A 72089-nucleotide genomic window follows, 5' to 3' on the forward strand; every position below is an offset into this window, starting at 1 on the left:
CGCATTTTATTCATTTTTTGATCGAATGTATTGTTGGTTAGTAACTGTAATTTAAGAAATTATGATACATTACTAAAAAAAATAATTAGGGTAGTGGTCATAGCAATAGCCGTCCCAGAATAATCAACATGTGCAAAATTACCTACTGCGGTCAAATACTTCATGTATACACAATTTGTGCCTAAAGTAGGTTGTGCGGTTATATTAAAACTTTACATATCCAGCATAAGTTCAAACGAAACGATTTGCTCATATGATTTCATATTTTATAATGCGAAGAGAGAGTATTAGGACATTAACTTTTATACTTATCTACATCTTTATACTCCAGGTTCCCCATAAAACGCAATGTAACTCTCTTTACCCATAAAATGCCACGGAACATTAAAGCACTGGTAATTAACCTCTATGTCGGTTTTGTGTTAATTGACTAAGTGAGGTGTTAATTTATGCGCGTTAATTACAGCTTTCTGCACAGTTTATCGATCAATAAAGCAGCCAGGGGCTTGTTTATAGCGTCTCCGCTGTTGTAGATATTTGTAAACCATTTAGGAAAGTGGTTAAACTGGTAACAAACTTAGCGAAAATGTGCCAAATATTTGTCAAGAACCAAGGAATTTGGAAAAAGTTGGAGAATTTTGAATGCAATTGAATTTACCGTTTGCAAGTTGCTTATTCTTTTACTTCTGGTAAACAAATGGTGTACATTTAGTGTGGATTTTAGTAGAGGAGGTTCTCCAATTCAAAGTTCCCCTCCCCTAAGAAAATTGATTAATGACTGCTGTAGATATCTGATCTATATGGACCTCATGTACGCAATTGTAGACAAAAACAAGTGGGATGAGCGCACTTAGAGTGACTACAGCTTAAAATGATTTAGTCTTCCTTAATTTACCCTAGTTGAGGTTTTAGTTTATGTGACAAGTTTATGTTACAGTTTACATGAAGTTATGATCTCAGTTTGACTAAAATATTAATGTTTTGTTAGAAAAATAGTTAATCAGCGCACTTTGTATTTGGATCATTATAGCGCATGATTTCATTTTAAAACTGGGTTATACTTTAAGATGAGAAGGGAATATCCACAGCCAAACGTATGTGCCAATGAAGAAGTAAGTTACCATACAAACAAAAATATTCCAAATCAGGTCGAAGTATAACAAGGAAATGTGGAGAATGAAACTTTTAACGTAAACCTCTGCAAGGGTTTCATTCAGGTTTGTAACACCTTTTAAATAGATTCAGTGGTCGAGATTTTTTGCCAAAGACCGGCACAAAAACTATTAAAACTGTCTTGCTGATCCGAGTGGATGATAAAATCACTATAGTTAATAGGCTATGTTAATAGGCTATGTTAATAGGCTATGTTAATAGGTTATGTAGTAGGCTATGTTTAATATATTGTAAAATGCAATAGTATAATATTTTCAACACATAACCCCTTATAATGATCCGAAACGATATGAATTCAAATCACACCAATTTCGAATGAAACTTTCAACGTAAAGTCCGCAAGAGTTTCATTCAGGTTTGTAACACCTTATGTAAATGAAGGGAGTGGGCGGGACTTTTGGCCAAATGACCGTCTCCTGATCGACAAATGGGTCCAACAATTGCACATTTGCGAGACCGACTCCCACACTTGCCCGTGTAGGTGTGAAGGTGATGAGGAAAACCGACCTTCGCACGCGCAAACACCTAATAATACTCAATTTATAATAGGAAGCCTATCAAGGTTGTATTGGGGTTTTCTGTACCGTAAAAATTTTGTTGGGTTTAATTTTTTAAGTTAGAACGAGAGTTTAAAGTACGAATTGTACTAATAAAAAACCCCACTAGCAGAGTTACGGATTTAAAGGTTTTTTTAGAGGAAAATATTATGTTTTTTTTTTCGTTAAAAATGTGTGTTCGTGTTCGTATTTGTTATTTGTTCGTCTCGTTATGTGTTTTTGAAGACTTTATAACGACCTCCTAGGAGCGAAAAACCACGTCTAGGCTTGACAATGACACCATAAGTGTGTCGAAACCGGTAGCCATTAAGTCTACCAAGGATTACGTTGGCAATAAGGTATTTAACCTCTAGATTAGAAAATATTATGATTCATCTCCAGATTGAAATAAATAAAATATATATAATTATGATTAGTATCATTACTATAAGCTCACGAAACTGAAGTGTATTTCACTTTAAATAGAAAGAGCAACTTTCCAACAACAACGAAACTTCAGACCTTTTCAGCGCGTCATTTTGTTGCGTTTACCAACAGCTTGAAATTCTTTCGAGGGAGTAATATCAACGAATTAGAGCATAACATAAACGGTATGGATCATAAACATAATCGATGGCACTGGCCCGAAAGTAAACATGTTGGTATAATTATTTAAACTAGAGGTCATCCAGTGGTCGAAAACTCGACCAAAAATATGCAATGTGCAGATTTCTCTATTTTCACCCCACGCTGTAAATAAAACACGTGATTGGAGTTTTTTTTTTATTTTTATTTCATTTTTAGTTTCTACCATTTGTTTTGACTTTTTGTTTATATTTCGTTGATATTTCGTCATTGTATTTTTTTTAACTTCAAATTCATATTTGTGCTTATATTTGAGCCTATTTTAATTTTTAAAGGGATTCTGCACACCTACAGGAAAATATATTTCCAACAGTATGCATAGATTTTCCCTACGGTACACATGAGCTGAGAAAAAAGTTTTGAGACGTGCTTGCATTAATGTTTAGAAGATGGATCTGTCCATACCATATGTTAATGTTATCAGTATAGGATTCGGGTCAGTGACGTCATTTGTTTATGTTTAAGATCCATACTGCTTCTGCTCTAATATTCGTGGTAATATCTGGTCATCTAGTGTACGATTCGGACGACTAAAACAGGCCGGAAAATACAATATATCTGCATCCGCTGATAGTTTAAGTAGATTAACACTTGACACAATTTTGGCAGCAGAGAGATAACCCACATATATGATCCTATATTTAGTTGGCCAAAAAAGAATGGTGAAATATGACTAAAGTAGTCCATCACACAGACCCAAAGTCTTTTTAATCCTAATTTGTCAACATCGGTTACACATCTGTTAAACTGTGGCTTGAGTCAAAAACCGTTTAGATCCTACTGATGAATTTGTATTACTCCCTACCTCAATCTATGGTTCAATCGAACAGCTGCTAAGCCAGAAATTCAAATCCAAACCTACGATATCGTACAATCTCGTACAATCCTACCCTAGAGCGTGTAAAATCATTACAAAGCCCGTACTTGGCTCAGTTCCTCAACTGCGGAAAACAAAGCACCTTCGGATTTGAAATTAAAATCAGCCTTGTGAGTGGCATCAGCACCTTCTTTGGCCGAAAACATCTCAACAGAAAATTACACGGCGGTTGGCAAATTATAGCGGGAAAACAGGCGATCTGTGAAGGGTTACCCGCCAATTATCACGACTGGTGGACAGCTGACAAACAGCTGATCAGCTGACTAGTGACAGCTCATCATGTGGTTCCTCTGGAGTGTAGGAATTATGGGTAGAGTGACGATTAAGATTTCGAAAAGGTGTTTTGTGAAGTGGCAAGGACTAATTAGTGCTACCTACTTAATATTTGGTATGTTATTCTCACCTATATGATTAGGGATTTGGTGTGGGATATTTAAATTAATGCGCTCGGATTCGTCGTTTCATAATTTTGTGCTTGAACCGCAAAAAACTGAAAACTTAATGTGATTTCAGACTTTTTACTTCGGTTAGCATCACTTAAGATCATTAGCTTATTCAACATCAGTTTTAAATCTATAAATGGATTTCTGAAATGGAACTATTGAAGACGAATAAATTATTAGTTTATAAATTACATAGTCTAATCATTTTTATTAGCAATTCCCGATATTTCTGGTGAAAAATTCTCGTTTTGGATCAAATGTGTATCAAACATTTTTGTATAAGTTCAAGAACCGCATCGATATGAGGAAATTTTCAAGTTGACAATTGTACCAAAAAATCAAGGCCTTTTTCGTCCTTTCTACGACACAAATATTGATTAGATTTGTGGAATTGAAATTTGTTAATTTTTACTAGTTTAGTTTGTAAACGTCCCTGCCTTACTGTGAACAGGTAATAGACATAAACGAGATCGAATATTCTGTAAACTTGATAACATAAGGTGTCCTATGACCATGCTTTTTTACAAAACATGTAGCCTATGATTCTGCAATAGTTGGTGATACAAAAGGTTTTGTAGCAGCTTAAGGTGATATTTACACTTTTTGGCTTGTACCCATTTCAAATGGATTTTTCATTATCTTGAAATCAAGAGGGATCGCCATCAAAGGAACAATTACAAACGCAAAAATAAATCTTGAATCTTCCTCAAGCTGTATTGAACACAAGCAGTTTTACCTTTACCGTTGATTGGTGATAACAGGTGTAACGTTATCAGCTGTTTGATGTTAGCCGCGATGACGTCACAGACCACGTGACCACCGCCATGTTGTCTGTTGCCTCATGCATTAACATGCTAAGTGCTTTTATGCGTAAACATATCCACGTGTAATTAACGATTGTTTATGTAAATCGACTGAGATTGTCAACGACAATGTTATTGATAAGCTACGGTATTTTACAAAGGTTAGTTTGTTGTAACTATTGGTTGTAATGTTCGTCTCGCTATGACACCTAGCCAACGTAGGGTTAGTGGTTGTTGATTTAATCAATTTCTTAGTTTATTATGAGAAGCATTGTGTATATATGTATTAATTAATATTTGAAATGATAAAAACGGTTTGATTTATTTTTGAGACTTCTTGAAGGATACAGATTTTTTAGGTTAAAAGAGAAATCTTGTAGGATTATTATTGCATAGCAAGAACTATTACAGAGCAGCTCTTGCAAACTATAGTCTGTCCTCTGTGCCAATCAGAGAGCACATATTTTGTGCTCTTGTACCCATATACCTACCATATAGCTGTTCCGCTTACTATAGTAAGTACCCAAGAAAACCCAATATGTGTTAGTATTCCGAAAGGCAAAGCTGTACTGCTTACTTAGTATGTGCTCCTGATCCAAAATTGTATCGCAAGCCACAGTACCTGAACACAGCTCACTATAGTATGTGCCTAAATTCCTTAGCATCTAGATTTACAAACACACACTACAGTGGTATAACATGACATCTGGAGCTAGACACTTCGTCGCGCACCATAGGAAACAGGTGGGCGCTGCAATAATCGCCTTCAGCTTATATAAGTGAATAAATTTAAATGGCAACAATGAAAGAGGAAATGTAGAATGAACGGACCATCTGGGTAATGACCTTGGAAATGTCGTAGGTGTAACGCGTTTCTGAGGCCCGCGCTGCGTTTTGGAACCCCCCCCCCCTCCTCTGGGGAACATATGGTCGGCACAGGGGGAATATGTGGAGCTAATGTGGTCAATTGTAATTTGTAAATATGATGTTGTCTAGAGATGAGAGGAGGGGTGTATAATATCGGTTATATATTTTTAAATTAAACATTTTTTTTATTTGGGATAATTTTTTAGATAATAAATATATTTTTTTGGAAACTCAATGATCGACAGCTGGGCCAAGTTTTGAATTAAACACGGTTAAATCTTCTCAGGATCGAACAGGAGTCCTGATCATTTTTAGCGAGAAGATGTAATCGCCCAAGCTATCCAGTATGTTTCATTTAGTTATTTGAAGTAAGCTACCTAGTTTACATGAAAAGTCGGGGGAAATTTAAAGAGTTCAATGGTAGAATCTAAATTTGTGTATTAATTGCCTGACTTGACGAAGGATTAATTGTAGGTTTAGCTTGATCACATTGAAGTTTAACAATCATATCCAGTGTATTTTGGATGATTAATAGCTAATTGTGATGATTTCTTATGACGTTATAATGAAATCATCGTTATAATGAAATCCACCCTATAAACAAGAATCAAGTGAAATATTTGGGGATTTAGTTTATTACACTATATTTTTACATGAGGAATTTTTATATTTCTGTCATCTTGCAGACACCTGGAGTCGTTAGAATGAGAATACATACACCATATTGGAATATTAACACGTGACGTGCATAGCCTACTTGATCTTTAACAGTTTTTGTTTGCACATTCATTCCACTTGAACTTGTAATTTTTTAGTCAGCTTGTTGAATTTTCATGTAATTCTTGAATTGTTTTGTAATTGTTAAAGTTTCCTTGTTGGTTGTTACAGTTTACCATTGTTTCTTATGTATTACACCGTAGTATCTTTGTATCTCTTTGGACTCTTTGGTTCTTGTTACAGTGGATATTATTGAGATGTTTCTTGGCAAGACCTAGAACACAAAGATTGTAATTGTTGTAAATTGTTGAATGGGTTGTCAGTAAGTGCTAAACCCTACATTAAATATAGTTAGGATCAAATTAACTACCAAGGGTTAAACAATGTTATATAAATAACTCTCTTACGAATTAACATCAAATTAGAGCCACCATTCCAACCAGCTCTTTAAATTAATTTAAAATGATTTCATGCACGTTTTACACTCTTAAGCTGAAAAAAATCCATTTGATAAGTTTTTTGATCTCTTCGAGAATGATATTGTGATACAAAATAATAAAAAATTAACTTAAAAAGAGAGAAAACTCATTATTACAGTAATTTGATTTATTTTTTAAATGCTAGATAATGAGGAAGGAAAACACACATACACCAAATCCAAATATTGGTAACTTTTATTTATACAAAGTAAAAATTATGTAACAAAATTTGTTGTACATAGCTATGTATAAGGCGTTGTTGGTACAACCTTCTAAGATACATGAACAACTGAACAACTCTATTGACAGACTCGGTTGAACATGAACAACTAATGAGAGAATATGTTTCTTCTATTATTCATCCTCTCATAAACAATAGTATTTATCACACAGAACAGTTTAATAGTATTCTAGTCATGGGATGTTAGTAATTTACAAATTATCATCGAATACGATGTAATTGTTATTTGTTTTTCAAATAGAAATTATACATTTGGCTCGAATTCGAGTACAATTGAAGTTCAGAAGAGATTGTAAGTACTAATAACTCTGGATATTTATTAGATTATGATTTGTGGTTTACTATTATTATAATCATCTGATTTGCTAAATAAAACTATTAATACTTTTTTTCCTTAGTCCTGCATAAATATTAAAGCGTTTTTAACCCTTTAGAATTGTTCTTGTATCCAAGGATCTTCTACCTGCGAATTTTCTCGATAAATTTCAATTACGATTTACTAATTGTCTCAAAATGTAAGTAAATTAAATCCGAGAGGCTTAAACAAAAAACTAGGTACTCTAAAACTTAAAAACGCCTTCTGTTCTCTGACGCACAAAGCAAGACGCACGCGTTATGGCCGCTGTAGAATTGCAGGCGTTTGCAGATGTTTGGTTTAGGTTTAGGCACATACAATATAAAATGCTCTATTCTCTGTGATTTAGGGTTAAAACTCATCTAACCTCTTACTCTACGTAAGAGCTTAGAGACTTTTAACAGTGAACCCCTAACTCAATTTTGTTAGTTTTGATTCGGTAAAAATGCCATAAAGCACTAACTTAATTTAATAGAATATTATTTTCATTCACTTTCCCATCAAATGCACTACTATGAGGAACTATGGAAAATATTTATTGTTCTAAAAACCTCAAGTATTTTATGATGCGTGGAAATTAATTTTCTATACAACGTTTTCTGTCTATGAAGAAGGTTTGACGAAATATTTCAAAGTAGTAATTATATTATCTGGATTTGGACTAGTTAATACCATTTGCTATCAATGTAATGAACACCATTTGGGGAAAATCCCCAAACGTTATGATAGAAATTAACAGATTCGGACAAGTTTACAGCAGTTAAGGCTACAATTCGTTATCAATATAAACGGGTTTTAGGGGAAATCATCTTAAAACTCACAAGTAATATATTCACATAGTATCATTAACATAACGCTTTTTGTAGATATTACTCTAACATTACGAATTGCTATATTAAAATACATTAAACCCCTTTCTATTTTAACCTAACAAACAGAAGCACGAATCCTTACGCGGCCTCTCCATTCATCCGACCCCACGCGGTCAGAAACAATGAGACACGTATACGTCCTTCGCAGCTCCTTGGAAACTCGGGATTATTGCAACAATGAGAGTAGGAGTTGCGATCAGCTGTTCAAATGATTTCTAGGAATCCGTGCCAATTTCACTCGACTAAAATAAACCTAGAAAATAATTTGTATAATTTTATGAAATCGTTAAGATTTTATTTCATTATTGTCATAAGTTTTGAGGTGTTAACCTTCTGAAATGTTTTGTTCCTATTTTTGGTCGGCTTGTAGAAGTTTATGTGTGGTGTATTTGTTTGAGCTCTAACTCTAAAAGTGTGTGTTTGGACTAAAATCACGTTCCCTGTCAGCCTAGGTTGTTTATGATGTAAAATCACAAGAGGTGTTTGTATAGAATACATCGCCTGGACGATGTGGCCTGTGTGGATGGCCGTAGATGTGGATGGTTTGGATTGTGGATGTTTGTGGATGGCTGTAGATGTGGATGGTTTGGATTGTGGATGTTTGTGGATGTATGTTGATGTGGATGGTTTGGATTGTGGACGTTTGTGGATGTATGTTGATGTGGATGGTTTGGATTGTGGATGTTTGTGGATGGCTGTAGATGTGGATGGTTTGGATTGTGGATGTTTGTGGATGTATGTTGATGTGGATGGTTTGGATTGTGGACGTTTGTGGATGTATGTTGATGTGGATGGTTTGGATTGTGGATGTTTGTGGATGGCTGTAGATGTGGATGGTTTGGATTGTGGACGGTTGTGAATGGATGTGGATGATTTGGATTGTGGCTAGTTGTGGATGATATTGTGGAAGGTGTACATGGTTATGTATAGACAGGTGGTTTTAGAGGGATGTCGGTAGTTGTGGATGTTATGCACGGTGTAGTCTGTGTGGATGCCTATGAAGCTAAAAATAAACCTACAAGGCCCAAAAAGTTTATAAAAATATCCATAAAACATTTAGTATAAAACAAATTTACCTTTGATGGCTTTATTGTTGCCTATCTGTCCTATGATTTCAAATTAAACGTGCCCAGAGGACTTATACAATGAAATACACTCCACCGACGCCGGATGATAAAACTGACCAAGAGTACGAAATTAGAAAGCTAGATTCCGATCCTTGTCAGTTTCATGTTTAAAAAATAAGATTACATGAATATTTCCAACTCATGGAAAAAAATATATCGTTGAATAACACTTGGAACTGGAAATGTTTCGTTTCGACAGGACAACTGCCCCCCTCCTAAACCCCCCTTCACCCCCCCCCCCAGGCTGTGAAGCTGTAACAGAACGACGAGTCTGAGCTATCTTATCACAGCTATTTACTTTATGGTAAACTCTCTTATCACTTAGATAAGACTTATTGCCGGTTCACTCTCGGATATAGACACATCCACAACACGACCCCCCCCCCCCATGAAACCCCTCTACGGTCCCCCTACAAAACAAACACGCCCCCCTCGTATTTCTGAAGCAAGCATCTCTCAATGTTTTGGGGGGTTTGAATATCAGGGCCATTTGTTAATATAAAAATTGATTATTTTTGTACGCAGGTCAGAGCGTTCAAAAGAGTTAAAAGTATTGTAATTGGGTAATTATGTTTTTGTGTCGTACATTATTAAAATTTGTGTGGATTTTAGACTTGAAAAAGGTATAATATTTTTTTATTCAAATTTTCTTTGACGTGTTGTCTTCTCTAAAGGATATACAATTAGTCTACACCGAACTAAACATTAATATTATAACTTGTAGTCTTATGGAAGAATGTTGAACCAAAATTTGATTGTGTTGATGTTGTAGTGTATTAAGTCAATGAATTGAATTTGTGCTTTTATATTAATCTATAACAGTTTTAGTCTAATTGGATACAAATATACACAGATTTACAAAAGTGAATTAAGTATGCAAAAGAAATTTCATCTGGAAAACTGCTACAATTTTTTTAGTTTTTGCTTGCGTGAGTTGTTTTTTCCTCTTAATATTATTGTTTTTTATTACAATGATATACACCAACATATTATTTTGGGTTTGTTTTAATACATCTCAGAGTTTTCAGACACTTATAATATTTTTTTATTCAAATTTTCTTTGACGTGTTGTCTTCTCTAAAGGATATACAATTAGTCTACACCGAACTAAACATTAATATTATAACTTGTAGTCTTATGGAAGAATGTTGAACCAAAATTTGATTGTGTTGATGTTGTAGTGTATTAAGTCAATGAATTGAATTTGTGCTTTTATATAACAGTTTTAGTCTAATTGGATACAAATATACACAGATTTACAAAAGTGAATTAAGTATGCAAAAGAAATTTCATCTGGAAAACTGCTACAATTTTTTTAGTTTTTGCTTGCGTGAGTTGTTTTTTCCTCTTAATATTATTGTTTTTTATTACAATGATATACACCAACATATTATTTTGGGTTTGTTTTAATACATCTCAGAGTTTTCAGACACTTAAAAGTTAATTTTAGTACATGAATAACTCCTTGTTGTACCAAAAACCTTCTTAAAACCTCTTCTGACATCACCATCCCATAACTAGAATCTGCTCAAAATAGTCATAGAAATATCTAAAATATTACAAATTCACAACGGCGCACAAAGCAGCTTGATGTACAATCGAAAAATAATTTACTTAAACACTAATCAAGTGATCAACACAATATAATAATGTATATACAAACGAATTGGCACAAACCTAAACTATACAAAACAATCTTACATGGGAGTCTACAATAAGTTATGCTAACATTTCATTGTTACTAAGACTCAGGTATTTGCATATAGCATCAAGATGTTGACTCAACTCGTAACAGAGAAAATCAATAAAACTTATACAAATCTACTTCAAAGATTCAAAACAGTAAAAAATGCAATAGGCACGATAAGCAACGTGAATGCAAAAATATAAAATATTGAAAATTTTAAGTACATATTTGTTTTTACCTGTAATAAAAGTTTTTTTTCTTTACTCAAAAGTCATGTAAGGCCACAGAAGATCAATGAAACTCTGCATTAAAATAACAAATAAAAAATGCAAAAGGCACACAATAAGTAACGCATTTGAGTACGATAAATAAAAATAATTAGGGATTCTTAAGTACAATTTTGTTCTTACATGTAATAAAAGCTTTGTTCGTTAATCAAAAACGAACACATCTGCATAATCACTTGGTATTGGAATGAATGGTTGTGATCATATGATTAAGCGAGTTAATTATTGACTCTATTAATCAGCTGATTCAAACAATGACATTGAAACATCTTTATAATCAGCTGGTAGGTTTATTAGAGATGTATTCACAAATGTGTTTTGAAATTGACTACAACCGGTGTTACTAAATAGCCTGTAAATGTTTCTGAGAAATAATAGTCGGCATAAATTATGGCACCGGACAAATATTACGGGAAATAACAGTGTTTACGTGGCATAAACTAGCGTGGTTGAGTTAGGTAAGTACATGTCTTGCTAGGAGAATTATACCCGTTACGTTTAATTGTTTACTTAACAAGTCTTCAGCAAAAGCTTATGTAAAATACTCAGCTTAATAATACAGAAATATTAATAAGGGAGTGTACATTTTATAGTAAATAGTTTTAGTTTTCACAACCTATATTTTATCAACAGGGCCTTAAGTGATGTTGCTAACATGAGCTTGAGAAAGAAAAAATAGTGGGAAAAACTCATTTGGCCCGTGATCATATTTCGTCATACTGCACCATTAAACCAATGCATAGTTAACACATAGATTTTTTTAAAATTAACTCCCAAAATGGATTAATTTTTTTAAATGCATATTATTGGTACAGTTTGAAGAAAGTAAAGTATGCATGGGGCACTCAATCCATTTGAAATCAAAATTACTTAAATTTGGTTCAACAACATTAAACATCGATAAAGGGGCATTTTTATGTGTGAAAAATATAAAATGTTCAAACAGTGATTAACTAATAAATTGAAATGACTATACGATATTTTCAGTCCGAACTATTTTCTTTAGAAAAACACTTAGCTGATCTAGCTGATACCTTTATAACCTAGATTTCCCTTTAGTTTTGCAATTTATTGAACACTATTTTCGCTGCAGTATGACGAAAAAAACTTTAAATGCAATAAAAAACAGCTACCATCAAAGAATTAATACTGAAAACTTAGAATCTAAAACAAAAATTGTCTTTCAAAGAAACATAATACTGTCATCACTGGGATTTCTGGTTTGAACAGGGGTTTTCAGGCACTTGTCAGTTTAACACACAAAGTCTTTGGAATGGACAAGGCACTAAACTTTGTACACGTTCTACTGTACAGATATACAACTATCGCACCGGACAGGAGGCACTTCCATTGAGGTGGATCTCGTAACAAATAAATAAAAAGAGATCATTTTCCAAATGAGGAACCTAAATTTTGTAGATTATTCATAAAGCTAACAGTGGAATTATAAATTATTTTGGAAGTAGGTTAAGACTTCTGGCCATATGTGTTGGAGGTGAGTGGAATTATTCGTTATGAAATTGTCAATTCAACAATGTTCGTTGGCTACAACTTTAATTAGGAAAAGAATCTTAATTGTTCTCAATAAGTCAAGGATAGGTCACCAAATCTTACAAAATAGATGCTTAAACTTTAGCTCCTTAGAAGTAAGTATGATCAAACGAATTATTTAGTAAACTATTGCTCAGTGTAAATCAATATTTACAGTATACATTAAACCTATAAATTTCAACGGGCAAGGAAAGTGATACATTTCACCATCATAGAGACGTTGTGTCTTCACGAGTCTCCTCGGATGTCCAACTCTTCCGGAGGGGCGAAGTCCGAGGACCTCTTGGAAGTGACGCACCCAACTCGGGCGGCTCCTCACTTGGGCGTCTTGGGAAGGTGTCTCTTCATGTGCAGCGCGAGGTGGTCACTCCGCGCGAAGGACCTCTCGCAGATCGCGCACTTGAAGGGCTTCGCCCCCGTGTGTTTCCTGTAGTGGCGCGTCAACTCGTCGGAGCGGGCGAATCTCCACTCGCACTCGGGCCATTGGCATCGGTACGGCTTCTCCCCTGGAACATGGAACAGTCAGTGAGAAGATGTGACGGAAGATGAGCCTGGGGGGAGATGTTGGAACTGTGAGGGATCTGGGGTGAAAGATGTAGGAACTATGAGGGATCTGGGTGAAATATGTAGGAACTCTGAGGGATCTGGGTGGAAGAAGTTGGAACTGTGAAGGATCTGGGTGAAAGATGTAGGAACTCTGAGGGATCTGGGTGAAAGATGTAGGAACTGTAAAAGATCTGGGTGAAAGATGTAGGAACTCCGAGGGATCTGGGTGAAAGATGTTGGAACTGTGAAATATCTGGGTGAAAGAAGTTGGAACTCTGAGGGATCTGGGTGAAAGATGTTGGAACTGTGAAATATCTGGGTGAAAGAAGTTGGAACTCTGAGGGATCTGGGTGAAAGATGTTGGAACTGTGAAATATCTGGGTGAAAGAAGTTGGAACTCTGAGGGATCTGGGTGAAAGATGTAGGAACTCCGAGGGATCTGGGTGAAAGATGTTGGAACTGTGAAATATCTGGGTGAAAGAAGTTGGAACTCTGAGGGATCTGGGTGAAAGATGTTGGAACTGTGAAATATCTGGGTGAAAGAAGTTGGAACTCTGAGGGATCTGGGTGAAAGAAGTTGGAACTGTGAAAGATCTGGGTGAAAGAAGTTGGAACTCTGAGGGATCTGGGTGAAAGATGTTGGAACTGTGAAATATCTGGGTGAAAGAAGTTGGAACTGTGAAGGATCAGGGGAAATGTGTTGGGACTCTGAGGGATATGGAAGTAAGACGCTGGGGCAACGAGGAAACGGTGAGCTTGGTGTTGGATATATGAGGAATCTGGTTTCTCATGCTGAACCTTTAAGCAACTGAAACCTTGATATGAGTACTATTAGGAACTTGGGTTAAAAGATTATAGAGCCAATGGACCTATAAGGAATGTGAGTGAAACATAATTTATCACGAGGTAGCTTTTTGACAGGAGAAATGTGTAGAAGCTATGAAGAAACTGTCTCTAAGAAGACGGAACTATGAGGAAGGTTGAATGAATTAGGAATTAAAAAGATAAAGGGTGGTCGATGATGTAATTATGAGGGATGTTAAAGGACCCAGATGTTTTGTGTTTTTGTTGAGAAAACATGAGGGAAAAGAGACATGAATAGAAACTAGAGGAAAAAAGTGAACATATTCAGCAACGACGCTGGCTAGAAGAACTTATGAATGTTCTGTTACAGCTATTTTTACAACTATTCATAGAAAGATGTTTGGAACTGGTGGGAATTAGAGTGATCAATGATGAAACTAAGATAACTAAGGAGAAAGAAGTTAGAGCTTTCAGTGGTTTGAATAAAATATTCGGTGGAGTTTCATGAATCAGTTGACCGACTGAGAGAGACTGGATGATTCATCCTCCCACATGGTGATTCATACAACAATAGCCTCGCGCAACATATCCCTTGATAACCTCTGAACTTGTACTTAGGTAGAGTCGCTCGTTTAGCTAAATCACCGAGTATCAAGGTACCGTGGAGAATTGTAGAGGTAGACCCAAGGCATCGTCTATCAACTAGTTCTGTAGATTGTTCAACCATTTAGCAATGAGCTCGAAGGTGATTACAATTTATTGCTGTTAATTCACTGGCATATACTTGTGCACCCGATTCGTCCATACAGGTAGAATCGACAGTTAGATACTTAGTAGATGTCTCACCCAAAACAAACAGTTACAGCACATTTTTCAAATCAAATCGAACATGGTTGAAAGTGTCTCTCACACAGTTTGCAACTGCCAAACTTCTATTTCTTCTTTAGTTTTCAACGCTTGGAAATTGTGTGGCACTAGAGATCATATTCTTTGCAGTAAGCTAGATCTTTCGTCTGGGATTGATCAACAAGTCTATAGATACGTTAGAAATTAGCAAGACAATACTGCACTTTCTATAGGTCTCAATTCAACTTCGTTAGATCTCATTCTAGATGTGGGTACAGCTCCATAATAAAAAGCCAACCTATGTAATTGTTGATACCTGTCCTACACTTTCATCACAAGCTTTAGGTTCAAATGTGTCTTTCAACACGACCTTGCTTAACAATTTCCTCCCACAAGTAGGTTGACGAAACATAAAAACACCCTCATCCACACCTACAATTTCTGAAATTCCACACCACTGTCCAAAGTATGACACCTCGTTTCGCACTGGTTTACTACATGTCAACGCGGAACTTATGCTACCAGGGGAGAAATATTGAGCGGCAAGGTACACAACACTTGCATATCATAACTGTAAATAACACAAATACCCGCGTGGGATATGCCCGGATGTGCGAATGTTGGACATAAAGATAGCGAGGAACATGATCCGACCGAGGTGGAGATAGCGGACTGGCTCGGACACGCGGACCAATTATAACTGACGGATAACAGCACCAGCTCAGAAATGCTGAACAAGTGTCGGTGTGGGTTATAAAATATAATACTACCAAGACTGTGTGATATATTCGTCTAAAATAGCTTGGTAGCTCAGTAGAAGTAGTTCTACCAGTTTCTATTTCGTACGAAGGGGTAGACACCAGTACCACAAAATCTAACTTAAGTAATCCGTCAATGTTAAGATCTAGTGAGGTTTAGTGGATTTGGGTTAGGATCTATAGCTTCTATTGCTGGTTCTATAGATACACAGGTTCATTGATACGTCTATATTTATCTTCTATGGATACAAATGAGCAGCCGATTTGTTGTATTGCTCGCCTAAAAACCCCAAAGTCCTGAGGAAATTCAGTAGCTTTTTGATAGTTCATAACCGAACCCAGCTGTACTTTAGTTAACAGACTTTGCTTAAGAAACAGATGATCTGAGTAATAAAGAAGGCTACACAGGGCAGTGAAGAATCGACACGGTACAGTATAAGTAACATGGATAAGCCAGTATGGTGATACGATCGGTTTCGAACAGTGATGTCTAGCTTGTGCCTTGATCCGGGGCTTGCCATTCAAGAACCGTGGGGCTTCGTCTGGGATATCCATTCAAGGAAAATATGTTCTTGAGTTATCCAAAACTAGGTAGCTCTTGAGAGATGCGAAACCGAATAATGTTGTTACAATCATTACATTTTCCAATCATATACCTGGGTGCATTTAAAGTATTTCGACGAAAATATGTAATTCAAAGATATGAGAAGAATTCTCTAATGGAGTGAGATGCCCTGTGAAGCTATGTTTACTGACTAAGATCAGTGGTTTCTCAACACAGAGTCATTTAAAGTCCGATGACCAAGGACGCTGGGTCCAATTTGGAACAATAAAACCTAACACTTTAGAATCAAACTGGCTACCTTTGATTGCTAGCCAATCAAAATAGAACTTCCACCACATAACGTTTACTACGATAAGAAATCCTTTTAAAGAAACACCATTAAACGCATCAATAACACGTCAATACTCTCAAATCCAGTGTTGCAATTACAGCATAAATCACACTTAGCTCGAGGCAGCTCCGTATCAACCAGATGTTAAACAGTTAATAACAAGTATTGTCGCAATGAGCCAGAGACTGGTTGGCTAAGAGTGATCGATCTGTTGAAGTCCAGCCAACAATTTGTTTCATCACGTGTTCACTTGGTAACCCAACACCAACGGTCAAGATGGCGATGCATGCTCGACGATCGACTTGCAAATATGAATCGCGGGATTGCTAGGAATTCCCTTATGCCGTGGTTCATTATGATGTAGGAGTTATGCGTGCTGTGTGGCATTGGTGATTTTCTGGTGACATGATCAGAAAACCAGTGTAAACTTTTTTCCTTAGTTGATTGGTTAGTGCTCGCCTTCAAATCTAAAAGTCGCTGGTTGGATTCCATGCGAGATTGTTACTATGTGTTATTAAGGTATCAATTATGCGTTCTAGCAACAGGTTGGCGTTAGTAACAAGACCAGGGTTTGAACCATTCCCTACAAAAGAACTTAAATAAATGCCACTAGAGTAGAATGACATTCCGAAATTCAAAACCGGATAGATGCAGCCAATAGATGTATGTTTGCCTTGAATAAACTACTGTATAATCATCAAAGCTGTTTTCTGTCAACACAAAACTAAAAATTTACAAAACTGTAATTCGTCCAATTCTGCTTTATGGTTCTGAAACATGGACTCTGGACAAAAGTACTGAAAAAAACTTGTCACCTTTGAAAATAAAGTACTAAGAAAGGTTTTTGGACCAACAAGAGAAAATGGTGAATGGAGGATCAAAAATAACAGAGAAATTAGAGGCCTGTATGAAGCACCAGATGCTGTGGCGGAAGTAAACATTCGACGAATAAGATGGCTCGGGCATGTGTTAAGGAGAGAAGATTGACATTGATAAATAAAGTTTGGAAAGAGAACCCTGTTGGAAGAAGACCTCCTGGGCGTCCCAAAATGAGGTGGAAAGATGAAGTGACCAAAGATATGAGGAAGATAATAATCATGGAGGAAGATGCTGAAGATCGGAAGAAATGGAGGCATTCAGTTGGCGAGGCCAAATACCACCTTGGGTATCGATGGCCATGGTAGTAAAGAGTAAGAGTAAGAGTAGAATGACACAATAAAAAAAAAAAACACACGAAACTAAGGATAAAAAGTAAGAGTATTTGTAACCAAGTAAGCCAGTTCCATTGTCCTGTCTGATACAACAGCTGATTAAGAAACAAACAGTGAATCATTACGGCCGTAGTTGGAGCAGAACGATTTGTTATGAATATTATCGGCCCCAACACGCACCCTTGGGGAACACCGCGGTGTTTGATTGGCAGATTTCATTACAGCTCCTGATTCCGTCTCCTACTGCGATCCGTGATTAGAATTGATTTCCGTCTGCAACTCTAGACTTATCATTTCGTCCAGGTCATCAATACATGTCCGGATTTGATGAGAATGCGCCATGTTGACTTTGCCGATCTGTTTCTATCGATTACAAGTCGGAGACTGAATTAATCAGTATTTCACGATGGACTTGGACGTGTTTGGGTGATTGTAACGACATTTCCAAGATGTTATGTATTTTAAAACAAATGATTTCATTTCTTAAAGTGCTTGGATGTGTCACATTTAGAGGTTGAACTTTGGTTTTTCAAGCTCTTCCTAAATATTTAGGGATGCAAAAACAATCTTGTGATATGGAGAGTATCTGCTCAAACAGTACTTGATACAAGTCGTCCTTGTATGACATAAACAAATTAACACTTCGAATATACAAAAGACTTATGAGGGACGCAGTGGAAAATAATGACTTACCACAAAACATCAGACCAAAAACACTCCAAATATAAAAGCATATACTGTACAAGTGTGTAGTTACTTTTAACACTACTATGAAATAGGGATAGGACTGAAGCGTATTTCAACCCAAATATGAGCAAAGCGAGTATAATGGAATGAGATGCATTGTTTGTGTCTTCTATATATTGTGGTTTCTAGCTATTTCTTTTAACCATTTGCCGAAATCTCAACGATCAAGGAAGTGAATGGCGTAGTTTTCAACTAACATAAAGCTACCGACTTTTCTCAGGATCAAGCCAGCGGCCTACAGCTTGAAAGGCGAGCACTAAATCCACTCAGCTATCCACCTAGATTTATTCTAATATTTTCTATCCCAACCTCTATTTTTGTGGAAATCATTCTTGAAAACACGTACATCATCAGCCAACAAACACTTTAGACGAGGATAGATCAACTGGAAGCTGTATTTCTCCATCTCCCATCAACTCAGGTAGCTTACGAGTTGACAACCTTGATCTACGAGTGATCGATGAATCTGTGACAAACTACTGCGTGTTCCTCACATCGCCTCTACTGTCCGTCTCACGTCAAGATGGCGAGGTCCACGACCGCGTATGTCCCCACACGTTATGGCGTTTTGTTTTATTGTTATTTTATACGCTACATATGTCCCATTGTGTCGTCGGAATAACAGCACTCTGCAGGTGTGTGAGTGCGCGTGCGCGCGTCGCATTAGCATACCGGATAATCGCTATTGCTATTGACAACAATAGAATTAGGTGCAATTTGGCACGCGGGCCGCGAGCCGGGCCATCTGGCGGTGGAAAATCGCGGGAAATGTCGGGGTTGGCGCGTGATGAATCGCGACACTACTGAATGAGTGAAGAGGAATTTGTGGAGGGAGGTGAAAGATGGAGCATGTTTGTGTTGAAATTTATGTACTCGGTAGGCCAATTAAAATAAAAGACTGCAACATGAAGGAAAGTGATATTGAAGGTTCACATCCTAATGTCGTCCCTTTAAAATTGATTATTTTTGATTCATTTCGTTTTGAGCATCGGCTCGCCCCTTGCTTTGCTTGATAAGTTTAACAAAAGGAACTTGGACCCACCAAAAAGGACAAATTCAAGGTTAAAGAAATAAAATTGTCGGAGTTCTTGAACTGTCTTCGATTGGCATTTAATTTATTTCCACCACTCGCCATTAAAATTAAAACTATTGGAGATCAGAGCGGATAAGAACTTGGAAGTAAACTAGGAGATCTATATATGCACTTTCATGGAGCGTAAACAATTAGTTAAACCTTTCTTTATCATCGACTGGTTCATACATAATATCAGTTATTTTGCATTATCGTGTGAAATTGACCGATTTAAGACCATGAAAAAATTATTGGGTGTAATCAAAAAAGGTATTTGTGAGAGTGAAGAAGAAAACAGCAAACCTGACCCACAAACGGAGTGAACGATGAGGCATCCACGCTGTTTCCATGGTTGTCGTCCTGGACATAGAATGTTGTTAATATTAATCACGAACTGTCCGAACGTGGGATTCCTGCGATAAATCACGTCTCCACATAACAGGTAATTTGCAAAGCGTCAAAACACGCGATGTTGAAGATAAATCACATTGGAAACTGCACATCCCGTGTCTGAACAGAACTAGAGAATTTATCTGTGATAAATAAGCTATTATGGGGTATAAATAGTAAAAGTTTGGGATTGACACGGGCCTCATAAGCGTCAAGGTCGGGTCGTAAAGACGAGATTTGTCAAGAGAAGGATTGACGGAGAAAGCGCTAATAAGCGTCCCACGACGTCAAACTGGGACCTCGCCATAAAACTGGATAATCTCGGGAATGTCGGACCACACGAGGACAACACGAGACGCTAGAGTTGAACGTTGGTGGCTGCTAGCAAATGAAATTTAGAGGTTTTTGTTGACGATTGACAGTAAGATAATATCAAGTTCACTTCCTATCAGCATGATAAACGTATTACCAAGTCAACTCACGACAAGATGAACACACTCAAAACATCATTCAAACCAACAAGACTTAAACAACAAAAACCCACATGTTATGTTGGCCATTGCATAAGCCACTGGGCAAGATCAAAATTGTATTTTTCTTAGAGGTTTGTATCTACACTCGATATGTAAAGTCTAAATGTTTTTGTTCCAATTCCACCAAAGTACTAAAGAAAGTTACCTCCAAATCTGTTCAAAACATGACTATAGTCAAAACATGGTCTCTAAAACCAACAAGATATCAAATACAAACCCCATAATATATTGTAAGAGCCACTTAGATAGACTTTTACGAATTGAGTAGCCTATTATGTGTACTGAAACTCGTTACAAAACCGACAAGGCTCCAATAAAAAAACAAGATGGCAACTAATACATTTCTTCATGCAAACCAAACTGATTTGTATAGGATCTCTAAATCAGCTAAAACATTGAGATCGGACGAAAACATTCCTGCGTTTCAACAAGGCGCCAAAACAACTCTACAAGCCAGTGAGATGCAAGATCCAATTCCTCATGCAAACCGAGTGTACCAGCTGTCAGGAGATCCGAATCACACCCCATTGTTCCCTGACATTTCCATTAGTCCCCGGGGTGGTGGAACTTCTGGGGATCAAGGTCGAAAAACAATGGGTGCGGAGAGCATGAAATGACCGCTAGGGGCAGCACCGGTGATATGTGTGATACGGACTTTCGGTGGTCCGGTCCATTGTTTGACGAGGCTGCAGGCGACAGCGGCTCAATGGCCAATAAACATTTACTGGTCCAGTTTGCACTCTTATCGTGCCAAGTCGCGGTCGAAACGCTTCCAGGTGCTGTATTGGTTTAGGAATTTAGAGTTTATCAAATGGAGCAGTTTCAGACATGTTCAGCTGGAGGTATTTGTGTATTTATGTAATTTGGTAAAGATTGGACAGAGGTAGGCAGCTAAAGCACTTGATATGGGAATCTCTTGCTCCTTGCTTCGTGGGTTATTGAATTTGATAAAGGTTGAATGGATTTGTGGAATTAAGCACATTTTAAATATTTTTCAATCTTTTTACTGGGTTAAGTGATGTGTTGGTGCAATCATGAGCTTCTACAAACTGAAGGTTCCGTTAAGTTATGTCTGTACTTAGAAATAACCCTTTTAATGTCACCAAAGTCATAAAAAACTAGCTTGGGTTTACCAGTTGAAAAATTTGAACTCCCAGAAATAGAGGGGGGAAGAAAAGCATTAAATAACTTTAGATTAAGGATGACATGTTCCATCCCAAGCAAAACTAAGCAAACGTTATAGTGATGTAGTTAGCTTTCCCTTGAACGCTTTCAATGTTACATGACACAGAAATACTATTAGCCTGAACAGAGACAGGGAAAGAACAAGGTCCACATTCAAAATTACCCCAAAAATAATTAAATGTCTTCACTTTAATCTACATGTTTATTAAATAGTAAAAACACCTCCATCCGTGCGAAACTGTCAAATTCCCCCAGGTTTTGGCGAAGTATGTGACACGTACATTGACTCTGACGATATTTCAATATAGACAATAGCTCATTTGGACACAAAGCGAGCGGGGGCCGTGAAACGTGGCACAATAAGTACTTCCTCTCACAGTACTTCGACATGACAATCCGCGACAGCAACACACTGGGAACTGGAGCTTGGAACTGAGGTTGGAGGTTTCCCCCATCTTTCAATCCTTGGACGATAGGACTTTTACGCTCCATCCCGTGGCATTTTAAAATATTATTTTAGATCATCTCGAGAGTGGTGGCATTGTCAATTAGACAAAAATCTATAGGGGAGGGGGTTCAAACCCCCGGGACCTCAGGGGCCAAAGACCCGCTCTACACAGACTTACCCGTTAATGTGTAATCCTCCTAGGTTCGCTCCCTATGAGAAACTTGGAGGTTGAATGGAGAATGATCTGGAATTGGTTGGTTGAAGATACAGTGAATTAATTGAGAGCAGTTTTGAATGGGTTACCCAAAGATGGAGATAGTTAGGAAGGATTTGTTGAGTTGTCGCTATCATTATTGCGGTTAATTAAAGAAGACATGTATGAAACCCCGATTGGAAGCGCTGTATTGAGAATGTAAGGCTGGATTGACAACAAACTAAATGACAGCATAAGGTAATGAAGGAGGAGGCAATTCAATATTGGTTTTTGGAAGAGGTAATATGGATGAAGAGTGGATAACTTATACACATTTTTATTACAAAGAGAGCTAGGTTTGTTTGTTTACCAAAAATAAAGATTTAAGATATGCATTCTAAGGGTAGGAAAGAAATAAGCGTTGGTAGGAAAAGAATTGGCATAGGATTTGGCCGAAGAGAACATAGTCAATTCTGAGTTGGTTGAGGAAGGGATGATTAACATACATACAATTCTCACTCGATAATAAAAAAGGGAATTACTTTTGACGTCTACAAAGTACAAAAGAATATAATAAGAGCACTCAAATATATATAAGAATGTATTAAATCATCAGATTTAGTAAAGCAAAAATTACATTTAGCTTTTGAAAGCTGTTTACATCGACCAAATTATGAACAAGCAACAAACTAAACGGCTATGAAACCTCAGTTGGCTGGTTTGCTCATATTACGACTGTAAGTCATTTCCATTTCCGACACTTTCATTCCATACAAGATCATAAATCAAGACAAATGTCATGTTTGAATTAGCAGACTGCAACGCGCAGTGAATTGCATAAAAGGGGGAAAGCGCTCAGGGACGACTGCAGACTGCACAGCTGAACAATGTAGCTTCAACAGCTGTGGGGAAACCGACTGCTTAAGACTGTGTACAGTAATGCATTTGAAACATATTAAGCCCTACAAAAGATACAAACTGCCAAATATAATATCAAGTTGCACCAAAAAAATGCATTGGGAACTATATGAAACTTAAAAGTTGAAATGTTTCTGTTTTAAAAACATACAAGTAACACAGAGCTGCATTTAATATTGTATCACAATCAGTTCTTACTATTTATCCGTTATTTGCCAAATTCCATCACATAGCATATTTTTTACAATGCATACTTAAGTATTCATTAGGTTAATAGTAACCATCATGTCATGTTCACGTGCTATTGACAATGAGATCATATTCATGCCAACATGTACTGAGCTACTATAGTAGAAATAAAACTGAAAGTAGTATCGACATGACAACTGCTAGAATATTGAGACGCTGTAATTTTGTTAGGTTGGTACCAACGTTTATATCGTTGGTACCAACTAGGGGAATAAACTTATTGGGTCATGGATTTATGTGTACAATCCCACAATGTCCTACTTCAAATGTACAAAGTACAATGTGCTTTAACCTCTAGTAAAAATTTCAGCTAAATTCTTTCAATTCCCCCTCAGTTGTATCTCTACCCCAGTAGTGCTGACATGTTATTCAATGCCCAATTTAAGCCTGTCAAAGCCCACGTTTATATTCTTGAATGTCCATACAATTTACTCTTACTCATTAAGTATTTTGTTCAGAAATTATCTTTCACCCTAAAGAAATGTCCACCAAAAGAACATGCTTTACATTAAAAGCCTCTGTTGTCATATTTGAGTGTAAACCTGTATAAATTATTCCAGTTGTTTACGTAATTTATCGTAGTCACATATCGGACCGCGGGCACCCCAATGAGAGCGAGAGAGATGGAGTTAGTCCCACAAGAGGAGGGAGGGGGGGTGACTTTATTGCGGGTGGACCCCATTTGCTGTCCAGTGCTGTTTAATCTTGCGGCGAATCTGGGACTAATTCCGCTTGTTATGTGTTGCCAGGAAATGCGTGTTTGTATAAATTAATCTGCGGAAACTGGTTATCCGGTTAATTTATTCGTATTTATCTGCCTAACGTATACATATTGATAGTTAAGAATTAAATTTGAATTTGCATTGTATGAATTAATTTTGTGTGAGGAGTGAGTTTCGGTTTGGGTTGGATTTTAGTTCTGGTTTTGTCATTGTCTTTGTACTAATGAACTTTTCACGATACATCTTACCTTCTACAAATGAATTAATAATGATCGAGTGCTTATTTGATTGTGTTACCTAAGTAGATGTTGAATAGTATAGGTAAACAGTCAAAACCAGTAAAAATTTATATTTCAGTATTGAGGTAAGACAGTTAACTTTCAAGAATCTATCATGCGTAAACGTATACAGTACATTCTTACAATTCAGAAGGTTTTTATTTCAAGACGTATCAAGTTTAACTCCTCACTTTTAAATAGGCCTACCATAGAAAAAATATACTTTTTCATAGACATCATAGTAAAGCTTGGCCTTTTTTGTTAGATAGCTATACAATATTCTAGGAAATTGTGAAATAAACTGCTTTTCAAGTACAGTAGAATAAAAATGGGACTTTCTAGAATATTTAGATAACATTTTGATTCAAGGGGAAAAACTACACAAGGGCATATTTTTATGGGGGGGGGGGGAATATGAAAAAAATAAAATATAATTAACGCAGATTCTAGAGATAAATTTACGTTTTTTTTCGTCAAACTCCAAAGAAGGTCATTTATATATTGTGTGGATAAATGTCATGACCTCTAGAGTACCCACATTAGGTCAAACCGTAACACCGGCATGTAATTCACTACTAATCAGTATGTAAAATAAAATCTTCCCAGGATTGTGAGATACAGTGAAACTATTTCACTAAACACCCAACTAACACGTTGCGTGCCGGTAAGCGTCGACAATCACACATAAGCGCCCAGTTAGACTGACACAGTGACAGATCGCCGGTGATAGCGGAAGTGTCAATTTTCCGCACTCGTGACTATTGTGGCCAACTGCGTGAAATGACATCAGTTGAGTAAAACTAAAGGAACAACAGTTCACTGCACACGAGTGTGTGATGGTGGGACTATGGTGGTGTCCATAGGATGACATATGGTGAAATGAGAAGGATATAACTGAATTTTAATTTCCCTGATTATCTTTTTTACGGAATCATTTGAAAAGTCCAAGACTGTATGAAGTACAAAGTACTGGGAGAGAGCCACTATGAAGGTATGGAGTTCCTTCTTGCAAAAGGAAGAATAGTGAAGTAGTTATCCGTTACAATTTTGAAAATGACTGTACGTAAAAATGTAAGCTCGAGTAAATCAGCTACAGACGGTTTTGACTCGAAGACAACAATTTTGAAATTGCTGTAAACTATCACCGTGGAAACCTTACTTCTGTTAGGACGATGCAGTTTTAGAGAGTATGGGGTACAATGAAAAACCAATAGGATCTGAAAACCGGGAAATCTGTGTTATCGTTTTGTACCATTAAATCAATAGTATTGTAGTACCAGGGGGAGTTTTATTAAGTACGAGTGAACCTGAAGCATTGTGAGTATTAGGGAATCAAAAGTATCATTTTGTACAAGGAAAATGTACAATGATTTAGTATGACGTGGGGTCAGTAGCATGATTTTGAATTGGGAAAAATCTTACAGTTATATTGAGAATATGTATAAAATAACTATTAGATGAATCTGAAACTCGACGAAAAGTAATATCGTAAACATTTAGTAATAACTAATAACACAAAACCCCAACAATGAGGATACATGTAAAATTATTGCCCAAATTAGACTCAACACATTTAACACTACGGCTGTGTTTGAAATAACTTTCTTCGACCTGTTACTTTGCAATCAGCCAATTCCACATACATCGAAATATATAAGTGATTCGTTAATCAACCCGTGTTAGAAAGCCTGTTCCAGACACGATAACTGATAAGGGAACAACTTTCGAGAAAGTGGAACTCAATTCTTCCCGAATTGAGGTTCTTGTTATGCGACGCATGCAAAACATCCTCTTGTATAACTTTGCGGTTTTCCTTAATCAAATTTTGCATTAAATTTTGGAATATTTGAATAATTCATCTGTAAATAATTTAAGCCTGACGCGTGGATTTTATAAAGATGGAATACTGATCGATAATTAGGACAGGTTAGGTAGCAAAATATCTTAGATTACTGTTCAAATTTTGATTCAGATACCAAGATCCAATAGTTACGAAGACATCTTATTTCAATCGATAATTTTTTCACCAAGCATATAATATTAGGCACCACCTAGATCTAGGTAAATGCTTTATAAATCACAATCCATCAACAAACGGAAGACGTTAGTTTATATGACAATCACTTATAACCTCTGTCAGTGTACAACAAGGCCACCATTAGTTATGTCAGTTCCACACGTCTATTGGTGGTTCACCACAACGGCCCAGCTGATTATTGGGTTCAAATCAGCTGTGTGATGATCACCTACTATCAGCTGATTTGATTATTGTTGTCTGTTATTGTGATTTAGGTTATGTTTGTGACGCACGCCGCTGCATTAGTTATGGCTTTTGTCACATCAGGGACGAAAAAATTGTGATCTTTTTTTCTTGTTAGTTTTTATGGGGAAAGTGTGATGTTTTGAAAAGAAATGTTGGATATAGAATTAACAAATACAATTACTGAACAAATACAATTACCGATCTCGATAATGTGAAAATGGGTTTAGAAATACTGAGGTTATGCATTTGATACTTGCCAAGATCAACTGGCTAAAGAGCGAAAGAATCCACTGGTTATTTTTTGATTATCTATAAAACAACATGTATAGTTTTGAAAACTGTTATAGTATATAAAAGAATAAATAGTACATTTCCAATATCAATGCACCAAACACTATGATAATTTGTTGTTTTGCTCATCCAGGACCTCTTCCGCAAATGCTTTAAGACGACCAAAGACCTTTTAGAAATTTCAATTTGCCAAAATTCCATGGGGATATTCAAACTAGACTTTTTTATTTGATTTGTTTCCAACTATTACCGTTGGTATTATTTTCGTACATAGAGCAAATCCCTTTCTTATTGGTCGACTAAAAACACAAATTTCTTCGCCAGTGACCCTATTCCCAAAGCCTCCTCCACCAGGGATCCTGACAGAACTTGTCCTTGATCTCAACACGATAGCGCTTCCGCGAGCTGTAAAAAGTCCAAACTGATGTTTGAGAATGACTCACTCTGGGTAGTAAAAATAGCGGTTTGTCGCGGAGTTGTCATAGCAACGCCCACCGCTTGTGGACAGGAAACAGCGGATTAGAACTGTAAGCCGAGGGAACGCCGGAACTGGAGATAAGTGGCAAGCGGTCAGATAGATTCTAATTACTTTGTTTGGGTAATTAAAAACATACTATTTTATATGGACATTTCTACTCCATTAATCTTTATATTGAAGAGAAGAGAAGGTTTATGTTTGTATGTGTGTTTGTAACGTAAGAACCGATAACTATTGAACCGAGCTGAAATTGAACATATTCAAGATTATGAACACGGAAAACTTAAAAGTTCTATAATTAATTTTCTTATAATAATCTCAATCTAAGCCAAACGGCTCCTAAATTTCATGGTAGAGTTTTTACGAGTTATTTTTGTTAAATTCCATGGGAACGAAGACACGAATCGAGAAACTGCAACGATTTTTTTTACTTTCTTTGTGTCTTTTTACATTTGAAGAGTCCAAGGGAAAAACTTAACCCCGCGATAGTAAATGCTCAAGGAGAGCCTAAAGAAGGCTTTTCAAGAGATTGCTCATTGCCCTAAAAATTGTCCCATTTTAACACATTGATTTAAATATTGAATTGGAATTTTTGCCTATGCTCAGTGTGGGTTGTCCTATTCTTCCCCTGGATGCGTTTATTTACAAGGTAATTTACTCGTATGAGGAGCCCGTTTTTGTCAATTTTCAATTTGGCAAACCGTTTACCGTTCATAACTAAATTTTGAATCATTTGAGTGTTAGCCCGTTTTTCCTCGGCCTCTTCATTACCTAGGTTTACATAGATTAAATCATTTATTTTACAGTACAAAACCGATGGAATTGAACCTAAGATAATTTTACCAAACTAAGTGTTGTTTGTATTATTACCACTGTTGTGTTTTAATTATTCTGTTGGCTGATTTCTCATCATGCGACCTCCGACCATTTCTTCTTTCATTCTTTTGTACCCTCTACGACCCGTTGTTAATCACGAATAAGCAACATAACCAAGATTAATAACCTTACCATAATCCAAAGCACACTTTCATTTGTAGCCCTAGTTATGCACTCAATCACTCACTATTGGGTAACTGCTTATGCCAGTAATGCTCAGTTATTAGCACACATTTCCAACCACGACACGACAGACCATATCAATAACTCACTGTAAACTCGGCAACTGGACACCGCCTGGCCACCTCGTGCGTGTGTGTGTGTGTGCGTGTGTGCGTGTGTGCGGGGGTGATGATAGATGTGTGTTTTAGGACTACAATCCACAGACCTAGGTCAAGGTTCGGACCAGGGTCGTCGGATTTATGACCACAAAGCCTTTCTAGACCTCGAACAAAACCTTTTGTTTTATTTATCGTTGTTACAACTCTCGGTTATCGGTTGGTTTACACGACAGAAGTATGCAACTCTGTTAACAGTCAACCAGTGTGGGGTAGTGTGAGAACATGTTGAATTTGAAATGGGTACACCTGGTTTGAGGAAGGGTGGGATTGTTTTCGTTGCACTTCAGCAAAAACGACGGAGTCAAAGGAGCTCGTTTTCCCCCTTGAAAAATGATTCAGCTGGAGCAATGCCCCACTAGAAAACAGGCCATGCCGCAGGATCCATGACGTCACACTAGTTGATAGATTCATTAATAAATTAATTGCCATATCCCATAGTATATTCATTTATCATAGTGGTCGTGAATATGTTTTCTTTTAGAATTGTATATAAGACAACAGATTTTGTTCATCACTCTGAGAAAAAGTGATTTTTTGATAATCGCTCGTTTTTCTAAAAAACCTGATATAGTAAGATAGTACACTACCTTCAGACGAAACATACAATCGTTATTGATTGGCCTTTTTCTACTATTCACCCACGATAAGTCCACCAGGACGATCGATTTTATTCAGGTCGTATGATTGTAAGCTATCTTGCAGTGTAAGAGGCTGTAAGTAAATGCAATGTGAATACTGTGTTCATAAAAGACTATTTGGTGTAATTTTTCGTTTTTCTCAACAATGCTTGGTCAAATGCGTTCGTTTTTCCTACCTTCTACCCCCCTAGACAATATATATTTACGTTGTAACGATGATGGCGGCACCAAACGTAGCCAGTTCGTAATTTATGAACATAAGGCACGTTAAACCACTATTCTAGTCTTATTAGATCACTTCAGTAACGAATTCACTTTCCCAACATCACGCCGCATCCCATAATATAAACCTAACCTGACGAAACGCAATCAAAAATTGTAATGCGCCGCCCACACCTTCCCGTGACGAACGCGACTGTCGCGACAATTTTTAATTTCCCGGGGATATTTCACCAGGACAAAGCGCTACAAATGAAGTGAGTGAAATATAATTTACGCCGGTGAACATTTGTTATGATTTGAATGACACAACAATGGGCAATAAAATAGTGGCTAAGCGGCGGCGGGCAGCTGCGCTCCGACCGATCGCGAAAACAAAGCCACAATGGACTAATTGTTACGCGCACTCTGGTGGAATTCGGTTGGAATGTCACAGCTTTGGGACGATTTGTTTCCGTAAACGTACAAATTTGAGGCCACACATGATGTTTCTGGTTGAAGTGTGACTACGCCAGCACACCGTGGCACAATATTAAAGGTGAAGATAAAATGGAGGAAATTATAGTTTTGTTCCTGACTAAGATCAGCTGTTTCTACACCAAGATCACTTATTACAATCCCATTCAATATGAACAGCTGGGCCTACAGGAATATCAAACGCTATATTTGCCACCAATGGCAAGAATGAAACGTTTTAATTCAACAATTTTATGGTCACGAGAGGTCCACTTTTTGTTAGTTTTGACATGCAATTTATCAGCATCGTCCAGTGGTAGAGGTTGTAAGTACAGTCAGTTCCTGATCCTACAGACCTAGCGGTGGAATGCCGCTGTCCTCGGCTCATTCAGTTCTTGGCGGACGCGCTTCGTTCATTCATTATAATTCATTTATGGTCCTGCGAGTCAGATGTACAGTTTATTTAATATTGTTGAATACCTATTGTCTCTTTCTTCGATACTAAATAATACTGCAATTTAATGTAAGAATTGTTAAGAGATTGGGGAAAAATATTAACTTAAATTCAGCCTGTATCTGTATTACTTTGTTTAGACACTTTTATACTTAACCGCAATCAATTCTTTTCTCATTACTGACGACTATTTAGAGCTAATAAATATTTATCACAAATAATAGCAGGTGTATTTGTCCTCTTACGATTTTTTGAACTCTTTTCTAAGTTAGGAAGTTGAAATAAGTATTTGCCGTTTATAAAAATAAAAATACTGTACATCAAGTTATGGGAATCATATTCATGCATGCTTTTGTTGATTTGTGAATCAATTTTTGTGTTGCCATTCTTAACAAATCATCTGCGTGGTGTTAATTAATTACATACACTTCTAGATTGAAAGGGTCATATTTTATAAGGAGTCAATAAGTCATATCAATTATTCTTGTATGAGGTTTCATTGTTTTTTACAAAACAAATTTTTAAGTGTTGTTCTAAAGTTTCAGTTTTGAACAGATAACCCACATTGTAATAAATTCATATGAAGTTGATAACGTCCTTGCAACTCCCACTGACATAAAACTAACCACAAATATTATTCTGTGATTTGAACAGTAATCTTGCTTAGTTGGCAGGTGGTAATTTAACAATTTCACTCAATGACAGTTTAAAAGTGTTTCACCTTTTTCGGAGCAGGCTACGAAATACACGGAATATTCCAATTAATGATTCAGACCCAATTTGCATTGTATGAAGGCGCTGTGATTATTTCCACGAACTGACGCGGATCTACGGCTGTGCGTCACCAAACATGAATGGGGACCAAGCTTAGCTCAGTAGAAGATTGTATTTAATTTACTGAAACCACAGACAAGGGGATTAGGGGGATAGGGGGGTTGTAACTTTTTACAAATATGTTATGTTTGGTCTCAGTCAGCACAATCAAATAGTGATGTCAGACGACTTCGTGTTGATTTGATTTATTTTAATAAACCGCAGAGTCTGTTTTATTACAATCTAGCAAACAAACAGTGAAACAAAGAGCACCATTGATCCATAATTAGTTTTTGTTCATTCGAATGAAAAAAGCTTCATATACGTACAGATGATGATTTACAATACGATAAAACAAACAATTTTACTCTCGAAAATTCAAAAAACAAAAAACAAAGAAATAAAGAAAGTTTGGAATCCCCAGATGTAAAACCCGTATTTACTTTTTCTGCCCAAAAGGCGCTATTTCTATGATAATTGGGAACACTTGTGAAAAGATGCGGAAATTCCGGCGGGCGTTCCGCGAACTCCGTCCGTCCAAAGCCTCCAGGCCTTGTCTTGGACATGAACCTCTCTCATGGGAAACCCGGGTCTAGACTATGGCGGACTGTGGACAGGTTCAGACCAAGAGAAAAAGTTAGTGTAACAAAAGAAGCAAAATATTTAAAAGACACATTGAATTCAATTTGGTTTTTCTTACTTCAGAAGATTATAATGATGAAAGTTTAAGGTATGTACGCTACCGATAGAGATACAACTTCAGTCATTACATGCGTTGAAGTCTCTATTGAACAAAGTGAGTTGAAGTAATAGAATGTCTGAAAAATCGGACGAGATATGTTCTAAAATATACTTTAAGGCTCACAGATGGGATGGTTGTTTATAAAATACAGTGGTACATTCCACATCAAGAAGTCTAGATTAATTTGTAGTTTGAGAAAAATAAAATTGTACTATTTCGGTCAAAGTTCAATAATTTTTAAAGTCCAACGAATATATTATTCACTTGCTATTAAGTACCAAAATGTTATGTTATTTTAGAAATACGTTAATTCAGCTGTAGTTGTAAACAAAATAGTGATATATTACATGTAAACATAATCTAGGTTGGTTAAAATAATTAGCTTCCTTTTCTGTTGGGTTCTAACAATTTTAAATTTACAATAACTCATAAGCTAAGGTAACGTTTGGGTAAACTAAATACATTTGTCTTCTAGTGTGTTCAGCTTATTGAAATTGTTTTTAGAAGTAACCGCTTTGCTAAAATCAAAAGTTAAAATACAACAAATTTAAACACCTACAATGACCAGTGAAATTTGTATTTTAAACTCAAAACATCAACACATACGTTGAGAGATGCTATTTCTGGCCAGTTCGTCATACAGTTGCTCAAGTACATTACCAATCACATGTGAGGCGTCGTAAACCAGACATAACAGCTGCAATAACAGTCATTAACATTAACGACACCTCTGAGGTGCTTGGATTACCTGTTACTCCGCCACGCACTTACAGTAAGTATCTTTGACTGCACATCTGTGATGTACCTATAGCAATTCCATGTTAAATGTATACTCTTCTGTTAAGAGTATAGTTCAGTTAGTATGTGGAATTTGGAAGTTTTCAGAATAAAAAATTTACAAAACTCATATTTACCCCATAACCCTACAAGTTAAAGTACCTGTGTGTGTGATAGTCAAGTTAAGTTGTGACTTTGTCCATTATTTCTTTAACAGTAATTTTTTGACTATGTCAAATTAAAAGGGCTACTTATTGTAATCTGCAAAATTTACCCCCATCAAAAACCGTTGTATGAAAAAATGAAAGATAACACAGATGTTTAATATTACCACACTCTTTAAAGGAATCATTTCACAATGTCCTCTTTTACAAGAAAGTGGCTATAGCTAGTCCATATGGATGAGACGTCCGCTTCTGTATCAGCCATTGCAAGTACAGCCAATAGTTGACCGATTCAAAATAGTTTGGTGATTATTTGTAATTTAATTGATTTCTTGGAATATTTATATGTTTAGAAAATATTTGGCGCATCCGTAGAGCGAATAAACTAACTGCTTACTTTTTAACAATTATATTTTGGATTACCAATTCAAAAAAATTAACGGTCTTCTTTTTCAGGTGCAGTAATACATTCAATAAATATAGACAGATAAATTCAAAAGATTTTTCAACAAACTACTATTCTCATAAACAAGGATACTAAATTGTGAAATGAAGTCCAACATTTCTTAAAAACTATTTTCGAGGGCCCTTTAATCTATACCTTTGACTATCAATACTACATTCAGTATCCAATAGTCAATGTCTATACACAACACCAAAAGTCATCTCAAGTGGTCAAGTAACAGATACTCTTGACTATTGCCCGCTGCGTCCCTTGATTACAGAAGGGGGACAAGGGGGGGTTTGTTTGGTCCCCCCACCCCGGCTAAGGGAGTTATAAACCATCTCACCGCCGCCAGGGGCCGAGCCCCCCGGGGCTCTTCCGGCCTCATTTGGGGGGTCTTTAATAAACTCTCCGAGACCCACCGTGTCCACACGGGGGCTTTGAACTTTTGTGATACTTTGTATAGGTCACGTGATAGAGTCATCAGAGTGAAACGTATTAGTATTGATAAAAGTGCAAAAATGTCATATACACCGACAATTTATTACAATATACAATTCAAAACGTTTATAAACGTGTTCTAAAAACCAATAAAATTCTAAGTCGTCATTGTTTCAAACTAATTTAATTTAACTAACCCTTTTGTTTCTGAGATTCATAATCACGTTACACTATTCAATTAAATTGTCAATTGCGTTGCAATATTCACTTCTATTCAAGTCCATTGTTTCATTTTTGATTTATCTGCACATGAACGTAATTAAATTTAAGTTAATAAATTAGGCTAACCAATTTTAAAAGTACATGATAACCTCTTGACATATAAAAGGGTGATAAGTAAGCAAATTTGTAAATAGTGTATGATAAAACTGTCGTTAAGGTTTGAACTATTAAAACAGCTGTAAAAAGATATAGCACAATATAAATCTTTCTATTTTAAGAACCTAATAAATAATTTCGCCTATTTCAATTTTTCAGATGTACATAATCTTAAAGAGTACAAGCTACTTAGAAATAAATATAATTCTAAAAACCCCCTAATTTCAACCCTTGCATGTTCAAGCTAATCGTCAAACATTAAATTTCGCTCATTATTGGGTGATGATGATCTAAAACATAAAGAAATGTATGAAGTATGAAAACGGTTGTATAATAGGATGTAATGTATGTAAAATTTGAAGTAGTGTACTACATCATAAGTAAAGTAACGTAGCTCGCAGCTATACAGTAATTGGAAAAAATACAAAGAAACTTATCCTAAAAACTCGTATTGCAAAATCAAATTAAAATCAAAATCTGTTTTATTTCCAAGCATCTACAATTTTGACCTCGCCTTCTACACCCATACTAACAGCCATAGCCTTCAATATCTCCACAACCTTGTTCATCAAACGGCGATTCAATACATCTACTTGGACTTTCTCCAAGGCAATACCCGAATAAAATTCACCGTCGAGTTTGCGTGCCTATAAACCACACTGACCCCAACATCTCAATCTGCCCCCCTCCCCTACTTTACCTCCGGGGGGTCACTGGGGGGGGGGCGGGGGGGGGGGTCTGGTCCGTCACGGTTGTATTAATTACCTCGCTGTTGTCGGGATCGTAAATATAGCGGACAAGAGATAAATCCAGAGCCACGCGAACTATGACGTCATCACAGCTGGAATGTGACATGCATTGTGTTGTATTGTGCGGGCTTTGCAGGCGGTATTAATATGCTAACTGACTTATTGGCTGTAATAGTGTCATGTTAGAAAACAACTTAAATTAAAAATCGAGAAAAAACAATTAGTTGTGGTTAGGTATTTGGAAATCACCTTGTGGATGCATTTTAATTGGTACAAAATGTCAAAAACATGGTTAACAGTCAAATACAAGTAGGCCTACACAGTCCTTAGCTAGTGTTAAAAAACCATCAATAAACACATGTAAACAGTAATACATAACAATTGACACTAGCATCTCCGAATAAGTGACGAGTTGTCAGTGTAATGATCATGATAGACAGGTCTAAACTGATTCCCACTAACATTGAGTTTGATCACAGAAAACGTACTACTATAACCCAGAATGCCAACCGCATGGTAAAAAGCATTAAGCGGTTTGAGAGAGCTTTGCCTGTCAATCCGTAGGCAGCGCCACCAGCGTTGCTATGCTATTGCATGGAAACGCTGGTGGCGCTGCCTACGGATTGACAGGCAAAGCTCTCTCAAACCGCTTAATGCTTTTTACCATGCGGTTGGCATTCTGGGTATAGTAGTACGTTTTCTGTGGTTTGATGATCCATAGGTGTCCACACAGCGAAGACCACAACGTGTATTTCCAAAAACACTCCTACATTGACATTGTTTTCCCAACAAATAATCACATCAACTAATCCCTATGGTATTTTCATCAGATGAAGGAAATTCCGCTTGTCTTTCTTACATTGGTGGGATAGAAAACCTGAGTTTCCTTCATCCATTCACAATCGGAAAAACCCAATGTCAATACATTTAGCCTATACGATGTGCTCACCAGAAAGTGAAGAGGCCCTAAAGCTTTCCTTCGTACTACTCATACAACGTTTTCCCTAAAAAAATAATCACAATCGAGAAAGTCCGATTCCAATTAACCTATGGCGTTTTCACCAGATGGTGAAGGACACTCTAGTTTTCCCTAGTGTCCTTATCTTACACCTGCAGAGTCCTGGCAGGTCTCCAGCTTGTCCAGGACTTATCTATCCTGGTGTCTGTCCTTACTACCAGTGTCCGGCGTCACTAGAGGCGAACCATTTAAAATTTAAATGTCGCGTGCTCAACTTTCCTCAGCGCAGGTTTTGCGTGAATGCATTTGTCGAGTTACGTGTCTCGACCAGGAGGAAGGTGGAACGGACTAGTTGTAATACATTCCAAAAGTACAATTTTATCGTGTACTTATAGCAGCAAACCTGACTCTAACTTATAGCAGAACTCGTTAACTCGTTATTTAAATGAGTAAAATAGCTATGTCTTACTTTTTTTAATATTTTTGTAAAAATCCAATAAAAGAAATTGAAATTCGCTTAGTCTGCAGGTTTCATGTGGAGGGAGTATTATACATGAATAACTTCATGATATGGATTGTTAAAAGTCACATTTGGTTTACTGGTAAAAAAAAACCGAAACCAAACTATTGAAAAATGTCCCTTTTTTGTGGTAAGGAAGAAATCATGCTTGTTTTTAGAGATCAAAGGAACAGATTTTATTTGGACTAGTCATTAATACATTCCAAAAGTGTAATTTTACCATGTAGGCCCTATTTAAATAATTAAGGGTTATCTTCATATTCATCATCTTCTGCATAAGTTTAGGCAATTTCCTATCAAAAAACACTTTCATGCTACTTTTAAATTAATAGGAATGTTTTTCAATTTGACTTTGAATATTTCAGGATCATCGGAAGCCTGATTTAAGTGATTCGTGGACCATACCAGTAATATATACCAGAGGGAGCGAACTGGTCTAGTGGTTAGAACGCGGGACTTCATTCCCTGAGGTCCTGGGAATCCAGCAAAATCACCATTGGGTTTTATCTAAGTGATAATGCAGCAACAAATAGATCTAGCCTGAAGTAATGTGAAAAACAATCCCTGGTCCGTGCCTAGCGTCCTAGGGCAAAAAGAAGTACACCAGTTTCTAGCCTTGTCGTACAACAGTGTGCAGACGTCGTGCAGTTGCGCAGTGTTAACGCAGACCCATCATCGCGCATGCGCTGTGATTGCAGCCATTAGCCGCTAATTGAGAGTTATGTGCGCTCATTGGCAGCCGAGCACCCAGGGCGGACCTCCGCGAGGCCGCAAATTGTACACGATCAACACACAGCGTTCTGCATTAGTTTGCCTCCACATTCATTGATACTCATTAGCGGTTCAGTAGGCTTTCTTTTGTGAAAACACTTTCTTACACAGAAATCCTATTGTATGAATTCCCGTGTACACTGAGTGGTAGTATTAGTATTCTCATACAGTATTATAATCAGAGGGATGTACAGTAAATGCTTTAGCTTATGGAAACTTGACCCAGCTAAGCAACCTGAATATGTGAGATTTTGGGTAGAATAAAGTGAGATGACCTGTGCAGCTTTGTTACTGACTAAGACAAGCAGTTTCTCTATCCTGGACCATATAAAAATTCAATGATGGACATCTGTTCAGTTTCGAACCATCAAAAAGCTACAGTCACAATAGACCCAGCCACTTGTTGATTACTGTAATAGGTGAGCACAGTATCCAAATATTGAGTAAATCAAATTCCTTCATGTATACATTAAACGATATATTAATTATTCTTGATAATCCAACCATCGTGAACCTAATGTCCTTAAAAGATAAGGGCTAGCAGACATGCACTAGACACTGTAGATAAGAGTCACAGTCCTTGAAGGTGGTATGGCAGACATCCGATCTGATACAGCGCCAACACCATAGAGTAACAAGGAAGATAGCGGGAATGTATCATATAAGGTTTATTGGATCTGCTATGATGATACATTCTATCTTCTGTAACGTCAGTGTATCTTCCATGTCAGTTTGACATTTCAAAACACTCAAACTGGGACTCAAAGTTTAAAGGTTTCTAGTTTTCCTTCAGCCTTGAGCAACTGAGGAGTTACCATGTTAAAGTCGTGGGTAAAGTGCTCACCTCCTGATCAAAAGGACACTGGTTCGATCCTGAGAAAACACCGAAGCTTCATTCATGGTTTGAATCTGGATCCACCTTTCAATGATCATTGGACTTTGCATACGACCTTAGCAAAAGGAACACCATGTCTTAGTAACAGAGCTACTAAAATCAACTCACTCAATTCTACACCCACTCTATATTCGTTATCAGCTTAAAACACGTGGGTCTACATGAAAGTAAGCGACCGGCTTCATAAATTGATTAAGTAAGTGTGTAAGTGAAAAAGTGACTAATATCGAGAATTCAGAACATTCATCACGTTTCACATTATGCAAACTTAAATGTTTTGGTTAGTCATCTCCTGTCAGTTGAAAATAATTACCCCATCACTCTCAACTTGTACAACTTGTACACCGAAAACTTTGCCAAGCAAATACAAAAATCTCAATCGAAAATTGCATACCAACAAATCCACAAAGAAACAGTTTTCTAAGCTAAACAAAAATGCAAACTCGACGAAACCGCAAATCACAAAACCAAACACCAAAACCGAGTCTTGTGAAAGGCTCAATATGAATTCACAAAGAGAAAATCAATCTGAAGTGTATAATGAGCCCGACTCCCACGCTCATTGTTTGAAGGGATGTTGAAGGTGATCTGTTCAACATCAACATCGCTGGTAATTAGCTATTGTCTGTGGTATTTAAATATCATAAGGACATCTGTACCATCCATCCTGGACGTCAGCTTAGCGTTCAGTTCAGGATCAGGTGACTTGACTTTCTGACTGGTCATTGTTGAACATGTGGGGGGTCAGTGATGTGGGCGTTGCTATGGATACTGGGGATCTTTGGATCAGCTGTAGTAGTGTTGAATTTAGGCCTACTTAAACGGCTGAAAGAGTGTGCTTGTTTGGAAATAATATTGTTCTTTTCGCCATATGATTGCTGTTGTGACAAAAAGGTCCTATGGATGAAAAGATCTATCTGTTTAGGATGGAATAAAGTTCGAGATAAAAAAGAGGACTTCAGAATTATTCGAGTCTCGTCTAAAAAGACAACTCCTTCTTACCTTGAGGCAAACAATTAAATTTCTAAAGTTCCGGATAAGGCATCGAATAAATTGCATTACTGAATTTTTATACAATAACTGTTTTAACTACGCAATAAATAAAGGGAACAACTTATTGCAAGCTGTGGCATATTGTAAGTCCATCATGATATCATGGTATGGAGATGGAGAACGATAAAGAAAGTAGATCCTCAAAAATATCGCACCATGAGAGGCTCATTTTGATATTTTGTCTGAGTAAAACCTAGCTACAGTTGGTCCATATGCATGCATATCGATGATCTATATCTGTATCCAAAGCCAATAATGTAAGTAATTTTATTCAATATTTGGGACAAATTGCACACGTGTGTGCACTAATTAGTCCAAGGAAACCTTAAAGTTTTGGCAGTTGCGTAATTTATAATATTTTTCGTCAGCAAAAAGTTAAGTAGATTAAAACAAAATTTACTTTTTTAGAGCTACACAAGAACATGTTTTGTTTATATTAGGATAAATAATTCGCAATAGTTAGATTTGAGATTGTAATCAGCAGTGATTAGTCTAATGGTTCTGGCACTATGTCAAACGTAAGACCTTTTGTTTCAAGGACTATTGTTAAGACTGTTACGTTCGGAATGTCGCTCAGTGTGTACAACGCGATTGTAAATTATTAAAGAATTTAAAAACTTTTATCTCCAATGAATGATGGAGTTACATAAAATCAAATAAAGCAATTTGATGATTTAGATATGTAATCTCGAATACAATTAGAGTTCACTTAGAAGTGAATGTGGTCTTGGCTACTGGAATTCACTGGAAGGACAACCTAACCTTAAATAGCAAAGATAAACGTGTATTTCAGTTTGGTAAAAGGGGCCCGACTGTATATGAGCTGCTACGAATTTTCAGTAAAACATTATGAATTAGGGGGGAGTTACTGCCCTGACAACCTGCTTAAACACCCATTTGTATCAAAACCATCCCTAGAGGAAATGTACAGTTGTTTAAGAAATACAAGTTAACCTGTCCACACGATTATTTTCCGGATACCTATTTGTAGGGAACCCGTTTAGGAAAACTAGGACCATTCCAGGACGTACGACGCTGACACCTTTCGTCTCCCATATCTTCTATAACACCGGAGCCACCCAAGAACTCGAACACCTGTAAACAATCGCCACGTCCCTAGGCTAGGTAAGACCAGCAATAAACAATCAATAACGCAGCCTCACAGAATGTAGAGCACTTCGGCTCCGAATTTATTCACCCCTCTAGGGAGTAATTTCCCCATTAGAGGATTACAGATTGAAAACTATCGGCAATGTGGCTGCAGGGGATTGTTAGGCTTACTGTATGAGCACTTTGTACTGAACTGTACCGGTACTCCGTACACCGGTGAGCACTATAGTGTGCATGGTAGAACCTGTCTCTTGACCCTCCGTATATCAATCGTTTGTAGCCAGGGCTAGTCCCAGGTAGGTGCCAGGATACAGGTTCCACCATACAGACTATAGAGCTCTAGAGTACGTGTTGACCCCACAAAGAAGAGTTTTTTTTTCTTCTTCGAGAAACCTCTTTCACAGTAAGGATTATAGTGACCACACAAAACCACATTTTTTTAAGCTTACTATTTACGAGCATTGACTTTGTACTGAACTGTACCGGTACTCCGTAAACTGGTGAGCACTATAGTGTGTATGATATAACATGTCTCTTGACCTCATACATGAGTAATGACCAATAGTTTGAAGCCAGGGCTAGTCCTAAGTAGGCGTTAGGTTCCATCATACAGACTATAGAGCCCTAAAGTACTTGTTGACCCCACAAAGAAGACTCTTTTTCTCTGAGGCGACCCATTCACAGCTGGGCTGATGGTAACCACACCAAACCACTCTTTAAAATTAACTGACCTCAAATTGCTTAGGTAATACCTTCTGTATCCAATAATCAATGGTAATACTCAAATTACGTTAATAAATTAATAGAATCGTTTACACGTCATCCTTATCCAAACAGCTTCTCTACACCGACAATGGTATTAAAAAAAAACAATCCTAATTTTACTAAACCACACAAAACCACCATTTAAAACTACCTGACCTCAACTCGCTGCACCAGGTAATATTCAAATTACGTTTAAATCGTTAGAATCGTGTACACGTCATCCACAACAGAGTATAAAGCTTTACTGAGTAGTTGAGTAGTTGTCGAGTAGTCGCACGAAGGCATTATCGTCAGTATCGCCGGCGGCCGCAGCCAGTTCCTCAGTGTTAGTGTTGGTAGTTATAGTTATGCAACTAATTGTCCACAGGTGTTCCTAGATCGCAGGAAACTGTTTTGCATGTGGGATGGCTTTGGAAGTAGGTAAACGTGCCACGGGCGATTAGGAATGCGTCAATGCTGAGTCAGATGAGAAATTGAGGTGAACAGAGTGGTCATTAATATTTCCTACAGTTACCTAAAGGATAAAAGTAGGTGTAATTAATAAATGTACTATGATACAAATGGGGGATTTTTCACTTTATCACGCAAAATCTACTGGACCAAATTAGTAGAAGGTATGCACCCAGATGATATATCTACTAACGGATTACTAAAGGTCTCTTGCGGTTTTGTCAGTAACAGTAACACTCTATCCCTCCAAAAGGTTTGATTAGCTTGATAAAGTATGTAAATATGCATTGGTCTTACCATACAAAAATAGAACATACTGTACATTTTTATGTAGAAACTATCTTTTCTCATCTTATTTGGCTTTTAAGAATGTTATAAGGCTGAGAAAGTTTGTTCCACAATCTGGAGATCCTATTAATTAAAGAAAATTATGTTTTTTTCATCAAGGTAAAACAAGACATTTTCTTTCTGATGTAGGTCTAGCTTCAAGAAAGAACTTTTTCTATTTTGTCGGCATAAACTGTTGTGAAGTTCGGGATAAACTACACTGTAAACAAAATTTAGAGTTATAAAATTAATTTTTCAATAGTAAAGATATAATACTTGCAATCGAAGTTATTTAAAATGCAATGTAAACTATTAACTATACATCTTAAAAAAAAAGAATAAAGAGCCTTACCTGTGTGTATTCTCTGGTGGGCCTTGAGGTGGGAGCTTTTCGTGTAGACTTTGGTGCAGCCTGAAAAATCAAAGAAAAATATTTGTTCACAGTTGCGTGCAAACTTTTAAAGTACGAAATCAATTGTAACACTCCTTAAATAAACATAAACATTCGAAGCCCCGTGGATGGGAGATTTAATGAAAATTTAACCCGTGGATTAGGTTAGGTTAGGTTAGCTTAGCTTAGGTTAGGTTAGGACGGAAAGTCTTAACGCAGGTAATACCCGAGGATTATAGGGGTCACTCTGAAATTCGGAGGTGGCGGGACGCGGAGATAGCGGGAGGTAACAAAAAAATACAATGTTTTTTAGACTTCAACTACAACACCCACTTAACGGGATAGTGAAACTAATTATACAATTAACTCAGGACACTAACAGGAAACCCAACAAGTCTTTGATCTAGTGATCGTACTAAACAAAACCCCCATTACGACTTATGAATGAACGAGTGTAGAGACAAGACCCAGTGGCGTTCTAAGAAGCAGCGCAGTTCATTCATTGAGTGGACGGTTTTTGTGAATGGCGCCCGTCCCATTGAGTCGGGAGTAGTCTACTTGTAGACACCGTGACCGTCTGCTACGACCCTGACGTTATCTGATAGGCTCGTAGTCACTTGGGGGATAATTTGGCCTGCAAGTGATTTGTGTGGCTTTAACAACTCAGGGGGTGTTTGAGGTTTGAAACACTGCATTTTTATGAGTGAAAGGTGGTACTATTTCCACGGATGAAGAAGGAAATACGGTCTTGAAATAGTAATTGTTCTTTGCATTCTTTGAATTGAGTGAATAGGGTTTGTTAATTGTAACAGCATTGCTCAATGAAGGGCTATAGTGTAAAAATTATCCACCAGAGCATACACCTCTAGTCGTATTCTGTCGAACTTGATACATTAAAATTCCGATCAAACCTATTATTCTATTACAGTATAGATTTTCTATGTTGGCTTTTTTGGATAGCGCTATAAATTTCATTCTCATATTAAATTTGTTGCCAGTTTTACGTATGTCGTATGTCTGTTTTACATTATATTTCTAACCAGGCCAAACTGAAATGTTAATTTACCCAACACTACAGCACCTCTTACAACAAATTAACTAACATAATACCAAGAACTAAAAGAGAAAATGTAATATTGAAAGTAGTACGATCATTGAGAGGCTTAAATAAGTTCTATTTGCCGGTAGCTGGATCATATAGATGAACATGTGTTCACTATTATCAAGAAAGTCAATAATGCTAAATACCAAATAATTATGTGAACCTGGAAATCAACAAAATACAATTATTAAACTTTACAAAACCAAATCCTCACCTATGAAGTCGCAGTGGTGAACTCTTCTCTTCTCCAACTCCGGGTTGTTGCGGCGGTTGTACTTGGTGTGTGTGTGGATGACCTGAGGCACCGGGTAGGGTGGGGGCGGAGTCCTTCGAGGCAGCGCCGCCCCGGGCGACCCAGGGTCAGAGCTGGGCGGCGTGGGCGGCGGCGCATACAGCAACCTAGGGAGGTAGGGCATCTTGTAGCTCTGGTAGAGCGGGCACGGGCTCGCGGGACCAGGAGCCGAGGACCTTTCCGTCTTGATGGTCAAAGGATGCAGCACAGGTTCTGGATTCAACATATCGTCCGTCACTTCCAGCTTTATCTGTGCGTTCATCCCCGTAATCATCTCCGCGTTCTCCGGGTCCAGCTTTTGTATGCTGGAGGTGATGTCCTCCCAGAGTGGAGGTTTGAGGAAGACGTCGTCCTCCGGGACCCCGTGGACCGTCTTCGGCGACACGTAGGACATGCTGGGGTGTCCCGTCCGCGAGTGGGGGGAGTCGACGAAGAAGTCATCGATGGTGGAGGCTGACTCTCTCCTGGGTTTGTCGAGTTCTGCGAAAGACGCCTCGGCCGCCGCCGCCTCTTCTTCGAGTCGCTGCAGACGGTCGAACTCCTGCTTGCAGAGGTAGGCGTCCAGCTCTCCCGTCTGGAACAAAGAGAAGTAGTCAGTTGTAGGTTGAGATATTCCAAGAGTACATAACGTATTGTCACAAAACTTGCAATTTTGTAGAATGAATCAAATACTTTATCCTTGAAGAAAGAAGTGGAACTGATATAATTTATTTGATGACCATGTAAAGTTTTACCTTAACTTATACGTAAGTAAATGTCAATTGTGGGTCAATGTATTACAGATGTACATTACACCTTTATAAAGCCACAATAATGTAAATATGTACTCCATTCTTATTAACACAACAGTACTCTCAGTGGAAGTCGTCCATCGTGCAAAGTGTCTCCGGTTACCTAAATATACCAGAAAGAAATAATAATAATAATATAATATACAATCAGACTGTAGTAACTTTTGGGTCGTAAAGTATGAATTTCTGAAGCAAGACATTGAAGTAGACCCAGTTATTTTTCGTGGATAATTTAAGTTATAATAATCCTAATAGAATAATCATGAACGTCTCAGCTAATCCGACTACCTAATTTGTTTCCACGATAAATCTATACCAACTGTAACTCTTTATTTGTTTACGTAACCAATTGGTACACAACTCTAATTACTGCCATTCAGGATCAATCACAACAAAAATGAACATCACTTTCCTATCAGAGAATCATTTCTTGGACAATTTGAAACCCCAACTGAACCATCACAAATCACATCAAGCACCTGCCGTATGACCACTTGACCAGGATCTGTTCCACTCTGCTCCATATCGGCCACCATAAAGTAAGCAATCGGCTTGATCGTCAATAAAGGAGGTTGGTTTACGATGCCCAGCATGACGCGATGTTTCTCTATCGTAAACGTTTATTGGTTTATTCCTCGTGCCTTACCACAGGCGCTCGTAAACGATAGGAATTTGTCTGTAAGCTGCGCAGGCCAGATGCAGACAATCACCTGACTTGTTTCCCTGCTCTGCGTTGTCATATTACCTTATGTGCTCGTCTAAAGATACCAATGTATATTGCTAAATTAAGTGTACTGGACACTACGTCTGGACAATGAAAGCTTTAAAAGAAGAATGTTGGGGTGGAGCGATTGAAAAAAATTATGGTATTTATCATTATGTTTATTTTCTGTGCTGATTTCATCGTTTTCGCTACAGCATTGGATAAGGCAGTTGAAGACGTTTCGCCTAATATCGCAAATATGATTTTCCCTCACTGTGCTAAAATATTATCGTACACTGATTGCGATAAAATACGACTGCTGGTTCTGAGCAACAAATTAACTATATTATGGGGGAAAAGTTCAATCTTAATGCTAATAGGAAACTAATGACAATGAAGTACATCACTTATTTATTGGGGTCTGATGTTGGAATTGAACGACTGATTATCATTGATTTCGCAAAACCTCCGAACAAAATCTATTTATTTCAAAAAGACTCACTAATTTCAAGATATATTTCATCCTACATTTCCCTAATTACAAAAATAATTGACTGCTATTCCCCATGGTCACAATAATCGTTATCGCTTGATCCACGGAGCGCATGCGCGCCTGCGCCGATCTGTGCCAGCTCCGTCACGAACCGCGCGCAGCCTTCCCGCCATTTGTTACCGAACAGCTGTTAATTGAGCGCGACAATCAGCTGTTCAGATATGCAATCAAGTGGTATAATTGGACGAGTACAACGTGATGGTTTGTAAGAGGAGATTTATGGTCGCCTGTGCCGCTGCATGGTCGAGCCAGCACAGTAGCTTCTGTCTCCCTCGGCATAAGCAACAGATGAACGGTAATAAACTTTTCTAAGAACCACTACTATGGTGCACTTGTTGGTTTTTAACACAAGAGTAGGATCCTAGTGATTCAGATGAAGGGTCTTTCAGAGATATTCGTTGAAGTGACGTCAATGCTAGCAGACAAGTTACTGGTTTATTTCGGATGAGTTTGGAGCGGTCATTCTTCAACTCAATTAGCCTAATTAATTGTACCTTACGCAGAGGATAGATAGGTTAAACGCATGGAAAACGTCGTTCAGTATTTTCATATTAACGACGAGGTCATCTACTGAGGTCGAAGTTTCAACAGATTGTCTAAACCGTGGAAGTATTTTGTTGTAACGTAATCTACAAACAATCTGTACAAAAGCAATGCGACATTCTTTACTTTACGTTTTCGTGTCTTACCTACGCAAATGGCAATTTTTTTTCGTTTTGAACAGGAACGGTTCTAACGGTAGTGTATAACGTTAAATTGTCTAGCGTTAATTAGCTAAAAAATACACATTTTTATTAGTAAGTAAACATAACCTACCTCGTTGCAAACTGATACAGCCCATTTTATTTTAGACCAACGTAACAAATACCAAAACACAAAATAATAACTGCTAGAATTTAGAACTTTCAAGGATCATTAAATTAATCTACACAAGGATTTGCCAATACAGTACCCTACTTCTCTGGGCTAATGTGCTAACTGATATGCAACCTTCAAAAGGCAACCAGTATTTTTCAACGTGCCTAAAATCAACCACCTTTATTCAAATCTATGTGATAACGACAAAGGAGAACTACATCGATTGTTGTCCCTCGGACTCAGTTTCTCTCCACCAAACTTCAGCAGCGAGATCAAAAGCTTGACCTAGAAAAAGAGAAACCGCGTGCTGATATTTGTAGGGTTCGTGTGTGAATGCGTGCGTGTGTTTGTGAGTGCGTGTGTTTGTAGAATGCGTGTGAGTGTGTGCACTGCAAGTTCTGTCAACCTTGAGCCTAGCCGTCAATCCGCCGGATGATAGATAGGAGAAACGTCGAACAGATACCAACTTTCACGCGTGTACGAATAATCAGATAACCGAGTGTTGTATGGACCGAGATCGCAGAGACAACCGCAAGTAGATATTCGGTACTTCAATCTGATTTGGTGAACATGCGAGCTATGGAGTGGATGTGGTATCGATTCTCGAGTAGACTGGAAGAAAGTTCGGAAAAGAAACCTGTCGAGTAAGTTGAAAATGAGAAACGTATTACGCTTAACAAATTAGCCATATCTAGAGTTATACATTTGACTATTGGTAGATGTTGACAACCCATTACTGTGGCCAGTTAAAAAATAGAAACGAGTGATGTTTGATTGAACTATAAACTATGAATGTGCTGCTGTCAATCAGTAATCATACCCAACTAATTAACCATGAAAGGATGAAAAGAACTCTTTTTTGAAACTCTAACATCTATAAGTCACAGAAACTACCATAGAATTGAAAACTAAGGAAGAAAAATTATCTGAAAGTGACACACTCCACGAGAAGATTGGCAGAAGCGCTATATTATATTGCAATAAAAAACTACAACAGCTGATCCATATAGAAGACATGTCTGTCTACCTCAGTATCCAAAAAGATCTATGGTTGTATGGACTTACTCCACATCAGAACTTACAAATAAATTGTGATTAGCCAAACAACAGATTTATGCATCATACTAATTCCTCATCAGTCATTCCCTTCAGACTTTTAAAACTGTAATTGATTTCCATATCTCAAAAGTATTCTCGTCTATGATATTAACTCTATTGTGCATGCCGAAACATCATGCTTCTTCCAAATTAGAATGAAAAATGCCTTTTGCCGTCCATGAAAATGTCACGCTGACTCAGTCATTGAGTGCAATATTGAGATTCTTCAAGATATAAAAATGTTTTAAGAACTTGACAGCGAACTTAACTTTTATCAGATCTGCACGCTTTGGAGGAATTTCACAGTCATCTCGAAGCCATAAAGATTCTTCACGCCTACGATATCGACAAGCTTATAATTAATTGATTGGTAAACAGGCGTAAAATTAATTTCCAGACAAGACCATCGACTGTAAGAGCCACAGAGAGGTCAGGCAATCAATTGATTAATCTTGGACGCGATGATTCATTCTGTGCTGAAGTTGGTTAATTGCATTCCTCCTCAACTTCTTGGCTGAAAGAACAAGTGTGTCAGGAGGAATTTTGAGATTTCCATCGAAGAAAGTTTCCAGCAAATTACTAAATTACAAAAACATATCTTAGATTATTCACTCATGCGAAAGGTAAGTGAGTTTACTAATATCTTAAACCCGAAGGTTCTTTAGGGTGCTGATCTGATAAAGCAATTTAATCATATTCCTCTTTAAATTATCGTCTAAAAATGAGTGAGTGATTTGTTTTGTGCATTGGAATGCGGTTAAATTTACTTTGTAAATTTAAAAAATCATACTCTCTCGAGCATATTCTCTATTTATGAGGAAGCTGAATGAGTTTGCAAAAATCTTGGATTCACCAGATGATGCACTCAGATGCTGAAGGTAGTTGATTGCAACCGAATTGGAAGATGATATTGAATTCGACATCAAATTATACAAACATTATGTAGACATCTGCAGTATATTCTCCACTCATAAGAAATTTGTATTTGCAAGAAGAAAATAATGAATTTCAAGTGTGCGTTATTTTACTTACTACATAAAAACCATATTTGACTATGCCACTTTAAATAACTGCTACTGCTGGAGACACTGCTCCACCAATCTTCGCCTATCTTAAATATGTTATTTACTCTACAGAAAAGTTAAGTGTGCATAATTGCAATACATTAAAACACATTTAACTATGTTACATTGAGTAACTGCTACATTTGGAGCCGCTCCATCAGCAGGCCGAGCACGACACGAAGCAGGAACTGTTGTGGAACCGGTATCGGCAACAGTTGGCACCAGTTACCGGTCAAGACCGGACTTGCCCATTCATCCTGACCATTCATAAAGCCACCGGCGTCGCCGCACATTACGCTCTTGAGGTAGCTTTGGGTTTTAATACATGATTGATTAACGTGTTTGTGTAGTTGGAAAAGTGAAAGCTCTTGTGTTGTTATCCACAAGCATTATGAACACGATTCAATTGTACAGTATACCTATAGCTGAAGAACCAATTTTGTCTGAAAGACTTTTTCGTAGTTCTTGTCAACATTTAGTATTGTCGTTACTAAAGAAGATAGATACATAGCTGAGCGAGACACAAATGTAAGTAAAGGTAGAGTAAAGGTTTAAGTGAGATGACCTGAGCAGCTGTTATTGGCTAAGACCAGCAATTTCTTTAGCCAGAATCAGGAATAGGAACTCTAAGAGGCTCATATTATTAGAAACTTGTATGTCTTAGTCCAAACCTCTTATGAATCCAAACCTGATGATTCCAAACCTCATATTCCAAACCTAAATACCCAAGTCTTGGCCTGGGGACCCTCAAAGGTACAAGAAATTACTCAAAAACATAGTTTATTCCATACTCATTAGATGAACAGTATTCGCATCGACACAGCTAAAGGGGGTTTTCAGCAAAGTAGAATTTGATTAGTGCACTTAATGATTTCAAAATTGCATACTTTGAAAGAATAGATAGGACATTTCCACAAGCAAATTAGAGGATAAACGTGTACAACTACACTACGAATTTTGCCTATTTACAATAATATAATTATTCTTGTAGTAGTTTACCAATTGTTACGTCAATTCCAGTCGTTTCCTAAGAACTACTACCAACCCGGCTCTCATAAAGGTCCAAGCTAATGGAACTTGTAACAAGTCGTAAAACACGACTAAAATACAGGATGTATCCATCACGGGGAAGCTTCTAAGGAACAAGAAAAAGCTTTAGGTAGCGATTGTCGCTGGCAGGTTTATGTGGGGCTGGGACAGAAACGGTCACGTGACTCGCAATAATTAGGCGACAATAGATAACGTCTGTCAAAATTCCTGTCAAAGATATTAATGTCGGCGGATCGACACGGAATACAGATCAGTTCTGGTTTTGTCTTGCCATTCTCTGCGGTTTTGTCGTTTCCCTCTCTTTCTCCTTTGTACGGTTGATTGGCTGTTTTCTTCACTGATACTTAATTTATCATAGTCTCGGGGATGCTAAAGCGGCTAGTCTATGTGAAATGTTTATAGACAAGACAGCATAGTGATTTGATATTATGTTATACTAATGTGAATAGGCGGGGTATCGTGAGTGTACTCTACTCGACCATTTCCATAACCTAATTTCGATATGATTTCTCGGGGTGGACATGAATGTTTGTATTCCAATTCGTTAATAAATATGTTCCGGTTGTAAATACTTTTAATGGTTGATCTGGCGAGATATAACGCGGTAGAGATTTGTTAAAGCCGCGTTTACACCGAAGTTGACAACCAAAAGTTGTCAACCAAAAGTTTACAACCAAAAGTTGACAACTAAAAGTTTACAACTAAATGTTGCTCCTCACTAATTTAGAGCAACTAGTGGAAAACTTGTTGCCAAAGAATAGGCGCGTAATAATAAGTACAGTGTGTCAAGGATGTCGGCCATTTCAAGATCAAATTTTCCGTATTTTGGAAAAATCACCATTAAAAATCAAAATTTCAAAAAAATTCAAAAATACCTGGAGATGTTATGGAAAAGTACCTACATACAAATTTTAATCCAAATCAGACCACGGGCGTGGTGTGTAGCTCTGTACACATCCAGAATTATTAGGCATAATTAAGATATTTAAATCGAAAGATAGCTAATATTTACCCTATTATAATAATTAAAATAATTCAATAATACACATTTACAATATGTTTACAATATGGGAGAGGAATAGTTCTCCACTAGTTTTCAACAAGTTGCTTGCGCAAAGCGCGTAGCAACTAGTCTTCAACTTTTTGTTGTCAACTTTCTTTGATCTTACCGACTCTCCGCGGGAAACCAAAATTTAGTGGAAAACTTGTTGCTCCACTAGTTGACGACAGAAAAAGTTGCTGCATTTTGTAGAAAAAGCAACAAGTTTCCGAAACTAGTCGAAAACCTGGTTGTCAACTTTGGTGTAAACGCGGCTTAAGGATCCTATTTGTCGAAATTATGATTTACTAGTCCAATTTGTGGCTGATTTGATCGGGTAATGATTTGTAAGGGTAAATAATTTCTAGGGTAGAATACTATAAACGCCCAGTTCTATGAGGGCACCCACATCAAAAAATATGTTTAGGTAACGCACTAGATAACTTATTGTATAAATCTTTACCAAAACAAATCACCAGGGATATCGTCATACTAATTTCTTTCGGACGAATCACAATTGCTATCAAATCACATCCAAATACATATTTGCCCTGAAAAATCTACACACAGATGTAGGCCTAAACAAGAGGTGATTAATTGTTCAAGATCAATATCGTCACGATAGTTATCATAGAAGTATTTTCATAGACAATTCATTGTGGTTTTCGTACATCACTATATCCATTCATCGTGTATGAGATTTGCAATATGGCAAAAATATTTTGTCCACCTCAAACTATTACAGGTTGGATATTCACAACATAAAGTGTGTTACATGGATAACGACACGAATGAAACAGGTACCGGTAGCGCACGTTTCAGAACACCATCTCCATAAAAACCCGGAGATTCGGCCGGGTCCTCGGCTGACCTCGGGGTCAATCTCCGGGTATTTCATTAGTGGAGATCTTCGGGCAAATCTTCCACCGACTATGGAACTAAGTGGATTGTCCATCTACCAAGAGCTCGGCAAAGCCGTATAATAGATTTACTGTAGAGGCTCTTCAATAAGTTTGATAAGCAGCTTAAGGTGATTACAGAAGAATTTTATTTACATAATGTTGCGGAAGAGTTAACTTTCTATCACGCTGGCTTTATCCTAGTATTACGCAGGCAAATTTTACTAACCTTACTTTACTCTAAACAAAACTCATTGTTACTGCGAGACTTAAGTTGTAGTGCTTAAAATTTTTACAATGATTTTCAAGCATCTCATCAGTCATGATTCGAATTAAATACTTTAGAAATTGATATGCTACGAGAGTTGCCTATTATAACTATTTTTGTACCTAAATTAGGGCCAATTTAAAACTCAAATTTAAAATTTTAAACTCAAATATCATTGGGAGAGTGAATTGAGTGAGATGCCATATGAAAGTATACCATATAAGTCCTTGTTACTGACTTATCTGTTGTTGCTTTAGACAAGATTACTTACCGGTAAGTGCTATTTGCTATTTGAACCCCTAAGGCTAACTATCCTCGGATTGAACCAGCAAACGTCTGTTTACTAGGCTTTCACTTTATCCCCTTGGCTACCTATAGGGAATTATGGGTGTAACAATCAAACGAAGAGATTACAAATGAGGTTTCCCCCAAAACCACTCACTCTAGACGCTGAAAGGTAGATGAGGAATGTTGGTTGTCTAAATGGAGAAGTTTGGTCAACAAACACCGCTAAAGAGCGCTGAAAAAACGCAAACAAGGAAACGGACCCAGCCGGACGTGGCAACCGTCTAGGTGTCAAAAATATTTAAAGAATGCAATACTGTATGTATGTATTGCCAATGATTTATTCTTTTGTAAATTTATTCTCGTGTAAAATCTGTAGTTGGTTTTAGATATTAAAAGAAGGTGAATTGAGCTACCTAAAATCTCTGTTGGTGTCAATCGCTAACTTCTATGAAGAAGGCCAACATTTCAACCTAGCGAAACTGAAAGGTGATTTAACTTTAAACCACAGATTTGTTTATTTTAGTCAACAAAGAAAGTACCAAAAACTCAGGGAGATATTATAAATATGGCAGTTAAGTACCACAAAATGTAGGGCTAACTTGGTTAAACCGTGGTAAATAAATTTGGAAGAACCCCGAATTTTTACATTGGAACATTTTGTAAGAGGCTCCTATCTTCTGTATGAATAAAACTAAATCTATAAATTTTACATTTTATAAAGTCAAGGGCGTTACTAAAATATTGTACATGTGAGAGACTTGTATGGGAATAAGTCAGATGATGTAAGGAAACACGCTGTGGCAAATTTATAACCAAAATCAATGACGGGAACTACATAAATCACGTCAAAACATACAAAATAAAGTGCATAATTAAACTATAAAATCGTCTTTACTTCAAAGTAACGAATTAATTGTTAATTGTTTAATCCTAAAATATATTTATTTCGTTATCTCAAAAATTTATTATTTACAACGAGTTAAATTAAAATAGGATTACCTATAATTCTTGGTTGTACAATTGCATGAAATGTTTTAAAAACATACCTGGTTAGTGAAACACCAAATATGTATTTTATCTGCAGATGTACAAAAATGAGTATCATTTCGCAGAACGTGTATGGCGGAAGAAAGTAGTCCAGATGATCAGTATTCCTTCGCGGTCTCGCCAGCATGTCTAGTCATACAAACTGGTGTTTATCAGGAAACTACTGTTACACGATGGTACAGCTCGTCAGCAACAATGATTGCAACCTGCTCATCTGTGGTATTATGATTATACATCTTAGTTTTACTGTCATTTAAATACAGAGATATCGTATGGAAGAGGTAAATTTATTAACAAAATTCAATTGTAAAAGCAAAAATAAACTATAAAATAGACTTACCCGGTTACAGTAAACTTTGATGACTCATTGTCTTTAGGATATGACTGCCAGTTTTTCGCCAGTTCATCGACGACGTCATCTACCGAAGACCCAGGTTCGACGAAATCAAAACTAGGTTTCATATTTCATCTAACATGGGTTTCCGATAAAGAATGTGTGGTTTATGTAAATATATTTGTTGCAGGTACATTATACTTAAAACTGATGAACCGACTGGGCCGAAATTTTATAAAGGTAGGCCATGAGTTTATCTTACATCAAAGGATATTCTGGTCTTAAAATCTTTTCGTGCTTAGCCCTATGGACGTCCAAAGCCTTGAGGTGTAGATTTGCAGGTTAAATAGTGATTTTGTCCATGACAACAAAAATAAAACCAAATTATGTACAAATAAATCCGGAACGGTATGTTGCTCCTCAGTCAAACCTTGAGCACTTCTCAAATGTTTTATGTCGAACCAAACACAAAATGAAAATCTCAAAGCGTAAATATTCCAAGTTTCGATCACAATCAAAACCGTTCTTCGAACCTCGAATTTACAACACCTGCTGCGAGGCAAAATTTAAAACTGTTTGAATAAAAACTGCTAATCCAAATGCAAATCCACAATGAACGTATGCCGAATGGCGTATAAACTGCGATAAAGGTGTCCCAAAGACATTTAATGCGGCCCCCAATCCAAACACGGGGTTAAGTACCCGGGACCGGTTTCTATGGCTTGCTAATAAAGAAATGAACGACAACGCGACCCCGAGCGTACAGTGAACAAAGTATCGGGAAGATAAACGTACCACGATTAGAATTGGCAATCTGACTAGAGCTAAATCATCCGCATTGATAGCATCAGAAATTTTGGAAAGTTGAAAATCCTGGGTTAAAATGACTGAGAATCCCTAATTTTACCCTAAAGGACTACCAAAATACCCTCGTCAATCCCTGAGTTTATCAATCGCTGTTTCACATCCGTACATGTACCAAAATATTAAATTAAATTTGTTGTAGCACACCAAGGTCCAGCTTAACTAAACTTACGTGTCTTCGTGTCTATTTTGCATTGTGAAATAAATTGATCCAACATAACCAAATCTGTTTTGGAACTGATCAATCTTTACCTTTTACTACTGTTTAAAAACGTTTTCGTATTGTGCTTCGTGCTCAACTTATCTTTTCAAACATTAATAAAAGAAGCATAAAATCACTTTGCAGAAGAGGTTTGATTCTTTAGTGTGTATAACTTAACAGGTTATCAAAGTAGTTATAGTGCTCGCCTTCAAATCTGAAGGTCGCTGGTCCTATCACATACTGTACCTGATTTATACTAGATCCAGGTATCATTGAGCTACAAATTGACATTAGTTTCTATTAAACAGTAAACAAAATGCCAGTTTTTGCACGATTTCCTTAACGTATTTGACAGAGGAAACGTGCAAAACAAGTATAAATAAATTAGTAATGCTGCTGCTCCTGTGTTTATAGTTAATGGACAGTACAAACTCACTGAAATAAAATCCCCCAAAAAATCCCCACGAAAATCCCCTGATTCGGGTAAAATTACCCGCATTTGGCAACACTGGCCGCAACACGTACAGAAATGATTAACGTCCCACGATCAGAATTGGGAACCCGACGCAGCTTAATCATTCGCATTGTCCGATACGATCAAAAAATTTGGAAAGTTATCTTGAAAATCAGCTCGTGCACTGTATGTCACCTTTCACAACAAGTCCCTTTCACCTGCACACTTATGCAAATGACAGATAAATGTAAACGCATTTCGACCAAGGTCAGGCGCGCCGAGTGTTGTAAACACTCTATTTATTTAAATAACTGGATACAAAACAGGAACGTTTAAGCAAAGGGTTTTTTTCGAAGTCGGGTAATATTCTGAATGGGACATGGGTTTTGTTGGATGTAGGCGGCGAAGGAATGAGTGGGATAGATATGGAGATAGGGAAATCCAACTTGTATATATTTCTAGATCCATTTCGTTGGACAATTTAGATTATATTATTATTCATTGGTTGGCTCGTTTACTCTTGATACGTATTTTGATTTGAATTTGAGCTAAAACAAAGTTTGACCTATATTTACCACTTTTAACTGACATTTAAGTAAGCTAACCTTATTGTACAACGCGTTGAAATTATTATTATTTCCTGCTACTATACAGTAGTGACTAGTAGTCGCTAATTTGGTTCATTACAATCCATCTGTTGCAGTGTTGAGCAACTAAAACCACAGATTCAAGAATAGACATAATATTGTGCTTTTAGCGAATTTCCCATATAGGGAATAAGCTATTACCGTAGTACTCATGGTAAGACCTGGACCCGGGACCGATTTTTTGTTTTGTTTTGAGGTCCCTAGAGGCCAAAAATAGCATCCGTTCAAATTCATATATATATATATATATTTATATATATATTTATATATATATTTATATATATATATATATATATATATATATGTCCGTTAGCGCGATAACTCGAGCAAAAATGATCCGATTTTGATGAAATTTGGTACAAACGTGTAAACCTACGTTTATTCGAACGAGTTCGCGAACCAGCATGATCGGACCATGGGAACGGGGGTTTATGGGGGCTTTTATGGGGTAAAAATGGGTTTTTCCCATTTTCGACCCAAAAAACTTGAATTTTTGCAATTTCTTTCCAAACTATTTTGTGGAGCTTAAAAAAACAAATAATTTAGTATCTTGAAGCGTTTTAATGCGCCTAATGGTTACGGAGAAAATTCAAAAAAATTGTAAATTTAAAATTCCCATGTTATTCTTATGGAGGATAAGTAAACTGTTGTAGTTTGCTTATTTATTAACATATTTTTGCCCAAATTTGGAAAATGTTTTTATTTCTTACTAACTATTAACATTTTACATAAAAAAAACACTTTAACCCTCCCTGTTGCAGCAAACCTGAGTATGTGTTAAAGTGATTTGATTTAAATACAGTAGGGAATAAATGTGATATTTTTAAGGAGACATTTTAGTGTAAATCCAATCAGGCAAATGGAAATTCGCTTAGTCTGCAGGTTTGCTGCGGCGGGGGTATTAATCTATTCTAAAAGTAATAACTCTCACGAATATGATGAATTTAAAACCTTAGAGATACTTTAAATAAGTTAGTTGTATAAAAAGTGAATAATCGTTTCATTTCATTTCATAATCTATCCGTCAGTATTCAATGGTTGTACACTGTACATTAAATTGTGTCAATATTCTTAACCTAGTAAATACAGTTTTTATATGCTAAGATTTGAGCAAACAACGTACAAATACCTCAAGATTGTCATATTTCAGGTAACCTGAGGTATTTGTACGTTGTTTGTGCAAATCTTAGCATGTGACAACTTGTAAAATATATTTTCTGTCCCTGTTATGACAAAACATTGCTAACCCGCTAAATACTTTATATACATCCGTAATGTTTGGATTTTAAGACATTCAGATATTCATCCCATCTCACCTTTGATAACCGATCCTCTTGTTAAATAAAACTAATTTCATGTCACATCTAAGGCTGAAGACTCCAACAACGCTCTTTTTCTGCGATATTTCCCTTGTCCACCACATTCCCAGCATTCCTGACCCCAGGTGAAGCGTGTAAGGTGGTCAGACTTTATCATCCTCGGCGCCAGACCCTGGACATCGCAGAACCTCCAGGAGGCGCCCAGGGTGACGCCAACGTCGGCAAGACTCCGCCACGTCGGGTGACCGCCGTTTTTGCACCTGTCAAAGTGCAAACGAAGAATTTATACGAGAAATCCTAGGAATTCGGCTGTCTGCTGAGCGATGACACGGTTTTTGGAGGGAATATTCTTTCTTTCGGCGGGAACAAGGGGTGGTTGGAGCTAAATTTGAAAGATGTGGGTGATTAGGCGTGTTTTCAATGCGTTTAAATGTTTAGAACGTATTGGAATCATTTTCGGGAGTTTAACTCCAAAATATCAGTTTACATGCGAGCAATTGTGATGACTGAAATTTAGTTTCTAAAATCTACAAAGAAAAGGTGAAAATCGCGCGTGCAAATTTTTAATTGAAATTAATTTTGTAGAAAAACTTTTTATCATGTTGTCTTCGAAGTGCACAGTCGAGAAAATGTTATATTTTACTAACCATCCTAATAATTTAGCTGAAATCCGATTGATTTACAACATTGGCTTTGGTTGCTGGAATAGACATGCAAGCCACAGGTAAATTGCAGCCAGATTTCTTTCAACCTATAGTTTAATACGCTTCACATAGAACGTGCCATTATACTGTACAAGTTTGCCTTTATATTCTTATACTTTGAAAATTCATTACACATAAAGTGATCTATTTACTGTTGAACCATTCTAGTTTAGTTTATGATGGAATGGTAAGTAGTTTTTATATATTGCAGTAACATACCCTTTTAGTTTCCCTTGTAAAAATTAGTGCAAAGAAAGTAAATTGAAATCCACAACAAATTTCAATCAATTGACAGATCAATTGAACTAACAATGCATACTAGGCGATCGCAACAGTACATAACTAATGTAAATTGAAGATCCCATTACTTTTTTCTCACCTCTTCGCGAATCCCTTCTAAATCTACTCGTAGATTCGATAGGATGACCACTTATCACCCAAGTGTCATCTGTGTAATACAGAAAGCAGTAAGCTAAGACAGTTGATAGACACAGACCTTTGATCCCTTGCGTCGATCAGTTATCCATTCGGTGCTAAGTGCGTCCCGACCGCGCATAAACAGAGAAAGCTTTGATAGGGGACGCGGAAAGGTCGCCCCCGGAAACATCACCCCCCCTACGTCATAATGACGTCAGAGACCGGGGGGTGATGTTTCCGGCCGCGGACACTCAATTTCAGTTGCAGCATGCACTCGTCGATATGACGAGTTATTTTTGAGTTTGCGTATTAATTAGATAATTATATTCACTTATCATATACAATTGCCAGATTTTCTAATTACAATTGATGTTAACCGGATACGCTAACCCCGATCGTTTTCAAAATGCACACCCCGGAAAGGTCCCCCCCTGCCATGATCACCCCCGGTATACCTGCTGTAGGGCTTGGGCTCGTGATTCGAGCCAGCTATTGTTCACAAGGGTAGAGACTGTCCCATATTACCACCACTCGACTGAACTCGCAAGAATGGGAAGGATTTAGTATTATTACGCAAATGTTGTTGATATTACAATTATAAGATAAATACAAATTAACACTTTGATATTGTGCGTTCTCTAGACATTTCCCCTTAATTTTATACATTAGATGATGTATAAATTACATATAGTTTTTTCCGCCAACGTATAAAATGTATTTGAAACACGTGGAAATGAAATAAAATGTTTTGTAGTAATACTGTAGTACACATTAAGTAAGGAATCAACTCGTATTAATATGAGCATGCTTCAACCACTCACCATAATACAGTACACACTTGACAAACATATTTTCACATTTCCTAATTCTTAAATTGTAAACATTGAGCAATAAATGCTCTATATGATATACATTTAAATAATTGTCTGGGTTTTATGGTAAAATAAATGCATTGCGAATATTCCTGATTTGATATTGGTGAAGGACTCTTTCTCGTAAAAAGAATTTAGAAAGTAAATATTGGTTAGTTTCTTCGGCAATAAACAGGAAAAAGCTCACACTGTTAACGTTTGCGTTGACAGAGAAGCAAGCAACAGTGTCACATTCACTTTATTTCATGATTTCACACTGCTGATTCTAAATAACTAAATTTACATTGAAGTAGTACAGTTATTCCATGAACGGTCACCCATTGTTTTGAAAGTTACACATTTAAATCTACCTGTAGTTCGCAGAATATTAATACGTATAACTTAAAAGTTTGTAAGAGAACATAATCCTGGTATCCACTATTCTCAGAGTATTGATTTATGGAATTCGTCTGTAATTTGCAGACTATTAATTCGTAGAATACAACTGTATTTATAGCGGGAGGTATTTTTTTGTAAAATAGCTGAGACTTCAGGTATCCCTCCCAAGAATACCTGAGCCAAATACGTTTGTTTAACATAGTTAAGGAAAAGTTTAGTTATTTATTTACTAAAGTCAGTTTCAACTTTTTACCATAATTCGTACATTAACATAATTCATAATTATCAGTGTTATCTAGCCTATGTACTTTATTAATTTGGAAGGGGTTAATTTGTGAACAGAACGCCTCATAGAGTTTTAAACAGATTTTGAAAAATGTTAATATAATTTGTAAAAAGTATACTCTGAAGTTGCACAAACAATAAAATCAGCTCAAAATATGGCAGGGGATTTTCCCCAGTATTTTCTTTAGACCTGCTACAACGTTTCACATTTTTATAACCCTCAAAATTTTGGTACTGTATATCGATATAGACTACACACATTCTACAAAAATGACATAACTTTCATGGCATAAACTTATAGGCCTACTTACACAGATCTGATTTCAGACAAATCTTGATTTTACCCAAGGGTAGAAGTATTAGAGACGTATAGTTCAAATCTACAGATTTCCTGAATACGAGGATCTATTACGGTAGGAAAAAACAACATATAGTAGGCATATTCTAAAACTTAGTAAAATGTTATTTTTTTTTATTAAAGCCATTTTTCATTTTCCTTTTGCTTTCTTTATTTGTTGTGCTCTTGGTCTTTAATGTTTACCAGGTTTTTAATGATTTATTTGTTACCAAAAACAATTTAAGAAAATATATTTAATTATTTACTTACATAATTATTTACGTAGTTAAAATGACTAAGTACCGTATTTGATTTGATAATTTGAAATATTATCAACATATTTTTCAACTTTTTCCCACATAAGAAGGCGTCCAAACACTACCAAATAGGTAAAGGTACTACAGATTTTTTTTTTTTTTTTTGTCCTAAGGACGCTAGGCACGAGCCTGGGATTGTTTTTCACATTACTTCAGGCTAGACCTAGGGGTTGCGGCATTATCACTTGGATAAAATCCATTGGTGACTTGGCGGGGATCGAACCCGGGACCTCAGGGACTGAAGTCCCGCGCTCTAACCACTACGCCAGCTCGCTCCCATTTAAATAGGGAACTGTGTTATTTAAACAGTTTATTTAAACTACTGTTATTTAAATAGGGAATAAATGTGATATTTACAGAGACATTTTAGCGTAAATCCAATCAGGCAAATGGAAATTTGCTTAGTTTGCAGGTTTGCTGTGGTGGCCGGCGGGGGTATTTTTAATTATAATTGGTACTTTGTGATACATTAATTGGAGTATATACGAATGTTACTATCGTTTAAGCTATGTAATACAAGTTTACAGCTCAACATTCAAAATTTTGATTACATATTAAAAATTTGAACTCACGTAGGCCTATATATTCCCCTTAGTAATTATAAACATAATTTTGCAAACTTCAGTAGCAAAAAGGTTTTCTAAACATATACATCTTATAACAAAACTAATTATTTATTGGTATATCAACAATGATTGCAAGTCCTCTTCTCGATTTAAAGTTATTCTGATATTTTTATTATACTTTCATAATATTTTGACTCTATTCCAGTTATATGAATCTAGCCTAGGCTGTTTCTGAATTAAGGTACTTTTTGGCATAACCTTTATAGTATCATTTACATATTTGTAATTACTAACAATTAATTATTCCGTTAAATTTAAGGGATTAATCCCCTAAAAAAGATATTATTAGGTTTATTCTTATTTAATAATCTGTTTCTAATTTTTAAATTATTAATTAAATCGGGGCCAAACTTAAAGCAATGCGATTCATTTTTAATACATTTAGCAATTATTCTATTTTTAACAAATGTGTTGCTTAACAATTACCATAGGGTGTAAGGTAAGTTTACTGATGTTGATAAGTACTGTATAACTACTATTTAATGCAACAGAAAAAATGTATACTTTACGCATTACCGTATCGTTGGTAGTTTTTTTTATGAATTAAGTCTAAAAGAATCATTTTTAAAGTCAATCTTTGCTCGTATTATTTAAGTTCATACACATCTGATTGATATTCCACCACAGGGTCTGCAATTTTCTTCTGTGGAAAAGCTGTTGTCCAAGCGACAATAATAATGAACGAGCGGCCGACCCTCGGCCTCAGAACAATGGAATGGGAAGGACGGGCAGCAGGTAGGCTGCCGAGCAGCCCAGCCCTACTAGGGGTAGCGTTTCAGGGGGGGGACGATTCCGGGGTGTACATAGGGGATGTCTTGCCGGGGGAGACCTTTCCGTTTCTACTTGTTTGAATTAAAATTAATAACATAATTAGTTCGTATCAACTAGACTTTGATAAATTACTTGTCAAGCCCTTGGGGGGGGGTATGATTCCGGTCGCGGACATAGATTTTATACCAGCTGGTTGTCTGGTTTCGTGACGTCACGTTTAGCCTGGGGGGTGATGTTTCCGGGGGCGACCATTCCGGCGACCCCTTTGATAGAGCACGCGCAACGAACCTCAGCACCTGCGGTAGTGATTGAAGGAAAAGTCTATAAGTTAATGTTACTCGTAGAAAACTATTCGCTTTCACGTGCCAACATCTTATCCAAAATAAAAAAATAAAAAAAATGTTTCAAGTGAAAAATATCAGCTGATATCGTTTTCGCCCTTCTCATCCTTTGAATTTGGAGGATTTCAAGTGTATTTCAATTGTGTTTCAAGCGTGTTACGTATTAAAGGGTCTTACTTTGTTTGAAGTGTTATTTTTTTCTAGATTTATAATTATTTAAGGCTACAATATATGTATTTTTAACCTCAAATAATGTTTTACATAGGAAACCTTCAATGGCAAAGCTATAGAAGACTAGTAGACCAGTTTTTGTAGAGGTTAATTACCAATACAGTTACTTTCGTACATTTTAGAACGTTTAGAAGACAAAATAGATTGACTTAAAATCTAAAAGATTTGATTAACTCATCAATATAACAATTTCAGTAAAAATTTTAAAATGATTGGTAAGTTGTGTGAAGTAATTAATCGTCAATAAGGGACAAAGAGTAAAACATCGATATGACATGCAACAACGACAAATACCAATAACAAATCAAATCAAATAAAAATCAATCCTCACAGTATGTAGGTATTGACACTGAGATCAAAACTATTACCAACGTTGACGACTCGTCTAAATACCTACAGCTTCCCTCCCTCAGCTTCACCTGCAGTTAAATATAGGTTTACATCCTGTTAACACCGACGCAAAGAATATAAACTTTTACAGCGGTAAAATAAAGCATATCCAGCAATAACAGCAATGTTTATGAATGTTGCAGAAGACATCGTAAATCAGGATCGAAGGACGAAACACTAAGATGTCCTCATTAGTCAATATGAAATACAAACACTTGGAGCAGATCTGCATAGACAAATGACGAAAAGCTATCAAACCGGTCGTAAATGGGGTAATAATAGGCTGTTATAGACCAAGCTCGGCCTGAAGTGAGGATGGTGGATGAAACTGCAGCTGGTGGGAGTTGTGCCGTTGAGTATAGAATCAGTAATTCGCGAACAAAACACTGTACGACCATAGATGAAGTAGTATTACTACTTACTTCATCTATGGTACGATTCAACAACGAAGATCAGGTAGTTACCACCCTATGTGGATAGAAAGCAGCAATAGTTTTCAGCAATTTTGACGAAACAGATACTCATACTGCTAGTGGGAGTAAAAATTGCCTATATACTCAGTATACAGTCAGTCATGATAGTGTACAAACGATGAACGGATCAGCGACGAAGACTACGTAGTTAACATTATATGTGGTTAGATCGCAGCACAAGTCTTCAAAGTCTTTTGGTCGTCTCTACGCCCAGGGTAAAACTTTAAGAGATTTGAAACACTAACTCATGAAACATTAAGATTTTGGCCTGTTTATGTTAGATTTGGTTCCGACCAAAAATGTAGATGCACCATGAATGCAAGGAAGCGGCATGTTGCAATAAATGCGATTGTTTCTTAGCTTATTCACTTTCATAGAGCTAATGTACAGTAACGGGAGTTACATCTTCAATGTTACACATAATAGTAAGTATATAGTATAAAGAATGGGTAACAATAGAACTAAATGTAAGTCAATGTATATGCTGCTTTCTTGAAAAACCAATCCCAAATCCTTGGACTATAGAACCTGTTCAGCCATTTGAGGTGAGTCGAAGTAGGCTAGGATAAACATTTTTAAGTATCCTGCATTCACGTGAAAATAACACAATCCCCAAAGAACTTTGAAAACTTTCCTCACAAATTCTATAGTCCAGCTATGTTCCACAGCAACTAACGTTTTTTACCCTATCCAACCAGCGAGTTCAACGCTGCGGACTAATGGCGATTTATTTAATTCCCCGCACTTGTTACAAACCAGAGCAAAACCTCGTATGTTTTGTGGCGGCGCGATAGAGTGAGGCGGGTAATTCTATTCTCGCTCCTTATAAAGCCACGGCCATTATCTCTGTGGAAACTGTCAATCACGTGACTTTATTGAAACTTTCCCCGCCGCGGCGCCGCTTATCCGCCCTTAGTTGCCGTGTGGCGGGAAACTGTCCAAAACGATAAGTGTAAGTGGTCTTGTGCGAAATAATTGAAAGTGCGAGACTTATCGTGAAGTACCATTAGTATTGAGGGTAGTAAGTCTCTGTGTAGTATTACGGGGTAGATCTGCTGGAGAGGTGATAAGGTAATGAATTATCAGAGATCAGAGAGTATTAGGTACCAATAAGTAGTTAGAAACATCATGAAGTACTAGTGAGCCATAAGTATAAAGAAATATGACTTTAAGTTATCAAGAAATCAGTAAGAAGAAGTCATTCTGTACCGGGAAATAAGTGAGCCGTATTAATAAAAAGAAGGATATGCTCAAAAGGAAAAGGTATGAAGCAAAAGCATTTGCTTCTAGTAAAAGGTAAAAGTAAAAGCATATCCTTCAAACCGTATTAATAATGATTACCTTTTACTTCCGAGCAAATCCTTCTGCTCGGAAGTAAATGGTTCTTTAGGAACATCACATGTTACACGTCTGATCCTGTCTATTTTTGTCTACCGATACCCCTCGAAGGCATAACTGTGCCAACTCTGTGTAATGGTTTTGCATCCGGCTTTGAATTTAACCATAACAAACTAAATTATAAAATCTAGAGTGTGTGGGCCGGAATTTTACCCCGGATTTTACCCCCAGAATCTTAACCCCTTTCTAGATATAGAATTTGGTTGATGACAATAGTTAGTCGGGTACATAATAAATTTGTTTATAGAAATCATCATATTATACCATAGATTATACATAGTTTTCAAAATGTCGCTTTGTAGATAGCATGCAGTACTGTATAACCACAGGTACCCTCGCCGCAGCTGCAGACTAAACAAATTTCCTTTTACCTGGCTGGATTTCTTCAAAAATATTCCCTGAAAATTGTCAGATTTTTTCCCTATTTAAATAATATTAATTTTAATGAGAAACTAGGTTTGCTGATTCAAGGAAGGTATTGAGGTGTGTTTTTATTGAAATATTGATAGCTTAGTAGGAGGTAACAAAAATACTCCCGCCACAGCAAACCTGGAGACTAAGTAAATTTCCATTTGCCTGATTGGATGTTACCTAAAATGTCTAAAATATCACATTCATTCCCTATTTAAATAGCTTTAGTTTAACTGAGTACTTAGGTTTACTGCTACAGGGAGGGTAAAAAGGTGGTTTTTTTCTTTTTTTTTATAATAGTTTAGTATGAAATGAATGCAAATTTGATCAAAAAATACTCATAAACAAGAAAACTACAACAGTTTAAAAATTTCTCCATAAAAATAACATGGACATTTTAAATTTACAATTTGCTTGAATTTCTCCGTAGCCATTAGGCGCATAATATAGCTTCGATCTACAAAATGGCTTGGAAAGAAGTTGCTAAATTCTATCTTTTTAGGGTAAAAAATGTTAAAATCCAATTTTTACCCCATAAAACCGCCTATAAACCCCTGTTTCCATATCCTATTATGCTGATTTGCGAATCCCTTAGAATAAACGTAGGTTTACACGTTTGCGCCAAATTTAATCCAAATCGGATCACTTTTGCTTGAGTTATGACAGCGGGCACACATATATATGAATTTGAATGGAGGAGGTTTTTAGCCTCTGGGGACCTGAAAACGGAAAAGTAAATGGGTCATGGGTTTAGGTCTTACCATGAGACCTACGGAATAGCTTTTTCCCTATTTAGGAAATTCGCTAAAATTTAGCACCACACTGTAAAACCACCACACACCTTTTACTTAAACGTATAATCTGCTACTGATCAGATGCATCATTTTTGAAGGATTTACTTCAAAGAAAAAGTAAATAGTCAGTTTTATTAATAACCATTTACTTAAGTCATGAGCAAAACCTCAACTTTCTATGGATTACCTTTTCCTTATAAAGTAAAAGGTTTTGCTTGAGTTTTTATTAATACAGATAGAAGGATTTCCTCGAATTTTCGCAAGTAAAAGGTTTACCTCTTCTTTATTAATACGGCTCAATATCGTACAGTACCAGAGGGAGTTCGGGATGAGTATTGCATGATAAGTATGATTGGCCACAAACCAAAAGGTATTGTGAAATAACACAGGCTGGAATCACGTAACACGCGAAAGTAGTTTGTTTTACAACCGCTCTTTCGAGAACCAAATGGTCAAAGTGTAAATCACAGTAAAATACTACGTTGTTGTATCCCTTTTGACAGTTTTATGAATTACCATAAAGCCGTTACGGAAAGAAAATTCCTCATCTATAAATATTCACACACATTAGGTATTAGGTTAGTAACAGTATCGTCGTTCACTATTTTTTTTTCTCAAGTCAATCGTTTCAGAAATAAAAGTAGACAGTTGTTTCAATATCCAGTGTTACTCACAGCCTCCACATATATTTAGCATCGGCAGTTCACAGTGCGAGAGTCCCGGCCGCAGCCACCACGTACCTCCCATAAACCCACCATAAAAGTGGCATTACAACCCATAAAACAATAGCTTCTTTGACGCCGCGGTTTATGGGTTTATGGCGTTGCGTTGTCGCCAAGGACTGCAGATAACATCGTCATGCATGGTTAACCCCCCATGTGTGCAACTAGCCTACTAACCGTGTCACGGTGCGTCATAAAACGGGAACACCATTTGACCGACAAGTCACTTGGTCGATGAGTCATTTGACTGACAATTTAGTCACCAGGGACTGACTGCAGATAACACCGACACTGTCTACGAACCGTGTCACCTTACGGCACGTTTGGCGCGTATGGAGCGGAAGCAACCATTTGACCGACAGGTCACTTGGTCGTCAAGCCATTTGACTGTCATTTTAGTCACCAAAGACTCGGATAGCACCGTCACGCCTACTTCACCCCTATCCCACTTCGCGACGTTAGCCTACTAACCGTTTCACGGTGTGTCTCGTTTGAAACGGAGGCCATAATTTGATTAACAAGTCACTTAGTCGACAACGTTTTTTGACTGTCATTTAATGACGAAAATCTACTAAGTCAGTTAGTTAGAACAATTAGTTCACCGTCAAGAAACAAAAAATATTTTTTTTCAAAATCTAAATAGATCATAATATAATATGATGGAAGATCTCGGAGAGTAACGTAAAACTGCTTCGCAACACAAGCATTGCTGATTGTCGGGACATTGGACCATCAATCAGTCAAATGTGATTCTGATCTGATTGTGCGTGTAATTATGTGATTACAACGGCTGTCCGATGTGATTGGCTGATTGATGTCGTAGTTACGACGTCAACCGCTACGATTGGGTAGCGCTCCATGTTCAGCTTCATTTAGTTCCATCTAAGATGCTCATTCGGTTTTATAATATTTTGTATTTTTTGTGCACTAGCATTAGTCTTTGCAAATTGGTAGTATACCCTTTCTAAGATACGTTGATTAACATAATTACCAAGCGCTGATGGTATGGCAAAGTGTGTAATAAAATTTCAACTGTATTAAAACTCTGACCATGAGGTCCATGTGGGGAGTACTATACGTAATGAAGACTGGAGCCCATGTTGTAAGGCAAAGAACCTGTTAATTGAAGAAGGTATTATATAAATGGTCTACGATAAGGAGAGTCTACGAGATGAAAAGACGTAAAGAGTGTATGAAACGATTATGGCATGAGTAGAAGTATTTGTGACATGAAGCTTTTATGAAATGAAAAGTATGTGAGATGGAAAATCTTTGAGACGGAGAGACTGAAAGATGAAGAGTCTGTGAGATGAAGGATATGTGAAATAAAGGGTCTATGAGGAAAAAGAGTCTGTGAGATAAAGATCCTATGAGATAGAGTCTGTGAGATAAAGATACTATGACATGGAGTCTGTGAGACGAAGATTCAATGAGATGAAGAGTCTCTGAGATGAGTATTACTGTCCAATACTGACATTGGAGCTCGTCCTCGCCTCCAGCTATCACCCTCCACTGGACCATGACTGCATCACGGTGTCGATATCTACCAGTCCCAGCTCCCAGAGGTGAAACTCTAGGGATATCGTAGAGAAAACCATACACAACCTCAGCAAACATGTGGTTGACAATCGTGTACAGCGTGATATACAGTGTCACGTGACTGACAGAGAAGTAGGCTGACAGCTGACAACGACCGTGGGCGTGACCTTGCACGACCTTGTCACGCAGTCTCACACACGCACACACACGCACTGGACAGGTAGTATTGTCTATGATACAGTAGCATGATAGGGACAGAACTAGACCTTGCGACTTGCTACTGATACACACAGCTTCATGGTCGCGGTCGCATTTTAAAACAAATGTATGGGAAACTGAATCCACCAATTGAACACGTTTTCCATTTTTGTTCAATATTCGTACAAATATTAATGGAAAATCGAGTGGGCGAGTAGATGGTAAAAAATTTTGCCTATGTGCCGATCCAGGACATGAAATACTTTCATGTAAAATGTCAGCCCAGTAGGTACCGTAGCTATTGCATTCACTTGAAACGTATTCCAGATACCTTTCTTTTTGTTAAGGAAGGGAAAGATGAGAAAACATAACCTAAACATAACTTGAAAAATAAAATTTATGTCAAAGGTTTTCCAGTTAGTTATTAGGCTACATTGAATAAGACGAAGGGAGATATAGGCATAACGATTAGATAAGCAATTACTCTTCATATGGTCGTATTTACAATCAATGTATGTAAACAGAACGGATCTTGGTCTTTGGTGGACCACCCCTCGTTGAACGAGCAAAAACATTGGTTGACGTTTCGGATAATTGCACAGTCTATCTTCAAATCCAGCTACAATTCAACAGCTCCAGTTTGACCTTCAAGTGAAAGCCTAGGTTCTATTTTATCTAAAAAATAATTCATAGCATTTTAAACATATTTTTAATAGTTTTGATACTTCTTACTCCAAGACTCAGACAACCCAGCTTTGCCCGAGGTGTCAAAGTGTACAAGTGTCAATGTACATCACACCAGTGTAGCTCAACAATAGAATCATTACCGCATTGTATCCAAACAACGACGCTAACAACACATGCTTTCAGAGCAGACATCATTTGGATAATTTTAACGCTTTGGGGAAAGTCTGTTTAAAAAAAACGATTCGTTGGCGTGCAGTTGCATTTCGTCGCGCAATTAGTTGTCAGGAAAAGTGTGGGAAATGTCTTTTAACTTGCATACAATTTGAAGTGAAAGGTGTTATTGCATACTTCTTAGGATAGTTCGATTAAATACGTTTTTGTTCGTAGGAGAGAAGGGATGCATTAGAGGGCCCTGAGCTAAAATACATAAGTTTTGTCTATGTACCGCTACCAAATGTGAACTATTTTGAAATTTTGTTAACTAACTGAAATTTTGAAAACTTAGTGGTAATGGTAACTATCCAGTTCCAAGGGCTAAACTCTAGGCAAAAGTGCATTTTTACAAAGTCCACGTATTTTTAAAGTTTAACATCTCATCTCAACAGATCTAGAACGCTATTAATGTTTGTTGCTTCGTTCTCCCTAGTGTTTTACCCAAGTGTGACAGCTGTCTTTGTCAACTGTTGACAGAAATAGAACAGCTATTTGCAGTGCCTTTGTCTTATAACTCGTTCTTTCTCTCTGTTGGCCGTTAAGACAACTATGGGTAAATAATCTTTTGGAGGTCATCATGTTTTGAAACATTTGTAGATCAATAATAATCAATTTCCTGATAAGCTTTCGCGTGGATACAAAAACACAAGGGGGAAGTGCAAAAACAGGACAAAAAAAAGGACAAAACCTTTTGGTAGACAAATTTGTAGTTCAATCCCAGTACAACATCCCTTAAAACGCTCAATCTGTTAGATTTCATAGTGAAATACCTTCTCAAAATTGATTTTGACTCGATATTCGAACAATACTATCCATCATGATTTAGATCAGTGTGCTAATAAAAACAAGTTAAACAACATACTCTACAAGTTCCATCCCACAAATCAATCTGAACCTCTTTGCCTAACTGTTTTGCACCTATTAAGAATCGGTCTAGGAGACCTTGCAAGGTAACGGCCCACGAGACCGCGTACCCCGCCTCCAGCCGCCACAGTGACTTACTGGAACAACAGCTTCCTGCTAGCAACCAACTAGACACTAGAGACATGAATATGTAACAGAATGCGATACTGTTACTCAATTAATTACACAATTATACATCACTTGGAACTGTATTATTTACGTATTCTGCAATAAAAGTTTAATTTAAGTTGAAATTTGTACTTGTTACGATGTCCAAGATCATCATCAGGTGCTGGTGAATTTCTTCAGCATTTTTAGATATTTTAGATATTCTATTCCTGGGACTAAGCTAAAACCTAGATTCTAACCCGGAACCGTTTTACTCCTCACTTCAGGCCATAGGGATTGCTGCTAAGATAAAATTCATTAGTAATTGGGGGTATTCGAGATTGATTCGAGTTGATTTGATTAAATTGGAACTTTGAGGATTCAAGTCTTGCGCTCCACCACCTAACCACACAACTAGATATCACTAGACACCACTAGACATCACTAGACACCACTAGACACCACTAGACACCACTAGACATCACTAGACACCACTAGACACCACTAGACACCACTAGACACCACTAGACATCACTAGACATCACTAGACATCACTAGACACCACTAGACACCACTAGACACCACTAGACATCACTAGACACCAAAAGACACCACTAGACACCACTAGACCAGCTCGCTCTTCAATGCACACATTTATGAATAACTAAATTTACGACTCCACAAAAACAGTACTTTACATTGTCTGATGACACCAAGCGACTGGAAAACTTCACGAATACCTGAAGAAGAAGATGTAAAGACATCGAAACATGTACAAAATGTTAACTGTAACTGAGATTATCTGCCAGAATCATTATGTAAATAACAGATCCTTACGTCATTCCCACAGCACAGAGGCCTAAAATACGGATACCTTCTACTGACGAATAAATACAGATTTGTAAGGTATGTTTTGAGTAGTTGAAACTTAAAATACTTGGTTATAATACACTCTGGGGCCTCTAATGTAGGCATGCATGGAAATTACACATGTTAAAAATATATGTGAGTTGCTTTTGCTTTTCTGTCCCGGTTACTTTCTGCAGTTCCAAGATGATATTTTCCAGACAGTTACGATGAGACATAGGAACGCAAGTTAACATTTCCAGTACAAAGGTCGAGCTCATTTACATGCTCAATGCTCAATGCTCACCGGTCAGTCGCCTTCATATTCAAGGTCGCGACTTTTGTAAGGTATCGAATGTCCAATCCTATTTGAAAGAGAAAGTAAACATAAACCACACTATTTATCTGAACCTCTTTGCTCGGTTGTCCCTAAATGTCAAATCTACATACTCGTATCGTAAACGCCGGACTTACAAGAGCAATGTCAAAATCAGCTGATCGCTAAAGGTTTGTCAGTGTTACCAACAGAATAAAACATTTAAGTTAGTTGACAGTGGATACAATAGTAACGAACTGACTCTGACTTTAAATAGTGCCAGTAGACTCTACATTAGTTTGTAAAATGAGCCAAAGTATGCGTTCCGTGTTGGTGACGTTTGACTGCGATATCAACTAAATATGTCTCTTATTTTAGGGTAGATTTAAAGATTATTTGGGCTTTGGTTATGGCTATAACACCAAAGGACAAAGTGTAGTCAAAATTAATAAAAGACTATAGCATTGAGTTAAAATAGTTTTAAAGTTGTTTAAGTGACAAAAAAACACAATGTTGCCCAAGCAATAAAACGCTTTCAAAATTTACTGGACAGAACTAGTATTAAAATCACTCTTTGAAAAACAATACACTTATTGATAATCCTGCGAAAATCTAGTTCTTTTCCCCATACATTAAAAAATGTTACCAACGAATTATACAGATCGAACACCATGGCATGCTAAATCTTCAGCTAAATTAAATTCTCCTTTGTGTCGAGC

At 37.0% G+C, this 72089-nt stretch overlaps 1 protein-coding gene across 1 annotated transcript; it reads right to left on the reverse strand.

Moving 5' to 3' along the window:
* Nucleotides 1-12149: 12149 nt before the first annotated feature.
* On the reverse strand, nt 12150-44999 carry LOC128995808 (dendritic arbor reduction protein 1-like). The gene is made up of 4 exons (XM_054420826.1): nt 44859-44999; nt 43538-44258; nt 42183-42242; nt 12150-13166 (listed from the first exon to the last, which is right to left on the reverse strand). The coding sequence occupies exons 1-4, from the start codon at nt 44997-44999 to the stop codon at nt 12976-12978; spliced, it is 1113 nt and encodes a 370-aa protein (XP_054276801.1). The 3' UTR covers nt 12150-12975.
* Nucleotides 45000-72089: the final 27090 nt, after the last annotated feature.

This window comes from Macrosteles quadrilineatus, unplaced genomic scaffold (assembly GCF_028750875.1).
Source record: "Macrosteles quadrilineatus isolate MER2022 unplaced genomic scaffold, UCM_ALF_1.0 Scaffold_5__1_contigs__length_97177068, whole genome shotgun sequence".
Taxonomy (NCBI): domain Eukaryota; kingdom Metazoa; phylum Arthropoda; class Insecta; order Hemiptera; family Cicadellidae; genus Macrosteles; species Macrosteles quadrilineatus.

Excerpts from the sequence above, each read along its gene's own strand:
- LOC128995808 (XM_054420826.1), bottom strand. The coding sequence starts at position 44,999 with ATGCTGGGCATCGTAAACCAACCTCCTTTATTGACGATCAAGCCGATT. Across the intron at positions 44,259-44,858 it reads ATGTGATTTGTGATGGTTCA|TTTTGTGACAATACGTTATG; the intron begins GTTGGGGTTTCA and ends CAAAATTGCAAG. Across the intron at positions 42,243-43,537 it reads TCACCACTGCGACTTCATAG|GCTGCACCAAAGTCTACACG; the intron begins GTGAGGATTTGG and ends TTGATTTTTCAG.